The sequence below is a fragment of the Peromyscus leucopus genome, chromosome 7 (genome assembly GCF_004664715.2).
Source record: "Peromyscus leucopus breed LL Stock chromosome 7, UCI_PerLeu_2.1, whole genome shotgun sequence".
Classification (NCBI taxonomy): domain Eukaryota; kingdom Metazoa; phylum Chordata; class Mammalia; order Rodentia; family Cricetidae; genus Peromyscus; species Peromyscus leucopus.
In genome coordinates this window covers 15,183,032-15,243,979 of record NC_051069.1, presented here as the reverse complement: position 1 = coordinate 15,243,979, position 60,948 = coordinate 15,183,032, and the positions used below count along the sequence as shown (strand labels likewise).

General features: G+C 45.6%; 1 protein-coding gene across 4 annotated transcripts; it reads right to left on the bottom strand.

The window, feature by feature from the left end:
- Positions 1-3,681: 3,681 nt before the first annotated feature.
- Arid3b (AT-rich interaction domain 3B) lies at positions 3,682-54,569 on the bottom strand. 4 transcript variants are annotated; one of them, XR_005091945.1, is made up of 11 exons: positions 54,440-54,569; positions 51,295-51,903; positions 26,184-26,255; positions 25,917-25,989; positions 11,778-11,961; positions 10,064-10,371; positions 9,696-9,950; positions 8,277-8,375; positions 5,627-5,971; positions 4,790-4,823; positions 3,682-4,042 (listed from the first exon to the last, which is right to left on the bottom strand). XR_005091945.1 is itself a non-coding variant. In XM_028865107.2 (9 exons), exons 2-9 carry the CDS (start codon positions 51,826-51,828, stop codon positions 5,775-5,777), a joined length of 1,722 nt encoding a protein of 573 aa, XP_028720940.1. In that variant the 5' UTR covers positions 51,829-51,903; positions 54,440-54,569; the 3' UTR covers positions 3,682-5,774. The 4 variants fall into 4 exon arrangements, 1 of the variants encoding a protein (XP_028720940.1); XR_005091944.1 differs by having other exon boundaries at positions 4,790-5,971; XR_005091943.1 differs by having other exon boundaries at positions 3,682-4,823.
- Between the last annotated feature and the right edge of the window lie 6,379 nt (positions 54,570-60,948).

Sequence of the window (60,948 nt, the reverse complement as noted above, 5' to 3'; positions counted from 1 at the left end):
TGCATGTGTGCTACACATGTGCCTGGTGCTCTTGGAGGCCAGAAGAGGGCTCTGGATCACCTAGAACTGGAATTGCAGATGGCATGAGCTACCCTGCAGGGTTTAGGAATCAAATTCAGGTCCTCTGAGAGAGCAGAAGGTACTCCCAATAGCTGAGCCATCTCTCCAGCCCTCCTGTTTGTCTTTTGATTTTATGGTTTGAAGAACATTTTTGTGTGTGTGGCAATGGCTGAGATGTTGTTAGGTTTGAAATTTTCTGCCTTTTCTGAAGGCTTCTGTTCCCTCTGGCATCCTGAAACAGAAGGAACTGCAGTGGCCTGGTGTGGTCCTCAGACTCTTCACCTTGAGTGAGAAGGAGCCTCTATTCATCTATCTCCATCTCTGGTGGTTTGAATGAGAATGCCCCCCCCCCCAGGATGATTATGCATTTGCATACTTAGTTCCCAGCTGATGAACTATTTGGATGATGGACTGGGAGGTGTGGTCTTGTGGAGCAGCTGTGTCACTGGGGAGTGGGCCCACACCAGGCTCAGTGTCTGTCTGTCTCTCTCTCTCACTCTCTCTGCCTGCTGCCTGTGGATCAGGATGTAAAGCTCTCAGCTACTGCTCCAACACCATGCCTGTCTGCCTCCCAGCGTGATAATGGACCAACACTGCAACTGTAAGCAAGACCAGAATTAAATGCTTTCTCTTACAGGTTGTCTGGGTTATTGTGTCTCTTCACAGCAAAAGAATGGCTATGAAGACAGTCTCCAACACCTCTGACCCAGTGCCACTCTTGACCTCTCTGCCCTCCAGCCAGAGGTTAGCTTCTTCTTCATGTGTCACAGAAAGCTCTAGGTGTGACACACATAACTGGTGACCAGTGATTAAAGTGCTGCTCACTTTCCCCCCTTTAAATAGGGTTTCATGTAGCCCAGACAGGCCTGGAACTCCCTAGGTAGCTGTCATGGTTAATCTTGGTTGTCAACTTGACTATATCTGGAATTAACTAAAACCCAAGCATCTGGGCACATCTGTGAGGGATTTTTCTTGTTGGATTGAAGCAGAAAGACCCACCCTAAATCCAGGCTACCTCTCCTGGTGGCAGTGCACAGAAAAGGACATGGAAGAAGGAAGCTTTGCTTCTTACCTGCTTGTCCTCACTCTCACAGGCAAGTTCATCTATCCTGTTCCTGAGCCTTTCCTTCACTGGGGCTAGAACTTATTTCCTCAGGATTGCAACATGGACTGAAAACAGACAGCTCTCTAGGACTTCCCTGAGACTCTAGCACCAGATTGGGACTGCTACAACATTCAGTCTCATGGACTGAACAATTACCAGATCCTTGACCACTGTTCGACTACTCCAGTGGTTCTCAATCTTCTCAATGCTTCAACCATAAAATTATTTTGCTACTTCATAACTGTAATCTTGTTACTGTTATGAATCATAATGTAAATATCTGTTTTCTGATGGTCTTAGGCAACCCCCATGAAAGGGTCTTTTGACCCCAAGGAGGTCTTGACCCATAGGTTGAGAACCATTGAGCTACCCAGATCACAGCCAGTATGCCACTGTAATAACTTCCATATACATACATACATACATACATACATACGTATTCATTCCACCAGTTTTCTTCCTTTGGAGAACCTAATACAGTAGACAAGGATGACTTTGATCCATCGTTTTTGTTATTGTTGCTGTTCTAATACATGACCTCACCATTATAGCCCCGGCTGGCCTCCTCTTCTTCTTCTTCCTCCTCCTCCTCTTCCTCCTTCTTCATTTTCTTTTCAAGACAAGGTTTCTCTGTAGTTTTGGAGCCTTTCCTGGAACTCGCTTTGTAGACCAAGCTGGCCTCGAACTCACCTCGAACTCCACCTGGCTCTGCCTCCCGAGTGCTGGGATCAAAGGCATGCGCCACCACTGCCCGCCTTAGCCTCTACTTCTTAAATGTTGGGATTAAAGGTGTGCCACCATGACCAAACTGATCCATCTTATTTAAAAATTAAAAATTGGCTGGATGGTGGTGGCGCACGCCTTTAATCCCAGCACTGAAAAGGCAGAGGCAGGTGGATTGGATCTCTGAGCCTGAGGCCAGCCTGGTCTACAGAGTGAGTTCCAGGACAGCCTGGGCTACACAGAGAAACCCTGCTTCCATAAATATATACATTTTATGTGGTGTCTGTGTGCACATGTGTGACAGCGCATGTACAAAGGTTAGACAACTTTGTGAGTGGCACTCTCCTGCCAGATCACACTAGGTGTCAGCTGTGGGGCAGGCCCTGGGGTTACAGGCGCGCACCATTACATCAGGCCCTCACTCCTTTTAAGACATTTATGTGGAGGTCTGTAACATGAATTGCTAAGTGATCTTTAAATAAAAAAACCCAGTACAAGATATTGAGGTGAAAGCTGAAAGATCAGAGAAGCAGAGCAAGCCACAGCCACCAGCCGCCTCTTACCTCACCAACTCCTCAACCCGAAAGAGCCTCAGCCGATAGGCCTTTAGCTGAAAGGGGTTCCTCAGTCGAAAAGGCTTTAGTTCCTGTTTCCAAAAGTCTCATCTACCTTTCTCACCCTGCCATATTACTTTTTGGCATTAAAGGCGTGCGCCACCACTGCCTGGCTGTTTCTCTCATAGACTGAGTCAATCTCATGTAGGTCCAGGGTGGCTTTGAACTCACAATGATCCAGACGGATCTCTGCCTCTGAGTGCTAGGATTAAAGGTGTGTGCCATCACTGCCCGGCATCTATGTTCAATCTAGCAATTTGTCCTGTTCTCTGATCTTTAGGCAGATTTTATTAGGGTACACAGTATATCACCACAGAGGTCAGAGGACAGGTTGCAGGGGTGTTTTCCCCTCCCACCGTATGGGTTCCAGAGATCTAACTCAGGTCATCAGGCTTGGCAGCAAGCACCTTACCTGCTGAGCCACCTTGCTGGTGGTTTTTCTTTTTTCAGGGGACAGGATCTGGCTATGCATCTTATGACAGCTTGAAACCCAAGATCCTTGTGCACAGTGATGGTACACCTCCCTGGCTAGTGAGGAGCATGCACCTGCTAAGGTTCCAGTAGCTCTGAGTGGCAGTGAGAGGGGATGTGCAGACAGCGAGCTGCTTGTGGTCCTGGATGGAGGGGGCATTAGCAGCCCATGCAGGCCCCGCCCCCGTACACTTCCTCCCACCACGCTGTAACACTGCTCAGCCTGGCAGTGAAGACCTACACCCAGCCTGACATCTGGGTCTAGGTCACCCTTCTAGTCCGTGCCCTTGCTGTGGGATGTCCTGTATGCTGTAAAAATGTGTTGCTAGGACTGATTTATAAATAAACACTGATTGGCCGGTAGCCAGGCAGGAAGGATAGGTGAGACTAGCAGAGAGGAGAACTGGGGGAACAGGAAGGCGGAGTGGGAGAGACGCCAGCGCCATCCAGGGAGCAACATGTAAAGGCAACAGGTAAAGCCACAGAACACGTGGCGACATAGATGGACAGAAATGGGCTGAGTCAAGAGTAAGAGCTAGTTAGTGGTAGGTCTGAGCTAATGGCCCAGCAGTTTAATTAATGTAAGTTTCTGAGTGATTATTTTATAGGTTCAGGAGGAGTGAGGGACCTAAGACACAGTTCATGAAGTCCCTTTTCACTCTGAAGGATCTTGTCAAGTGCAAGTCAGTGAAAGACACCCAGACCTCATCATGTGAAGAGGTAGAGCTTTATTGAAATATAAACATTCAAGAACATGTAAGACAGAAAATAACCACGACATATACAGACACGTGCTGTGAGAGGACGTCTGAGGTATTTATTCACTGCCTAGGCTACCATGTGCTATCACATTTTTTTTTTCTGGTTAGAATACACACAAGACACGGAGAGGAAGGCCGCCATCCTGCCACAAGGCCTTCAGGACTACGCCTGCAGGGGAGCTCCAACTGGGCCAGAGCCCTAACGCTGGGCACACATGGGCACCCAGCTCTTGCATTTTCTGGCTAGGAGCCTGTTGCTGGCTTGAGGGCAGTGAGGGGGGCATGGAGAGGGACAAGTGGACAGCTGCCTGGGGAAAGAGAAAGGAGTCGATGGTCAGAACGACCTGCGCTGTCCCCGTCTCCCCGTCTCCCCTGGATAAGAAGGGTCTATCCTTCATGACTAAACCCTGAGACACCCTGGCCAAACAGACTTCTCACAGCACCAGACCCCAGGTGTCTTCTGAGGCCCTAAGAGGGTGAGACTCCAGTACAGGAGCCAAGTGTGTGAGTTACTGAGTGTGTGTCCTGGGGCAGGGAGAGGAGTCGCAAGTCAGCAGTGTGGCGCTTGCCAGGCTGAGGTATATTTGTGTACAAGCTTTTGGTTTCCCTTTCTTGTCCTAGACAGGACTGCTGGGCCATGCTGTGGTCTCCACTGCACAACCTGAGTAGTCCCAGTGGGAGATGCTTTGTGTAACAGAGTCGAGGACACTGGGGTGAGAGTGGAGCCTTTCTCTACACAGTGGCCTGTTCCAGCTATATGCTAAGGGGAGACAGAGCTCTCTTAGCATCCTCTTAGCACCCTGGGGCTCAGTCTCAGGCAGGGCCCAGAGCCATTTGCCTATGCCCCAAGGTGAGGGCTCCTGAGGCAGAGAGATACCCTGCCTTATTGTCAGCTGGGGTAGGGGCAGAAAGAACCAGTGTGGTTTCAGGATCCACCAGCAAGCATGGGCCCCTCCATCCCATCCTCCTGCTGTGGTGATCCCTGAGTCACCCCGCCTGCTCCACCTCTGGCTAGAGCATGGGCAGGTTGGAGGGAGGCTGGCTGCAAACCGCACCTGGCTGGGGTGATCTGCTTTCATTTCTTTGGTGCTACAACAGCAACAATAAAAATTAAAAAATTAAAGTCAGCAAAACACATATAAAAAAGATTACAGAGATGCAAATACTTCCTGAAGACTCAACTATCAACAATTACAAATCTGAGGTATTTCAGTGAGCCTGACATCAGTGTGTCTGGGGCTGGTGGGGCGGAAATGGCCCCAAGAGACGACGGTAGGGGCCAGGGACAAGTGGCATCTTGGGAGAGCTGGCCAACATGGGCAGGCAGGGAGCTGAGGTTTGGGGATTAAATGGAGTCTTGTCGGGTAGGTACCAGGGCCCGGGTGGGTGCCATGAGCTCTTCCTCCTTTTCATGTGCAGAGTCCCTGAACCTGGAGCCTGTCCTCACACTTCTTTTCTTAGAACAAGAAAGAGAGTAGTACTCCAGGGCCCTGAGGACTGAAGTTAAGACCTGGGTTGAGAGACTCATGCCCAAAGAATAAAGCAGAAAGCGAGGAGGACGGGGAAAGCCCATCCCCATCCCATGCTCAGCACAGACTCCTAGAGCCCCAAATGGGATTTAAACACTGGGGGACTGGGCTGATCCTGGGGTGAAGGCAGAAGGCAGCCGAAGGGAAATAAATTAAGGGAAGGAAATGGAAGCCTCCAGCCCCGTGGCGCCTGACAGATTGTCGATACATTGCTCTGGGATGGGAGGTGGTTGGGAACGCTGGGGAAGCTGGATGCCCAGATGCCCCACCCAGTTCTCCAGGACAATCCCTGATTGGACAACGCTCTGCCCTGCCTCCCCCCACCCCCCCAAGTCTCTCCTTGTCCCCAGAGTACAGCAGAACCTGAATGGAGCCTGGACAGATGGACACTTCCAAATTCAACATCTGGCCAGATGGTGTCTGATGTGGGCTCCATGAGATGAGGTAAATTCTGTGCATCGATCTCCCTTACTCTCTGCAGGAGATAGGGAGTGGGTGCTGGGTGCTGCTATCAGAGGGACCAGCTGGTGGAGGGCTCTGCACTGGGGGTGCCCCGGGATGAGGTAGGACTTGGTGAACAGTGAGAGCTGCTGCTGCCGCTGCTGCTGCTGCCGCCGCCGCCACCGCCACCGCCACCGCCGCCGCCGATGCTCTGAGGAGCAGAGCCTGCAATGAGGTGGACCACTGGTTTCTGGGCAAACAGCACACCTGGGGTGGGAGGAAAAGCAATATGGGCTCAGGAAGAGACTGTGGCTCAGTTCAATTAAACAAGGGATGATCGCTGGCCTGACCCTGTGTGCTCCATTCTCCTACCACACCAGATGTCAGCGGAAGCCCAGACAACTGTCGTCAAAGGCTCACACACTGCTGAAGGCCAGGCATGTAATGAGTATCTCTGCTGGAATGACATAACTGTCCTGGGCTGATGGAGCTGCTGTAGGACATCTCGAAAGTCTGGAGAGGAGCAGAAGCGCAGCCCAGAAAGGGCTTAGTGGAAAGTGTGGGTCTAGACTGCTCAGAGAGAGAAAGCAGCACACGGAAGAGATGACGGCCAGGGAAGCCAAGACATAGCAACAAGAAAGGCTACTCCATTGGGGCTGGGGGAGGTGTGAATGGTTCAGGCAACAGTAGAGTCAAGGAGGTGGGCGGGGCCTTGTATAGCTATAGGAACTCACTTGGATGCCCTGAAGTTTTAAGCAGAAGAAGGACACCAAGACATTTGGAACTCAGGATGCTCTCTGGGAGGTCAGAGGATGAGGATACTCAAGTCCTAGGAGGCCTGCAGAGGAGCTGGCGCAGCAGCAGCAGCAGCAAGCATTAGTGTGAGAAGCATGTAGAAGGGAGCTAATGGAGGATGGTGGCCTGGAGTCTCAGAACCACCCTTACGTTCCTGGACACCCATCCTGACTGAGAAAACCTGGGGCAGACAGGGCCAAGACAGGGGAGTGGTCCGTTGTCCGAGTGTTGGGAGCCCCAACTCCTGACCCTCCCTATTCTGAGGGCAAAGGAGAAAGTTACCCACTTCTTCCTCTCAGGAAGATGACAAGAGGGCGTTGAGATCTAGCCAGAACGCCCAGTTCCTGTTCTCTTTAGGACGCAAACCAGGCCCAGATGTCCCAAACCACATCATGAGTAGGCACAGGGTACCAGGACAACACAAGAGACTGGCAAGCCACAGTGGCATGGCTGCTTCTATGAACCCATGCTTCCCTGGGCCAGGGCTATTTCTAGGGAAATACTCTAGTTAGAATGCCAAGGTCTTACTGGTCTGTGAGCGGATGTTCACCAGGCAGCTGGCACACCTCATGCCCTGGTGAAAACAGGCAGATGTCACCAGCCTGAGCTTGCACCCAAGCCTGTCCCTAAACAAATGGAATAGGCAGAGATTCGGGGTTGGGGTCTGTTGCCTATGTGAACTCTGTTGAACACCTTTGAAAGATCTGTTAGTTAGAGATACAAACCCAACTACCCACCAAAATACTGCAGGCAATTAGGCTAAGGAGATCGAAGTGAAAAATGGCAATGCCTCTAGGGGTCAAGGCTGCTTCTGCAGCACTCAGATTCACTGCTGGGGTGTTTTATTTATTTCTGACAGGGTCTCATTCTGTAGTAGTCTGGCCTTGAACTCATGATGTGACTGCCTTAGCCTCCTGAGCACTGGAACTGCAGGTATATGCTACTACACCTAGCTATGCTGGTGCCATAGTCCTTGGTTTATTTAAAAAAGACAGGAGATGGGGTTGGAGTGATAGATCAGTAGTTAAGAGCAGCGGCTGCTCTCCTAGAGGACTTGGGTTGGATTCCCAGCATCCACACAGTGCACAGATATACATGCAGACAGATATACATGCAAACAGATGAAACACTCATACATTACAAAATAAAAGACTTTCTAAAAAAAGACATGGTGGCACAAGCTTTTAATCCTAGCACTCAGGATGTAGAAGCAGGAGAATCTCCAAGTTTGAGACCAGCCTCTTCTACAGAGCGAGTTCCAGGGACAGCCAGGGCTACACAGAGAAACCCTGTCTCAACTACCCCTGTCTCAACCACCCCCGCCAAAGCACATACCTACCAAAAAAAAAAAAAGCCCTTTAATGAGTCTTTTGCAGTCAGGGAAATGAGTCTTGTTCTCTAGAAGATTGTGCATGGTAAGTGGTGACCTAGCTCATAATGTATGCTGAAATGTGTGCATAGGGATGTTGACAAGTAAACCCTCATACTAAATTATAGCTTCAACTAACCAGCCACTGACTGGAAGGGTTCCTGTCACTATAGAAGACTGGTCATCCTATCAGTCTATGCACCTACAGTCCAGGATCTCTGTATCTTAGGAATCTTGAGTCAGTGAAAAAGGACACCCCCCCCCCCAACACACACACACACACACACACACACACACACACACACACACACACACACACAGCCCAAGGTATCTGAGGGAACCAGACAGAGCAAGCTGGGACTGTGACTGGCAGCCAGCATGGGTCTCCCCACAGTTCCAGGGGCCTACCTGTATAGGTGGTGCCATCAATATCCACAGACATATTGATGCTCCCAATGCCGCTGGTAGTCAGGTTCAGTGCTGCAGCCGAAGTCTCTGCTCTGTCTTCTGTGAATCAGAGAACAATGGACCTAGTCAAGCTTCCCGCAGTCCTCTGGTGCTGCTTAGTCAAGCTGGTCTGTGGTCTAACACTCTACTACCTTTTATCATAGGACGGACAGCAGAACCAGCCTCACCAACTTCCTACTAAGTTATTCCCCAACTTTCAGAGTGAAGGGACAGCAGGCCAACCCTGAGTTACCTATTATACACCAGCCCCAGAAAACAGCCTTGGGCTCCTCCTGTCCCTGGTACATCTGAACTGTAAGGATCTGAAGAAGGAGCTTTTGCCTCCAGCCCTTAGCCCTCCCAGCCCTGTGGGCAGCTGGCACACAGGGCTTCTGCCTGGCTCACCGACCCCTGCCTTCCTTTTTTTTTTTTTTTTGGTTTTTCGAGTCAGGGTTTCTCTGTGTAATTTTGGTGCCTGTCCTGGATCTCGCTCTGTAGCTCAGGCTGGCCTCGAACTCACAGAGATCCGCCTGGCTCTGCCTACTGAGTGCTGGGATTAAAGGCGTGGGCCACCACCGCCACCCAGGTTGTGCATGGTAAGTAGTGACCTAGCTCATAATGGATGCTGTCTTCTTCTTCCACAGAGTCAAACATTCTTCCATATGAGTTGCCTTTTCCACTGGCCTCTAAATGGTTCTCTCTGCCCATCATCCAGGAGGACTGCCTGGGAATCTCAATGGCTCCTTTCACACCTACCTCCCTTCTTAGCATACAACTACCCATGTTTGCTTTGACAGAGAGCCACGGCAACAATGGCGTAGAAAGGGAGAGCAAGGAGAAGAATGAGGGAAATGGAATGCGTGTTTTAGGAAGAGAAGGTAGAAAACTAGAAAAATGGGGGCAGAGGGGGAGATGTCACATGTACTGCTAAACTTGTATTGCCTACTTTGTGTTCTTATTCCTGAGGCCATCGGTGGTTCCACTATTTCTCAGCAGCCTACATCTGGTAAGGTGGTGGGACGATGCAAAGCCTGTACTTTAGACAGAGCAAAGGCTAGGAAGGGTTGGAGGAGAACAACATCTGTCTCCTCCATGAATAGCCACTTTCCTTCTTGTTAGATTCAAGGACTTCACTGCCTGAAGCAACTTCTGACCTAGAAAACATCAGGGTGGTGAGATCTTGGCAGGCATGGAACCTCCAGTGGCACTCTTCTGGGGTTTTCTAGGGCAGTGAAGGCAATGGGAACAATGGTTGGAGAGAATGCTTCCTAAGCCAGGAGGTCAGAATGTGCCTAGAGCCACCCAGCCTCGGGGCCTTGAGTGGAGCTGGGGTGCGGAAGGCATTAGGAAGGAAAGATGGACTTACACATTGATGCTTACCCCTGCCATTGATTCTCATCTTCATGGGGAGCTGCCGCGCCATGCTCAAGAGGTTGCGCTGGAAGGCCTGCTGCACCAGGCGCTGCTCTTCCTCTGACAACCTTGATGCCTTCTTCTCAGGGGGTTCCCCTGATTCTAGACGCTCCCGTAGCTGATCCAGTGTGCCTGTCCGGTTGCCAGCCTGCTGGCCTGCCAAAGTCCCAGGCACAGCCAGGCGATTTGGCACAGGCACTGCAGTCACTGGGACTCCATCACCTGTGAAGGAGACGGAGCTAGACTAATCTGCAATGACTCACCCCTCCGCCTCAATGCCCACCCGGACAAAGGGAAACTGGGCTCGCTTTCCCTCCTCCAAAGGCCCCGCTCACCTTTCCTGAGAGTAGATGCTGGGGATATCCGAGGGCTACTGGCACTGGTACCACTGCTGGAGCCAAGCCCAAGGATGGAGAATCGGATCTTGGGGGGCGATAGAAGGGCAGGGGCCCCAGCAGTGGCAGCACTAGCAGCAGCGGCGGCGGCAGCAGCAGCAGCAGCGGCAGGAGAATAGCCAAAGAGGGAGGAGCTATAGCTGGGCCTCCGACCTTCCCGCCGATTGCCATCAATGGCTGCCTGTAGTTCAGCTGGGGAGCTCAAGGCTTTCTTCTCACACTCATAGGCATAAAGATACTTCATGTACCTGCAGAGGGAGGGGAGACAGTCTACAACACAGTACCAGAGACTTTAGTTTAGTTGATGTGTCTTTGGAAGCAGCCTTGATCAGGCAAGAGCCAGGGTGTGGGATGTACAGCAGAAACAGAAAGAAAGTCTGGGCTCACTGGACACATTCCTTCAGGCTTCTCTAGCACTACTTAGGTATACACACTGCTTGAATCTGAAGCATCAGTCACAAAGGGAACCTTTGCTAACATCTTTCCCACTGGCCTCTATACCTTTGGAATCCCCTTAGATGCCTGTGTTTTGCAACACCTTCTTGGCTTCTTATGATTTAGTCAGGCTGGTCAAACAGGAGCAATTCTTCCCACTGGATGGGACCCAAGAGGGCTGCCCTTCTCTGTGTGTGCCACCTGTCCCAAGGAGCCCTTCTTTCCCCTGAAACACTGACATTCTAATTACAGCTACTTCTACTAGGATAGTCCTCATGGATAAACCTTCCTCTTTACGTTTACTCATTGTGTGTGTATGTGTGTGAATATGTTATGGGCATGAGCACATGCATGCTATGGGTTGGTATGAGAACCACTTACAGGAGTCCTCTTCTATAATGAGGGTTGGGTCCTAGGGACTGAACACAGGTAGTCAGTGTGGCAGCAAGCATCTACCCGCTGAGCCTTCTTTCTGGCCCCCAAACCTTATCATCTTTCTTCTTCTTCTTCTTCTTTGAGACAAGGTTTCTCTGTGTAGCCCTAACTGTCCTGGACCTCGCTCTGTAGACCAGACTTGGCCTTGAACTTACAGAGATCTGCCTGCCTCTGCCTCCTGAGTGCTGGGATTAAAGGCGTGCGCCACCACCCTTTCAATAAGGCCAGGGCATGATACCTGACAGATATGCCAACTGTTCATTCACAGAGCAACTAGAACATTCTGGAAGAATGCTCTCCGCTTTGGCTTTTGTTCTGCATGGCTACTCTCGGACTTACTGTCTCTGTCAACTCTTGTGACTAGTCAGTCGGTGACAAAACAGCTCAGCAGCCGATGAGCTGGACTGACCTGAGACCGAATGCAGGCTAAGAGGGGCCACTCGGGTGGTTCTAGTCTGCAAAGAGTGGGGCAGAAGCCCAAGTCTGGATTTCAGGGCCACTGGCCCAGTGTGACACTAGCTAAATTGATTAGCCCAGGGCTGTTTTTATAATCTACAAAATGGGAAGCTATCTATTTGCTAGGACTGACTGTGAGGTTTAAATCACACAGAATAATAAAGTATTGGCATACAATAGCCATAGTGAGCACAGCTTTTCAGGTCTGAGGGGCTCATCTCAAAGGCTCCTCACTGTTTCAGGAATTGGACTCCTTTCTTCCCTTTCTCGACTGAGGGCTAAACAGCCTGTTATGTGCTCAGTTTCCTTCTTAGCCCTGGCCACTCACTGGGTCCTCAGAGTGAAGGCAGCACTGGTGATGGACGTGGGCAGGTTCAGGCCTTTGGTGATCTCCCTCCAGATTTTCTTGTTGATGATCTCCACCAGGCCCCCCTTCTCCGTGACCAGTTTATAGAGCATGTACAGGTCCAGGATCTGCTTGGCCATTATGGGAATCCGGTTGATAGGAGTGCCTGTGATTGTCCAACAAGAGAGAGGGCTATGTCAGTCAGGCTGAGCAAGAAGGCGTCAAATCTGTACACACCATCAGCGGGCTGGACACAAAGCTTGTGAATCTCAGAAGTGTGATCTGATTCTAATGCCCTAGACAGCAGTTAGACTCAGTGCCAGTTCTCTCCAAAATAAGCAGGACAGGCCCAACTCAGGGGGCTGTGGCCTGAAGCAAATCCCTTAGCCTTTCTGATCTAGATGAATTTAGAAGGTGTTTTGTTTGTTGTCAGAAGCACGATCTCTTCTAAGAGTTTGGCAACTTACTAGAGCCTTTGAAGTCAATTTCTGCTCAGGCCCTGTTGACCATCCACCTGCCTAGATCCCTGCTAGTGCTGAGAGCAGTTGAAAAACATGCTCCTACATGCCTTTTCTCCTGAGACAGGCTGGAGAAACATGTTTCCTTTTCCTCTTGTGACTAGCCAAGTCTAAGTAGCTACTGGACATAAAGGTCTCCTAGGGAATAGAAGCCACTCAACAATTCTTTCTCCACTCACTAATCACTCTTCCCCCTCCCAGCCTCTGAGAGAGGGAGGGTCAGAGCAGCTTCCGCCCACTGGCCCAGAGGGAAGTGAAAGGGATCCAGGGACTTGATTAGGAAACCTGGCACTGGGCAGGAAGGGCTACTAATGAGCACCGGGGGACAGAAGTAAGGGAGGGGCCCAGGTCCTTTCACAGAAGGCTGGGATGCTCGTCAGGAGGCGTGATGGATGACTGTCATTTGGCAGCCCCGGGATTAATGATCTGGAGGTCAGAGGGGAGAATTCCACAGAGAAGGGTCAGCATCCGGGGCAGTGAATGAGACTTGTTGCCTTTTGATGGCAAACTCCTCTTACTGTACATGGGCTGCTGCTCCTGCCCTACCCCTTCCCTGCCCCCATCTTACTGAGTTGCCTCAGAGTGGCAAGCCAGCCCGAACAGAGGCTGCTCCTTTACAGGGCTGCTCCTTTATCCCTTAGCTGAACATTAGCTTCACCAAAAATAATTTTTTTTGGAGGCAGGGTTCAGCTAAGTTGACCAGGCTGGCTTCAATGTAATACCCTCCTGCCTCAGTCTCCAAAGTGCTGGCCTTCTGGGACGTGACAACACATCCAGCTCATCAGCTGTTTCATAGGGTAATCCAAACAGGAGAATGGAATGGAGGCTTCCCCCACTCCTAAAAACTGTCTTATGTAGGGGCTGAAAAAGTGGCTTAGCAGTCAAGCGCACTGGCTGTTCTTCCAGAGGCCCTGAGTTTGATTCTGGACATCCACATGGAGGCTCACAACCATCTATAATTATAGTCCCAGAGGATTCGATGCCCTCTTTTGGCCTCTGTGAGAACTGAATGCATATGGTACACAGACACATCCAGTACAACACCCACACACATAAAATATATGGGCATGGTGGCCCATGTCTGTAACCCTAGCACCTAGGAGAGAAAAGGGGCTAGATCTCTGTGACCTGTGGGTTCAAGGCCAGCATGGTCTACACAGAGAGTTATAGTCCATTGAGGGTTACATGGTAAGACTGTCTCAAATAAATAAATAAAATTTAAAAAAAAATCTGTATTTGTGTATGTGGAAGTCAGAGGACGTCTTGTGTATCCTCCTCAGGAATGCCTCTAGCAGGTCCCCATTTCTGAGGAGAAAGCAGAGTGAACACAGCTATGGGGGATTATTACCCTGGCAGCATCAGGGCTCTTCATGTGAATGGGGAGGCTACTGAGCCTTAAGACCTTTGTCTTGACCAGCTGTTTTCTGACCCCTGTGGCAAAAGGTCATGAAGTTAGGTTTAAAAATGCACAGGTAAGGGCTGGAGATGGCTCAGTCGCTCAAGGCTAGGCTCATAACCAGAAATGCATAAGTAACCCAAGGAAAATGACATATGACTCTAACTCCAGGCACTGAGAAGCCTGTGACAAGACAATCTCAAGTTCAAGGCTAGTGTCTGCTACATAGACCACTGACCACTGTCTCTAAATATATCACTAAAAAGACAAAGGAAACCAACACAAATTAATACAGAAAATTCCAGATACCTGACCGACCCCTAAGACTCACAGCTCCAGTCAAGCACTGTTTTTCTGTGCTGTTCTCTACAGTGAACCCATTCCTACATGAAGACAAAAATGCCTGAGATGGAAGAGTGGTGCAGGTCAGGGCTGGCACCACCCTCTTTCGTAGGCCTATCCTGCAGAATCTTCCAAGGCATCTTCACACGGATGACTTGTTACTTCCAAGTCAGAGATGTGCACACTGGCCTCACCTTCACCTCCTTCACCTGGCTCCCTTACCCTCTCTGCCTTCTTCCTCCCAGCAATACCACAGTCCTTACAAGTGAGAAAGGAACTTCTAGATCGGTTCTGGCTATTCTCATCACCCACTTTCTGTAGCTGGAAAATTTCTCTAGTCCTGCATGGTCCCACAGCTGTTATAAAATAATCATTTAGAGGCTTATATTAATTTCAAATTGTATGGCCTATGGCAGGCTTCTTGCTAGCTAGTTCTTATAACTTAACCCATTTTTATTAATCTCTAAGTTGCCACGTGGCTGTGGCATCACTGGTCTGCTGGCATTTTGGTTTTTTGGCAGTGGCTGGTGTCTCCCTCTCCTCTTTCTTCTCTCTGTATATCTGTTTGGATTTCTCACCTGCCTCTAAGCTGCCTTGCCATAGGCCAATATAGCTTTATTTTATTGACACATATTCATAGCATATAGAAAGACACACCACAGCATTTCTCCTTTTTTGTCTAATCAAAAATGAAAGTTTTAATTTTAACATAGTAAAATTACATATAATAGAATAGTTATCAAGCAGGAATTATAGTTAAAATATCTAGTCTGTTTTTGTATTTGGCAAAATAAAAGAAAATATTTTATCTGTCCTATATTTGTGAGTCTAAGGTTTCATATCTAATTTACCTTTTATCATAACTAAAGAAAAATTATAGTTATTTAGTCTTTAACTACATCAAAGACCCCAGAAGGATATAATATTACCTAAGTAAACAAGAAGTGTATTGTAAGCAACAGGTTGTTGGGAGGCTCCACTGCCTCTTCCTCTGAGGTACCTTTCACAAGTATCTTTCCTTTTTGGACTGGGCCACCAACCTGGGTCAGGTCATTGGCTCACCTGCAGCAGCCTGGATTCACACCTATGATCTGCATGCTGTGGCCAGATCATCTTCTACTCTTTTTTTTTTTTTTTTAAAGATTTATTTATTTATTATGTATACAGCATGTATGACCAGAAGAGGGCAACAGACTTTATTACAGATGGTTGTGAGCCACCATGTGGTTGCTGAGAACTGAACTCAGGACCTCGGGAAGAGCAGTCAGTGCTCTTAACCTCTAAGCCATCTCTCCAGCCCCCATCATCTTCTACTCTTACTAGGTATTTCACTTGCTTATTATTTTTTTAAATGATTTATTTATGCATATTTTATGTTCATTGGTGTTTTGCCTGCATGTGTGAGGGTGTCAGATCCCCTGGAACTGGAGTTACAGACATTTGTGAGCTGCTATGTGGGTGCTGAGAAGTGAACCCAGGTCCTCTGGAAGAGCAGTCAGTGCTCTTAACACTGAGCCATCTCTCCAGCCCTTCACTTGCTTATTTAAAAGTCTACAAAGCCTCAGGGCTTATCCTATCTCACACAACTAGGTCATATGATCCACATTCACCAATACCCCATAAAGATGGTCTATTTTCAGCAATTCCCAGTAACTGTTCTCGTTCTAGTCAGTCGAACCTTCTCAACACTAACCTCAAGCCAAGCCCACTTTTGCCTCTACTACCCCTCCTCAGTTCTGACAGGACTTATCTCCATTTACGTCTCCATGCTGTCCGTTCTTCAGTGTCCACTGCCCCAATGGAGAACTTTCTTAAGATTTTCTTTTTTTTTTTTTTTTTTTTTTTTGGTTTTTCGAGACAGGGTTTCTCTGTGTAGCTTTGCGCCTTTCCTGGAACTCACTTGGTAGCCCAGGTTGGCCTCGAACTCACAGAGATCCGCCTGGCTCTGCCTCCCGAGTGCTGGGATTAAAGGCGTGCGCCACCACCGCCCGGCCTTAAGATTTTCTTTTTAATGACTTGTTTTTATGTGCTTGTGCGTGTGTCTGTATGAGGGTGTCTGATCCCCTGGAACCGAGAGTTACAGACAGTTGTGAGCTGTCATGTTGGTGATGGGAATTGAACCTGGGTCCTCTGGAAGAGTAGCAGGTGCTCTTCTTAACCGCTGAGCCATCTCTCCAGCCCTGGGACAACTTTCCAACTACTTCAGTTCACACAGGTTCTTTCCCTCTCATGATTTCTGTGACACCCTTCCAAATTCAGCAAACTGCTCTCATTGTTTCATATCTGTTCAAATAGTTTCCCAGGACTGTTAGCTGCATAAAAGCAGGGACTATTTTTCCTTCATGCTCTAATATTATTGTGGCTAAATAAGCTTATTAGGCAGATTAAACAATAATGTTTCTTTCTGGGAGTGATGGGGTACATGGCTGTAATCCCCGCACTTGGGAGGTGGAGGCAGGAGTTCACTTTCTACTACACAGGCCAGCCTTGGACAACATGAGACCCACTCAATGAGACTCATTACTAGCTTTGAATGTCTAATGGTGACGGGCCTGAACAGGCTGTCCCCTCTCAGGTCCTGCCCTGGATCATTTGGATCACAGTCATTATTGAAGAAGCTCAGAATGAGCAAGGTCTTTGCTCTGGCTCCCAGTTACAAAGACTAGCAGAAGATGAATGGATGCAGAGGCAGGTAGCAGTGTTGGCAAGGCAAAGCAACTGTTACTCCATCAGTGGGAGGAGTGGGGAGGGGAAGTGCACAGAGAAGATGGCTGGGTTACAGAACACATGGCTCATCTGTAGCTGAGCACTTGACCAGCACAGCAGGGGTTACCATCCGGAGATGCACTGTTCTTCAAAAGGTCTGTGGAGAGCCAGATACATTTCAGATCACCATGTCTGAACAGCACTGTTTTCTTCTGGATTATTTCAACACTAATACAATTTCCGAAAGAAATAATGCATCCTACTTTTTGAAATGGTCATCATTCATCTGGAGCCAAGGCAGGTGTGCAAGATGAAGGTGCCAGTGTTCTCTCTCGCTCTCAGTGTTGTTGTTTGAGACGGTTTTGTGTAGCCCTGGCTGTCCTAGAATCCGCTCTATAAACCAGGCTGGCCTTGAACTCACAGAGATTCACCTGCCTCTGTTGGGATTAAAGGTGTGTGCCACCACTCTCAGGCTTATCCTGTTTTCCGACTGAAAATGAGGTGTGGGGACAAGCCAGACAGCCTCTACTGTAATCGAAACGTCTCTGCCAGCAGTTCCTCAGAAAGGATTTTCACGTTCATGTGAAGCAGTCACTAGGCTGGGCTCTGGCCACTGGAGGTCTATGAAGGGCAACACTATTGCAGAACACTCAGGTATTAGACTGGGATGGTCGGGGAAGAACACAGACCTGAGAAGGTAAGAGGGCCAGAGCAGTGTTTGAAGTCAAAGTGTAACTTCACCAGGAACTTCACTCAGCTCACCCACAGGGAGAGAGAGACCCCTGGCAACTATCTCCTCAACCAGAGACTGCAGCTATGCGCACAGAAAGCCAAGGTTCTGTTTCCCTTCACTGCTCAGACACTCGGGTTCCAGAAGAGGTTCCTGAACTGAGTCCATAGGAGGACTGCTACTATCTGTCTGGTTTAAGGCATGGCTCCCAGAGCAGGCTGGCTCCTGAGCTCCCTCAGAAACACAATGTGCTTTTCTTACATTATCCAGATAAACCACACAAAAACCTGCCTTGCCTTTGATTTTCCTGACAAAGAGGAGAACCAACTGGAATCCTCAGGCTGGTCTCTTGGCAGTTTGCTTTGTACTGAATGGACCTGGAAGCCGTTTCCCTTGTCCAAAGGAGATGCTACTATGAAGACAGAGGGAAGTCTGCTGGGGGACTGTGCCAATATCAGAGTGTGTATACATGGGAGATGGCAGATTCAGGCCACAATTTCATCTGTGAAACTGTCTTGGTTAGGGTTTCTATTGCTCTGATGAAACACCATGACCAAAAGCAACTTGGAGAGAAAAGGGTTTATTTGGTTTACATATCCTAAACCACAGAACACTGAGGGAAGCCAAGGCAGGAATCCAAACCTGGCAGGAACCTGGAGACAGGAGCTGACTCAGGGTCCTGGAGGACGGCTGCTTACTGTCTTGCTCAGCCTATTTTCTTATAGAACCCAGGACCACCAGCCCAGGGGAGTCCTCAACCACAGTGGGGTGGGCCCTCTTCCATCAATCACTAATTTAAAAAATGCCCTACAGGCTTGCCTATAGCCCCATCTTATGGTGGTATTTTCTCAACTGAGGATCTCTCCTCTCTGATGACTTTCAGTTTTTTTTTTTTTTTTTTTTGGTTTTTTCGAGACAAGGTTTCTCTGTGTAGCTTTGCGCCTTTCCTGGAGCTCACTTGGTAGCCCAGGCTGGCCTCGAACTCACAGAGATCCGCCTGGCTCTGCCTCCCGAGTGCTGGGATTAAAGGCGTGCGCCACCACGCCCGGCCGACTTTCAGTTTTAAAGGCTTAAGAATGAATGAGTCAGCTGGGCGATGATGGTGCACACCTGTGATCCCAGCGCTCAGGAGGTGCAGAAGCAGGTGGATCTCTGTGAGTTCAAGGCAAGCCTGAGCTACAGAGTGAGTTCCAGGACAGGCTCTAAAGCTACACAGAGAAACCCTGTCTCGAAAAACCAAAAAAGAATGAATGAGTCAAAAATTAAAATAAAAACTGGTATTTGTAATTATTACTGAAAGTGGGGGCTTGGTTTTAGGAGCCTGCCTGAATTAGGGACTAAGGCTGCCATATGACCTTGGAAAGGTTAATTAGGCCTCTTCTCTTTTGAAGGACTACTGTGAGACTTAAGATCTGGTCTAGGAAGTTCATGTCCACAGCAATGGCTGCTTCCCCAGATTTCTGGAGAAGGGAAAGGGTCTCTGGCTGCTCTCTGGTCTATGTTAGATCTTTCTCTATGCCAGCAGTCTCTGCTTGAGAGGGGGCTGCAGCAAGGAAGCAAACACCCATGGAAAAGAACTCTGGGGGTTGCCCGCCATGGTGGCCCTGCAGGAGAGAATCTCTACTCTAATGGAGGAGGGGGTGTCTGGGGGGGGGGGGAACTTGACAGGGAAGCCTGTGGACTGTCAGTCACTGCTATCAAAGCAAAAGCTAGGATTGAGGGTAATTAATCATGCTCACTCTGACAGGAATCCAGGGCCTTATCTGTACCCCAAGAAATGCCACTGGTCTCTAGTTCCCTCCTCAATAAAGGAGACTGACAGTTGCAACAAAGAGGGCCCTTATCAGATTTCAGCCAGGGAGCCTAAGGCAGCCCCAGGGACGGATGTAAAAGGCTTTTATGAGGGCAAGGGACCCAAGCAAAGCCTTTGAGACTCCTGGGGCTTTAACCCTTGTTGGTGGGAATGCTGCTGGACAGTACTAATAGGTTAGAGGTGTCATCAGGAGCTTCCAGTGTAGATATGGCTGGGCAGAAGCTGCTCCCTGGCCTGGTACCTTCTGTATCACTCAGGTGATACAGATGTAGCTGGAGTAGGGAAAAGGCAAAAGAGAAAGCTGCCTCTGGCTCTAGACACAAAGATGGGAGTCTAGGGGAATGCTGAGGGGAAGGAAGCCCCTTCCTTTCCACCACAGAGAATGGCCTGTTCCAATGAAGACCAGCAACCATCTGGGCAAAGAGATTCAAAGGGTGTTTTCTGCCTACTGGTCAGGGGTGAGGAGGGCCCAGGACCTAGGGTGTGGCCCTGCCAGGGATCCTTGCTGCTTTTTTCCTGGCTTTGAAAAGGGTCATTAATCACACCCATAGCCTGACTGTCAAGACAGCCAACCAGGGAGTCTAGAGGAGTTAAAATCCAAGTTAGACTGGGAATGTGTACAGGCAGGCAGGCAGGCTGGCATCCCCACCACTCATTCATCTGTATATTAATCCTTGGCCTGTTCCTTGGGAACAAGAAGGGAAATAACTAGTGATTTCTTTCTCTGACTACTTTATGAAGAACATATCTTCCAATAGGAGCTTGGGTAGCAGTGTCCAGCAGTCTGCAGCAGTTTGTGCTATGGTATTCCACAAGGAAAGGCAAAAGCAAGAACATGCCAATATACATTATTAGAATAACCAATATACTTAAGCCCTCGGCCTCCAAATGCCCACAGCATGGATCTGTAACTTAACACATGTGAAGTACACTAATCTGAGTAGGTCAAGGATTTTCCACAAGCACCCTCAGGTTAGAATATGAAAAATTTCTAGTTTCCCTCAAAGCCCTTCCCTCCTAATAACATTCACCCTCCCACCCTACACCAGTGTTGAAGGTGTCCATCATTCTGATGTGCTTTTTCTTGAACTTTATATAAATGAATCATAATGTAATAATCAGAGTATAACCGTTTGTGTGTGTCTTTTGCTCCACATTAGGTCTGTTAGAATTGTCCTGGGTGTGCCAGTAGCAGTTCATTCTTATGTTGTGTGGTATCACATTATCTGATTGAGACAAGACTTATTACTCACATTTACACTTCCATCAGAAATGAGTAAGATTCTGGCTGCGCTACAACCTGGGGAGCTAATTTTAAATGAGCCTTTTTTGATACTCCAGCTTGGGTTTGCTTTAGGTGATGTTACATTCTGCTGTGATTAATAATAAAGTCATGGCTATGACCATACCATCTCTTACTTTATAGCAGAGTGCCAGCTCAGCATGCAAAAACCGCTGAGTTCAAAGGTTAACAGGGTTTGAAGGAGGTCGGCTGTGGTCCACCTGTTTGTTTGTTAGTGGATCACATCTTGCCAAAGTTCAGAGGAGAGGGACAGTAGCTAGGCTGGGACATACATGGCTACCTGCTTCTTCTGCCATCTGTGGCAACAACCTCACGGATCCTCACCTTGTCCTAATGGTTTAATTGGGCCAAAAACCTCAGCTCAGGCTGTCTATAGCTGACTCACACTACAACAGAGGGGACAGAATACTATAAATAATTTAATTTTACCATGTGTTAATTCACCAATGCAGGATTTTGAAGGGGAAGGGTGAAGTTAATAAAAGTGGGGAATTCAAATTAATTGTACTACTGAAAAAACAGACTCCCTTTCCCATTATTACGGACAGCTGGGAAGGTATAGGGTATTAAATGACAATTAGAGATGGGAGGAAGGAAAACAGTGTACTTAGCAGCAGCAGCTGGATCACCTGGGGGAGAGAAAAGGCTCTAATTCAAAGACTAACCCTGAGATTATCACCGATTTGCATTTCAGGCTCTCACTTGTAGAACTTTGAAGATAAAGCTTCCAAACCCATCCCATCTGACAGACAACATCTTAAGTCTATTAGAAAGAGTGTCCAGGGCACAGAGCATTTATGGCAAGATACCAGAGCACAGAAGAAACCACCTCCACCAAAAGGCAGAGCAATATATGTCAGGAACATTTCCTTGCCTGAGATGGATAGATAAGCACACAACAGAAGGAAAAACACTCAAATTGCACTTTGAGGCAGACCAAGCTCTTTTCCCACAGTAAATTCTTTGTATGTGCACATCAAAACTAGATCTAACAATCCACTGGGGAAAAACCAAGGCCAGTTTGTGGCCATGATGGAACTGGCATGAGGGCAGATCTGTGAGTAAGGTCTTGATAAAAAATGTCTTCCCTGTAACCATGCGGTTGCTTACCCTGAAATGTCAAGAGTGGGGATGGGAATGTAGAGACAGAAAGGACAATTTGCTAGAGAGTATTCTGGGTTTCTTCTGAGTCCACTGCCTCATCCTGCCTCAGCAAATAGCAGATTGCTGAGTTGTTACCTTTGTCCTTCCAAGAGATACAACTGACCTGGAGATGATGATTCCCCTTGCATGCAACATTCTACTCTGAGTTAAGCAAATCCTCTACTAGACAGTGGCCAGTGAAGTGGTGGGTACTCTATGTTACCGGAGGGACAAGACCTGCCTGAGTCTCTAAAAATAAGCCATGGGTTTGCTGTTGTTAGGGACAAGTCTTTCAAAGGCAGGGCAAGAAGTAAAGAGCACGGGCCTAGGACTTGAGACCAAATGCTAAGTCTTTTGCTCTTTCCCACCGAGCTGGGGCTCTTGGTGGCAAAGGATCACATAACAGATTGAAAATACTCTGCAGAGTGTATGGGATAATATTAAAAATAACTGTAAAATCACACCACCATTACTACCACCACCACCACCAGAGCTCACACTTCTGTTTTCCCTCTCAAGGAAAGAGCTTTTCTTTCTTACAGAGGTGAGAATGCAACCACCTACACATGGCCTTTGCTATCAGACTTACAAATTAGCCCCTCCCCTTGGGCACTGGAAAACTACAGGAGTATTGTATAAGAGAATAAGAGCTCAGAAACTACCCACAGTGAGCTAAATTAGCAGACAACTGTATTTTACTTTACTGTTTGGCTTTATTTTTAGCCACACACACACACACACACACACACACCACTCCTTGGCATATATATAAAGCAAAAAAAGGACACTAGAGCTTTGAAATCTAAACATCATTCTGAGAACAATGTTCTGCATGGAAAAGAGACTCTTAATGCAACATACTGCGTGTAACTCAATTTGGCTTCAGTCCACAAAAGAAGAATGTGTTATTTAGCAAAAGGGAAGAAACATTTGGTCTTAGAGAACCTTGGGTATTTTCATAGAATTATTTTGACAGAGAACGACTAACAGCTTTTCTTGTTTCTCCCCAAGGATAGCAGTGGCCTGTAGGGAGCTTAGCAGAACAATCATGGAAGAAGAACACAGAAGCTTCCATACTAAGTGAACCTTCAACATCTTACAGATAAGGAAGGTGTGGCCAAAGAGAAGGCTTTTGCTTAAGATCATGGAAAAGGGTGGATGTTTGCCTGGCTTTGCACAATCCACAGCCTTTTCCGTCTCTGAGGGCCTCATTTCCTTAGGCCAGCAGGAGCTCAGCCCACCGTGATCTCAGGCTCCTCTCCTGACAGACTGACCTATTGGGAGGGGAGGGGCCACCAGGGTGCAAGTAACTGGGCTGGGCCTAGAAACTAAAGGCCAGAGGCTGAAAGGCCCATCTGTTGCAGTCAATTCACCCAAATGTGTTAACAGGCGGGAGGCAGCACAAAGCAGCAGTTACAGCCTCTGCCCCTTCCCACATGATGGCTGTTTTTATCACCTGCAGCTGCAGTCATTTGTGGCGGCCTGCTGTGTGCTGCCTCCCTCAGAGCCCTGTCTACTTCCTCTGAGGTGCTTGCGGTATGGAAGCTGCCCAGCCCAGGGGAGGGAGCATCACCAGGACTTTAAAATCCAGGCTTGTATAATAAGTCCAGAAGTCCGGTGGAATCAACTGCTGCCGAGATCCCAGCTTAGGAGACCAACACTTCCAACACCCTACACAGTCCACTCTCAAGAGTGGCTAGTAAGAACAGACAACACCTGCTTCCCAACTCACTCCTCGACTCTAACCTAGACTAGTAGCTAACAGTGTTCCATGAAGGAGGCTCTGGGCCCGTCTCAGAGACAGTCTCTGTGCTCCGGTGCCATGTGAGCTCCTGGAGGATGTGCTTTTTCCATCCTTTCAAGCAGGAGATGGGTGGGGAGCCTGACAAAAGCCGACCCTAAAATGAGGTAAGATGATTTCCATGGAGGTTTTTTTTTTCCCTGCAGAGAAAACTTTCTACTTACTCTTTCCAATGACATGGCAGCGGCTCTTTCTGGAAGGCAATTTCCCCACAAAGGCCATTTACAATATCTAGAAGCATTTCTTTCCAGGATTTCTTGTAGCCAAGGCTGGCTTCCAATACACCATGTAGCTGAGGTTGGCCTTGAACTCTGATCCTCCTATTTCTACCCCCGAAGTGGAGAGATTACAGGTATATGCTCTATACCTAGCTTCTAGAGACATTTCTAGGTATCATGGCCGAGCACTGCTATTGAAATTTACTGGGAAGAGGCCAAGGATACGGCTGATATTCTACAGTGTACAAGTCTACTTCCACAAAAAAAGGATAATCCAGTCCCTAAAGTCAACGGCTGCTAAGGCAAAGAAAATCTACATTAGAGTAACTAATGAGCAAGGGATTCAGTTGTCTTTACTCTCTTGGTGATGCCAGCAAATGGTGAAATAGTTGGCGAAAGTGCTGAAGACCAACATCCCCAACAGTTGCCATCCCTCAAAAACACGCTGGATGACTAGCTGTCGGCCCCAGGACAGCAAGGCCGTGAAGACTGCTCCCTACCACTGACCTACACTACAGTATTGCTATGGAAATGAAGCAGATCTACACCAGGCTCCAGGCAGCTCAGCCACCTGCAGAGCAAGCTGAGTCAGGAGAACCAACAAGATGCTCAGACAGCAAACAGCCTAAGCACCACCTGCCTGGCTCCAGAGATAGAGGGATGACAAAGTGACTGCCCGTCCTCCAGGAGCCACAAATCTAAAGGACACATGAAGGAGTAAACAGTTACCAATCTTCACCCATGACTAGGCTGCTCTAGCTTACATTTTCTTTTGAAAGCCCTTCTGGGAAGAGAGAAAAACAATAAAGTAGAAAAATAAAGCAGTGGAGCTCCACCGCTGATTCAAATCTATATTGCTATGGCAGCCCTCTGAGACGGGATCAGCGCCTGGCTTTGCACCAGCTGGGCTTGTGGAGCTTGTAAATAATTAAAAGGTAATTGGAAGGCGAGCCCAAAGTATTAAGTGGATTTCTCTCTCTCAGGGCACAGGGAGTTTCCCTGCTGCCAGTCACATTATCTTTCAGGGCTGTATTTTTGTTTGTACTCACACAGACCAGCTCCAGATAACTGTTAGAGGAGCAAACTAATTAGGGCTGCATATTACTGCTCCGATAGGCTTTGGGACAGAGGAACAAAACCTCTAACCTTTCTACTGTCTTTTAAAGCAACCCAGCAGTGAGTGCTCACTACCACGAAGGCACAGGCTTTAGAAAAAAGAAGCAAAAAGGAGAGGAGGGGGCCGGGAGAGGACTAAGGAAAGGATGCAGGGAGAGGGAGCGAATAGGAGCTGTGTATTCAAGAATATTTAGCTGCTATCATAGCTCAGCCTAGAACAAAGAAAAAAACCATTTCCAGATCTTAATAAAGTTGCTGACAGACCTCAAAGAATCTGTGATCAGATATTAGCAGGGTTCTAGGGAAGTGGCTGGTGGTGGCTATATCTTGAGGGTGATGAACGTGGAGCTACATAAATTATTGAGGGTCTTCTCACAGGGTGGCTGGAGTTCTGGCCATGCTTCCTGAGGCCTGACCTAGCTGGTGAACCCATTGCTGTGACAGGATATAAAGCCAGGAAGTTGAGTCACTGGGCTCAAGAGTCAGTCACGACATGGTCCAGAGTGCAGCCAGCTCTAGGGGTAGTGTGGAGGCAGAGGAAGATAAAGAACCTCCAAGTGGGTTATCAATGGATGTCGGCAGACTCAGCAGTTAACTTGCAGGAATATCCCAAATATGTCAGAGATCCACTAGGTTATGTTGGCCCTTCCTTTTCATGGGACATTTTACACTCTCCAGAACCACCAGAAGGGTCCCTATGGCTTCACTTACCTTTCTCCGTCTAGGTGGGACTAACTACACCAACAGTACATGCCACATGCTTTTCTAAATGAAGCCTGAGGCAGCTATAAGGCTACACACAATCAAAACATATTTGGATTTGAAATGTCTCCAGAGACTAGTTAATTAGAAGAGAGACAAAATTAAGGCAGGGCCAAATCCATCTTTTGCTAAGGTCCTTTCTGCTCCCTTCAATCTGGCTGTCAATTATTTAAATAACCCGGGGACAGGGAGGAGTGAAGGAGGACGAGCAATAGTAACACAGCAGTCACTCAGTGAGCACTTAGTTGGGACAATGAGAGGCAACACACTTACCCCTCTTCTGCATAAAGACAAAGAGGTCATCCAGAAATTCTTTCCTTTCAGGATCACCGTCCAGTTCATACAGCTGCAGGCCAGACCCCAAGAAAAAACCACAATGAAACATCCCATCTCACTGCAGGTGTCATCCCAGAGATACTACAGACATCTGAGTAACTATAGATGTGACTCATCTGCCACTCACATCTATCTGTACGTGTAGGGGAACAATGCAGCCCACTGCAGAACTGTTTATATCTTTATCACAAAGACATTACAGACCTTGGCAAAATCTCGAGAGATCTCTCTTCCCCGGCCTCCATCAGCATCATCGCTCCAGGCCAAAGCACCATTCTGAAGAGGACAAAACACAACATTGAGAAGGGAATGGGAATTATGAGTGAACGAGCAAGACCTTCATTCAGGGAAAGATGACCATCCTCAGCATTCCTGCTCTCTGGCTCTCACTAGAAAAGCCTATTCAGGACCCTCTAATACCCTTTTCAGGGACTTCCTGTTTTGCTTTTGATGGTGGTTTCAAAATATGGAGTGTAGCTGGGTTGGTGGGTTTCAAAAGAACCATCCTCCTGGATGTCGCTTATGCTTGATAATGCTGAGAATGACACAGAAGCCCAGAGTCCCAAGAACCCCCATCCCAGCTGACTTTCTACAAACTGCCATTCTGAGACACACTCGCTGAGCAGTGGCTGCAAAGATGCCACTCTGCAGCTCAGCTCAGCTCCCAACACTGCACTCAAGTGAAGGGCCGACTCCATCCAGCTTACCATCAGAAACCCTAAGGCTAGTGATGAGAATGCCTGAGTGACTGCAGGCCACCACAGCCTGAGACTATGCAGACTAGGCACAAAAGTTAATATTCATTAGGAAATTAAAAAACAAAGCAAACAAAACCTAAGCTTTGGTTAGATCAAAGCAATGCCATTCAGTGGAGTAGGAGGGAAGGGGAAGGATGCCTGTGTTTACATTCTTTATTCAGCTGGGTAACTCACTCCTCTGGCAGCTGCCTCTTTACCTCTTCTATAGGAAACCCATCCTTCACCCGGTTGCATTAAGAACACCAGAAGCAGTCTGTGTCTGCTGCTAGTTCAGAATTTCAGTCTTCTGGAATTATGTCATCTCCATCAGAAGGAACGTCCTTGATAAAAAATCAATCTTACTATCTCTTCTTTGTACCCCAGCATGATACCACACTGCCTGGTACATAATCAATTTGCTATTTGAACTGAAACTCTCTTCCACAGATACACAAACACATATACCATAGAGACAGTCCAGCCACCTCTGTGCCAGTGGCAAGTATGAAATCTCCCAGTGTATTTTTCTGTTCACTTTGTCCTGGTGGATGCAATAGATACCTTGAGCTGTGCCATCCTCTCCTTCCTCCCCGCTCCTGGACCACAGGCACATGTAGGCACACCACCCTGCTAGCCGGAGTGTGCAAGCGCTGGAGAAAGGCATGAGGGTTAGGAGCAGAGATTTCTCAGGAGAACACTCTTGACTGCACAGGAATCTTGTTCTAAAACCATGAAATGATAGCCTGGGCAAATTCTACTCTGTACCCATATGCACACCCTGCACCCCTGTGCCTGAAAGCAAGAGGCCATTATTCAGTTACATTTTTGAGGCCACACTTTGCTTTCCCTACTCAAAGCTGGCTCTGAGATGGAGATCAACGTCTTCCTCATAGCAGCAACAGCACACAGAGAGAGGTAAGTCTGACAGAGAAGTGACACCTTGTCAGTTGAAATGAAACAAGCTATGACAAATTGTTTTCCCGATTATCTAGTGAAAGATGTGTGCAAAAAAGTGCTTGGTCAGCAGGGCGGTGGCACTCGGGAGGCAGAGGCAGGTGAATCTCTGTAAGTTCAAGGCCAGCCTGGTCTACAAAGTGAGTTCCAGGACAGGCTCCAAAAGCTACACAGAGAAACCCTGTCAAAAAAAATCAAAAAAAAAAAAAAAAAAAAAAAAAAAAAAAAAAAAAAAAAGGAAGGAGGAGGAGGAGGAGGAGGAGAAGGAGAAGAAGGATAAGAAAGTGCTTGGTCAGGGATTGGACAACACACACACACACACACACACACACACACACACACACACACACACAAGGTCCAGAGGCAGACACAGTTACGAGTGTCCTTCCAAGCCAATAATCAAGCAGAAGCATTGTTTTATTTTTTTCTGTTGTTGTTAAATTCAACGCCACATTGTAATTATAGTCAGTAGAAATCTAGTATCATCTGGTGGCAACTAGCACAATGAATAATCAAGATGAATTATGCCTGTTAGGTCAGCAAAACCAGACCATTACATTTGAAGCCCTTTCAAAGGGTGCAGTAGGTTGCCCTAATGCCCAATGATTTTGTTTGAGCCAGTAATTCCTGCTGGAAAGTCAATTATCCTGGGAGCTCCTATTGGCTGAGAGACATTTAATGGGGGATCATTGTGCTTCTGTTATGTCAGCTGTTTACTGTGGCAGCTCAATTTCCAACTCTGCAACTGGAGATCCGAGGCTGACGCTCACAGGAGGATTCTTTATCAGTCACCAAGATGAAAACACTGAGTATTTGCTAATTACAGTAACTTGCAGGCATTCCCAAAGCTCAGAAACTATGTCACTCTCAGTTGGAGGGAGAGGACCTAATCCACAACCTTGAATGAGCAGGGCTTTCAGCAGTGGGGGAGGGGTGTGAGAACAAGCATGCCAGTGTGGCCACCTTAGGGCTATGTGTGAAAATAAACACCCAAGTGACAGCAGTGCTCCACAGACAGAAAAGAGAAGAATGCTGGGGGTGGGGTGGGGGTGGGAAAGAGGTTGGTATCCACTATGTCTCCTCTACTTTCTCCAGTTCTGCCCCGATTGCAAGGGATTCTACGCACTGGCTATTGCCATGAAGTAAAGAACAGCTTATAATGTGCTTGGTCCAGAGAGGAGTCGGCAATAGGGGGTGGAGTGGAGAGAGTGGAGGAGAACAAAGAATTGAGAACTATATTATAAAGTGGATGCCAATATACTCTAAAGGGACAGGATTTTAGCCAGAAACATCTCTAACCCAATGACCACAGAGAAGGACGCTGGCCACAGGACAGAAATGAGACACTAAACATTTTTTTTTTAAATGGAAGGAGGGGTTGGGGATTTAGCTCAGTGGTAGAATGCTGGCCTAGCAAGCGCAAGGCCCTTGGTTCGGTCCTCAGCTGGGGTGTGTGTGTGTGTGTGTGTGTGTGTGTGTGTGTGTGTGTGTGTGTGTGTGTGGAATGAAAGGAAAAAAAGTTGCCTGAGTGTATGAGCCTTCCTTCTAATGTTCTAAGGCAAAGACAGTTCATTTCTTTTCTTTTCTTTTTGGTTTCTCAGTGTAGCCCTGGCTGTCCTAGAACTTGTTCTGTAGACCAGGCTGGCCTCGAACTCACAAAGATCTGCCTGGCTCTGCCTCCTGAGTGCTGGGATTAAAGGCGTGTGCCACCTCCGCCTGGCTCATCTCTAATCTTAAACATCCTGAGGGTATCCCCAGCTCTCAGCACAGAGACAGCACTGATACCCGCTGGGAGACATGGTCAGCTCTCCTGGGACTCGCTGCCTCCTGTCTCCCCTCCTGCCTGTACTAGGAGGGTTGGTTATAGAGCTTTTTCTGTTTATTATACCTGATAGAATGCTATACATGACTCACTTGTACAATTCAAGTTTTCCTCACCTATCATCAGGGTGTGGACATTACTAACTAAAAAGTTATCAGCCCCCAAATAATTCTTCTTTGACATCAAGTGTGGCTGACAGAATGCAACAGTGGGGAAAAGTAGAGGCAGCTGGAGAATGGGTAAGACGCATGCCAAGGGCCGTCTCAACCTTTGGGGATCACGAGGGAGGGGTCCATAAGTTGAAGAATCACTGCAGATAGGTTTAACCTTCCAGGAATAGGCTTTGAACCCACTTGCACAGGCAGCAGTATTAAACATCCCAGAACTGAAGGTTCCGGGGAATATGAGTCGACGTCAACAGTAGCCAGTGGTTACTTATTGCCATTTACAGCCTCCTCTTACTTCAGAAATCCCTTTTAACACCTTTGATCTCACCAGGAGCTCACAGAACAGTTTGTCTCGAAATATCCACCTAAGACTAGTTTTAGCTGTCATACCCACATTCAACTCATGTCCACCAGGGAAACCAGACTATTTTCCCCTAAACTCCTTCAAAAAGGTAGTGAAAGACTGGGGGGGGGGGGGAGCAGGAAGCTAGTATTTGTGTGCTACAGCGTACTGTGCACTTTAGACACACGTTTCTCACTTACTCCTACATGCAGAAACGGCTCGAGTTGGGGAGAGCACGGGTCAAAGAACTTAGCAGCCACTTGCCCGGTCTTAGAGCTCCTAAGGGGCAGCACCAGTGCTGGGTCTGCCTGGCTTGCTTGGCGACATCATGCAACCTCCTGGGTTGCAAAGGACAGCATAAAGTATTCTGCACAGGACAATTAAGAATGGAAAAAAAGGAGAAAGCGGCACGGAGAAGCCCGTCTACAGAATGGCTACATCACAGCCCAGTGGCTCTTAAGGGGAGGGTCCTTCATTCTTGATCCTCTCACTGGCTTCATCTGTGTATTTCAGCCAAACAAAAATTGCCCTCACTTGTCCTGGAGAGGTATCTGGGGACACCAATGAGGGGAAACCTTTACCTTACCTCTACCTCCAAAACAGACCATCTATTCTAGGAAGACCCTCTTTCCCCCAGGGGGACAGGAAAAAGGGAAGTGGAGGAAAAGAGAGATTACATTTAAGGGACCAGAGGAATGTGGCACCTAGCATCGTGAGACCATGTACATATGATGGTTTCAAAATAAAACAACTCAGTCTTAAACTTCCTGACTGCTACTCAAATTAAAACACTGAACCTCCAACTTCTCAGTCCTAAAAGATCAACAAAGCACAGTGAAAATGAATGGATTCATTTTTTTTTTTTTTTGAAAATCTAAAGAGCTGCCCATGGAAGAGGAGCCAGCCTCAGTCCCAGCAAAACTAGCTCAGCCTGATAGAACTGGCCAGGAAGCTCTCAGGTCTACAGATGAAGGCCTTTTTCTAACAGAACTGCCTGGCAATGGAGAAAGTCTTCTTAGGAAGTGAGCAGCTGCTTCGTTCTGGATGACTATCCATCTGGGATCTCGGGGTTTGGGATCTCACATGAGGCAGGGTTGGACCATGTGGCCTTTTTTCTCTTTTGTGAAGCAAAGATCCGATGATAAATTTATTCAGTCCAGATTTCCTTGAGAACACACCCCAGGTCGAGCAAGCTGCTGAGGAAAATAGCTCCCCAGCTTTCCAAAACAAAAGTGGTCTCCAGCACCGGGAGGGTTACCAAAGAGTTGGAAAAACAAGTTGGACATACACAGAGTAAAGCTACAAATACCAAATCAGAAACGCTTGGAAGGTAGAAGGTTGAGGCTCAGAGCTGGAGGTTAAGGTGGCCTTGAGGAATATGGACTGAGGGGAGATTTATAGTTCAAGTGAACACTGGGGTAGAGGACAAACAAGGCATGTTTTGGCAGGAGGATGTAAGTACATCAAATCTAATAGCTAAAGTGGAAACAGGCTGTGAAATGCCTTGAATACCAGGAGGAAATTTAAACTCTGAACTGTGAACAGTGGGGAGGGAGGGAGGCAGTAGAAAATTTCTGAACTGAAAAAAAGGTAAGAGGAAATCAACATTCTGGAGAGTTTTTAACAAACTACTTTTGTTGGGAAAATATAATCTATACATATGGATGTACAGATACCTAATGGAGTGGAGGTTGTAGGTGTCTTTTACTTTTCAGTTTTTTTTTCTGTTCTATTCATTCATATACAAACTTCTGCTCTCCTAGGATATACTGCAATTTCTAAGAAGTGCTGAGGGAAAAACAAAAAACAAAAAACCAAAGACAGATGAAAGCCTCTGACTTGGTGGAGCTTAGACTCTCATGTAGAGAGATAACAATTTAAAAAAATGATCTGTGCTGAGGATGTAGCTTAGCGGGAGTGCTCATGCTAGTTCCTGGGTTCAATTCCCAACACTGGGGCTGGAGTGGGTGTGGGGGACAAAACAAATCCCATTTATGTCTAGAAGGTTTGCTTGTTTTGAATTTGAGTTTTTAAAGTTTTGTTTAGTTTTTTTAAATGTGTATGGGTGCCAGGTGGCGGTGGCGGTGGCGCACATCTTTAATCCCAGCACTCCGCAGGCAGAGCCAGGCGGGTCTCTGTGAGTTTGAGGCCAGCCTGGTCTACAGAGTGAGATCCAGGACAGGCACCAAAACTACACGGAGAAACCCTGTCTCAAAACACAAAACAAAACAAAAGAAATGTGTATGGGTGTTTTACCCACGTGTATGTCTGAGTACCTGGTGTGCCTAATGTCCCTGGAGGCCAGAAAAAGGTGTCAGAAACCTTGGAACTGGAGTTACAAATGTTTGTTAGCCACCATGTGGATACTGGGAATTGAACCCTGGTCTATGGACGAGCAGCCAGTGTTATTAACTGCCAAGCCACTGCTCCAGTCCTCTGTCTATGATTTCATTAATCAATAATTTTTTTTCTACATTAGCTTTTCTTGTTTTTTTTGAAACAGGGTCTCACTAGTCCCAGGCTGGCCTTGAACTCATAGAGATCTGTCTCTGCCTCCAAACTGCTGGGATTCAAGACATACGCCATCAAGACTAGCCCTACATTAACTTTTAAAAAATATTTATTTTATTTTATTTGTATGTGTATATGTGTGCTTATATGTGTACCACATGCATGCAGGAGCCCTTGGAGGTCAGAAGAGGGCAGCAGATCCCTTGGAAATGGAGTTAGGTGGCTCTAAGCTAGGTGCTCTTCAAGAGCAGCTGGTGCTCTAAATCACCGAGCCATCTCCCTAGCACCTACATTAACTTTTGACTCACGTGTCAAGACCTACCGCATGCTCCCTGCCCCTCAACCCAGTAATGAAGGCTAGCACTTATATCATACTGGAAGGACAGAATAACCTATCACAGAAACATCTTCACAGTAGCTAGTCTTTCACACAAAGGAACAGTCTAACTCTTCATTTACAAAATATTTTTTAATGCCCCCCACCCCATGGTGATTTACAATGCCAATATACTGTTTGTATAAACAGTGATGGGTGGGTGGTTTTGCCAACTCTGAGAAACTGGGTTGGGGAGGGGAGCAGCAGAGCCAGGGGAAATGACTCTCCTAAGAAGCAGCCAACTCAGAATCAGCTGGATTGGGCTGAGGGGATGAAAGAGAGGATGACTGAACCCTTAAGGGAGAGAAATATGTTCCTGTGCAAATAGAGAGAAGCCAAGCAGGGGATCAAGCAGGAAGCCTTTGAGCACTAATGAAAACAGACCACTGTCTAGGGGATAGGGTGACAATACCAATCCGGCAGCTAGGAAGAAAGACAGGTTACAGAAGCAGAAGCCAAAGGCTTATTATTGCCAAGTGTGGAAAAAAGGTGAAATATTAGCAAATACCTCCAGTACCCAGAAGGCTTGGCTTTTGTTTTCACTTAGATTGGGGGTAGGGGATAACCCCAGCAGACCACGCCTCTAAGACTTCAGGAGCCAGCACTGCATTCCTCAGAGCCCTACTTCCCCAGAGACAGGAGCCTGACTTTAAAAGCAATTAAGTATCTAGGCTATTTTAGGATTACTCCTTGACCACCTGGAATATCTTATTAAAGCACAGCTCAGATGTCCAAAGCAATTTTAGTTCCCATTCCTCACTTCTCCTCAAGGCAAAAATTAACCCTTTTCCCTAGGGTTAAGTACAAGAGTGAAGCTACCACCAACTCTTCACTTGGGATTTCTACATTCTGACACCTAAGAAACTGTCCTTAAAAAGGGAAAAGGTAGGAAGAAAATTTTCTTTCCTTAACACCTTGGTGCTAACCGATAACTCTTAGGAGATTCTTGAGCATTCTCTGAAAAGACAAAACGGTAATGCATTTCCTGTCTACTCTATAATCTAATAGATATGAGCCCCAAGGGCAAGCATCTAGGCAAATTCCTAGGAACTGACCCTCAAAGTAGTCATTAGCAAAATCACCAGGCTTCAAAGGCACTGATCTCAAGCTCTTGGATACCAATTAATTGCACTGAAATATAGTCCCTATCTAAAGTATTTGGGCTGAATATGGCTGTTTTTGTTTTCCCTATAATGAGCAACACATAACTACCTATCTCTGTCCAGATCCATGGCTCAGCATTTTATGTGCCATGCATGTGACAGCTTTACTGATGACCTAGCTGGTGGTGTTGCGATGTTAAAAACCCATTTCCTAGATCTTAGTCTGAAGAAAAGAAAAGCACACTCCTGCTCTCTTCTTAGTGTTAACTGATTGCAGGAAGCAATGAGACACAGAAGGGGCAGGGCAGGATTACAGGAGAATCCTAAGGGGAGAGAGAAGGCCCAGGAAGCAAAATAGATACTGTTAGAAGCTACACTGTTGGACTACAAAACCTTCCTGATAAGATCAGGATTACTGCTCTTAACTAAATCACTCTAGCCCAGGAAGCACTGGAATTATAATTATCAGATGCTCACCTTCCGCTGTCAGGTAACTTTAGCAGGAACCAGAAAGAGCTTGCCCACCTCCCACTAGCAACACAGATCATTCAAACTCGGTGGCTTGGAAAAAGAGCCAAGTGACACTTCTGATTAAGCAGTAGAAAGGGGGCAGGGTGGAGAAAGGAGAGGACATGATCCTACGTTCTCATCTAGATTCAAAATCACACCATGCAATCAGGAAGACTGGCAGAAATGAGATGTTTCTCTGAAATGAGGGAGAAATTTGTGATGAGAGGACCCAATGCCAAAGGGGGAAATGCAAAGTAGGCCTGGTCTAGGAAGAAAGCCCAGCTCCTTCTCTCTGCGGAACCCAGCACTATAGCCCTTTGCAGCTACCTCTGAGCTGTTCCTTGTGCTTCTGACAAGACTGCTGACATGGCCACTGGAGCTTCCTCAGAGCTAGAGCCTGTGAGGCCAACTGTGACATAACAGGACAAACAGCTAAGAGATCAGGAGCCTGGCCAGCCACGGCCCTCAAAGTCTCATAAAACACAATTTAATTGTATACGAAGTAAACATTTAAGAGGGAATAAAAATCTATCATGCATCAGTTTATAAATGTTTTTTTAAAAAGTCTCATCTATTTATTTGGTCCAGGTTCTGGGTAGCAAAACGGGCTGGAACTTTTAGCCTTCCTGTTTCAACCTCCCAAATGTTGGGAGGACAGATATGAGCTACCAGGCCCAGGATAATTTTGTATTTAATTTATTTACGTGTATGTGTCTGTGTCGATATGTGCACATTCATGTGGGTACCCACAGAGGGTATCAGATCTAGAAGCTTGAGTTACAGGGGGCTGTGAGCCACCAAACATGGTGCATATTCCTTACAAGAGTAGCAAGTGTTCTTAACCAGTGAGTCATCTCTCTGGTCCTTCAAGCCAATTTTTTGAACTCTAAGTTTGTACTCTGAATTTTCCTATAATTGTTTCTGTAAGTGCCTGTTCATAAGAAGTTTTGTAGTTTTTTTGATTCTGAGATAAGTGACTATAAAAACTGAGTAAGGGGTGAAATAATAGCTTTGTGGTTAAACAGAGCTTGCCTAGCATGTAACAGAACCTAGGTTCAATCTTCAGTACTACAAAAGAAATAAACAAGAAGCCATGCATAAACATAGCTTCATAGCCGGGCAGTGGTGTCACATGCCTTTAATCCCAGCACTCAGGAGGCAGAGGTAGGCTGATCTCTGTGAGTTCGAGGTCAGTGCATCTATAGAGCCAGTTCCAGGATAGCCAGGGCTACATAAAGAAACCCTGTCTCGAAAAATAAACAACAAAATAACAGTTTCATGAACATTCATAAAAGACAGTCACAGTATTGAGAAAAAGAAAGTTGAAGTACCATACATATGGTTTCTGTTTTTGTTAAAAATATAAACAGATCGTGATTTTTAAAAATCTGAAAAGTTATAGACTTATCAAGAAACCACCCCAAAGTCCTGCTGACTTTTACTTCACATGTTTTAAAACTATTTGTCGTTTTTCTTTCTCAAATATTTTAAAATACATTCGACAGATATGATGATTCAAGTCTGTAATCCCAGTACTTGGGAGGCAGAGGCAGAAGGATTCTAAGTTTGAGGCCAGCAAAGGCTACAGTAACATCCTGTCTCAAATTTCTAAAAATTATATTTTATTTTATTGAGACAGAATCTCACTATGTAACCCTGGATGGCCTAGAGATTGCTCTGTAGATCAGCCTAGCCTTGAACTCACAGAGATCCACCTGCCTCAGCCTCCCTAGTACTGGATTAAAAGTGTGTATTAAATGAAAAAAAATAAAAATAAAAAGGAAAAGAACAGAATATGATCGCTCCTAGGTATGGTGGAGAAGGTTTACTGTAGACATGTAGGAGACCACAGCCAGAGGTAGACACAGGGACATCTGGGAGAGTCCAGAGTGGACATGTCCAGACTGAGCTGTGTGTGTGCCATGTGGGGAGAGGGTGAGGGAAGAGAGGGAACCAGGTGCAGCAGCCAGGAGGCCAAAGGTACAAAGAGAGCAGGCAACTAAAACGGCTGAATCATATTGGGAAGAACAGTCCAGCCCCCTGGGCTGGAGAGTTCAGGGTAGGGGGTGAGGTATGTCAGCCAGGAGGGCCCTGTAAACAGGTAGGGATTGAGGGATGAAGGGAGAACCTGGTGGCCAGGTCTGCTTTGATATGTTAAATAAGCACCTCAGCCATTGTCCTGTGTTTGAAATCTTACATGTACCACTATTAAATATTAAAAATGACATTTTAGCATTTATTTAAACAATAAAAATTTTGAAGACTAATCAGTAATAAAAGTCAAGCACAAAACTGTATATAGAATAAAATAATAAACCTATAGTAGGCATTTTCCTTTAAAATACAAAGGATATACCACAAATGTTTAAAGTTATATCTAAGTTGTATGACTATAGTTGATTGTATCTTTTCTTTATAAATTTGTGTATTTTCCATATTTCCTAAAATAAGCCCAAATGACTCCTACAATCTGAGAGAAAAAAACAGAAATTCTATAGATTGATTATTGAGACAGGGTCTTAAGCAGTCTAGGAATGGAGTATTGCAGCTGAGGATGACACTGAACTTTTAGCCCTCTAGCTTTTGCAGAAATCAAGACACCAAACACCCATTTTATGTGGTGCTGGGGTATGAACCCAAAGCTTTGTGAAGACTAGTCAAGCACTGTACTGAGCTCCAGACCACAAAGTTATTTTTAAAGTGATGAAACCATTGAGAGACTATACCTCTCAGAAGGGAGCACAGAGCTGCAAGCCAGATCTGCCTGGGTTCACTGCCCAGCCTCCTCCTGGTAAGACCACATACAGCCTACTTCCCTCTTTCCTCAGCTGTCAATAAAACAACAAATGGGAACGATGGCAGGGCTTGCCTTACACAGCTCAATGAAATAGAGCCAGTAGTTGTCACAGGGCAGGTCAAAAAATCCTAGTTGTTAAAAAACACATTAAAAAAAAAAAGCAAACAAAACCACTATCAAGGATAATCTGATGTAGAACTCTACAGACTTCCCCCATTCTTTTTTTTTTTTTTTTTTTTGGATTTTCGAGACAGGGTTTCTCCATGTAGTTTTGGTGCCTGTCCTGGATCTCACTCTGTAGACCAGGGTGGCCTCAAACTCACAGAGACCAGACCAGAGACTGCTGAGTGCTGGAATTAAAGGTGTGTGCCTGGCAGACTTCCCCCATTCTTAAACCTATAGAAATGCTAGATAAAATTTAACTCTATACCTCCTACACAGAACTAACTAAGCATGAAATCAAGAAAGGGCTTCACAAGTAGAAAAAGGAGCAAGTGATAAAGCTGAGGGCTAAAGAATGTCACCCAACTAGTTTTTTAAATTTTATTTTTAATAATTTATTGCTTTTTATATATTTATTGTGTGTGGGGGGGTTGTGAGCCTTGACCCATGTCTTCTTCCACTACGTAGGTCCTAGGGGGCCAAACTTAACTCATAGAGATCTGCTTGTTTCTGCCTCTTGAGTGCTGGGATTAAAGGTGTGTACTACCTACCATACCTGGGGCCCCCAGCTATAGTTCTTAACAGGGGTGAGGACTGGGATTTAATCATTTCCCCAACCCCTAGAATTCAAGTTGCAGGTCTCTGGCATGTCAAGAATCAGAACTGAAATAACTACATAAAAGGAAGAAACCTTGAAAGATTACATCTACTACGGCCCATGAACTGGGCCTGGCAAACCTACACACCAGGTCAGAGGCATCATGGAACTTGGCCATCACCACACAGCACCCACTGAAAGTCAGGCTCTTACTAAGGCACAAATGCACACTTTAAATCCAACCAGCCAAACCAAAGGAAGCAGCTAAGCAGGCGGAACCCCAGCAGAGGAGAAAACAAAACACCCTTAAGTAGACAAGTCTTCCAGAAATAAATCCCTACAAAATGAGCTTGCCAAGAAGACAGCAAATCAGCACAAGAGGAAATGGACTCTTATGCAGGAGAGGACAGGACAAAAGGAAAAACATGCATCTGAATTTAAAAGCATGTATCAAAGGAATGGCCAAATATGGATACTTGAAAGAAAGGTAAGCAAAGTCTTTTCATTCCTTGTGTATACTTGAAGCTTCTATAACAAACAAAGGTTTTGTTTTGGTTTTTTTGTTTTGGTTCTCCGTTGAGACAAGGTTTCTCTGTGAAACAGTCCTGGCTGTCCTGGATCTCACTCTGTAGACCAGGCTGGCCTCAAAGTCACTGTCCGCCTCTGCCTCCCAAGTGCTGAGATTAAAGGTGTGCACCACCAATGCCCAGCCAAAAAACCTTTTTTTAAACATTTTTTATTTTACTTTATGTCTATGATCATTTTGTCTGCATGTATGTCTGTACACCACTTATGTGCTCCTGGAACTGGCGTTACAGACAGTTGTGAGCTGCCATGTGGGTGCTGGGAATTGAACCCGGGTTCTCTGGAAGAGCAGTCAGTGCTCTCAACCTCTGAGCCCAACAAAAAGTTTAAACAAATCCTATGATTCATAGTTTAAAAAATTAAAGGAATTAGCTAGGCAGCAGTCACACCTTTAATCGTAGTACTCCGAAAGCAGGCGGATCTCTGTGAGTTTGAGGCCAGCCTGGTCTACAAAGTCAGTCGAGTTCCAGGACAGCAAGGGCTATATAGAGAGACCCTGTCTTAAAAAAAACAAATGAACAACAACAAATATATATATTAATTTATTTTTCCCCAAGCACTTGCTTTGAAAGCATGGGGACCCAAGTTTGATCCCCAGGACCCACATTCAAATGCCAGGTGTGGTGGCACATGCTTGAGTTCCCATCAGTGGGGAGGTAGAGTCAGAAGGATCCCTGGGGCTTACTGGCCAGTATTCCTGTGGATGAACCCCGCCCCCCAAGCATGCACCTGAACATACACATACTTGACCAAGAAAAAAAAACTGTCCAAGAAAAAAATAGTGTTAGTTGAAAGAGAGGAAATGACCACAAATCAGGCTTATGGGACAGAACAGGGTTCAAATGGAATAGATAAAAGAGAGTCCAAATCTAGAACACTATTGTCAAGCACAAAACAGTAAAAATTTAAAAACAAAGATTTACAAAGATCAGCAACCAGGCTCACACCACACTACACTCTTCAACTAGAAAAAAACGGGATTAAGGAAGACAAAATAATGGTCAATGTAGGGACCCAGGGTCCACAGGGCTATGAACAAAGCACAAAAGGGAAAAAGAAAGCTATGAAGAAGCAATTCATCTCACCATGGCTGAATCTACTACAAACTAAAAACTCAGTGAAGAACACTGAGGGAACAAGAGGGAAACAAAACTGGAGAGTAGAACACAAGTAGTGGTGAGGAAAAAATACATAAACTTGGTAAGTATAGAGAATTGGCCGGGCGGTGGTGGCGCACGCCTTTAGTCCCAGCACTCAGGAGGCAGAACCAGGCGGATCTCTGTGAGTTGGAGGCCAGCCTGGTCTACAGAGTGAGATCCAGGACAGGCTCCAAAACTACACAGAGAAACCCTATCTTGAAAAACCAAAACCAAAACCAAAACAAAACAAACAAAAACAAACACAAAAAAAGAAAAAGGAAAGAACTGACTGACTTTTAAGGGGAAAAATTGGAGAAAAGCATAAACAGAACAAACTGGAACTAAAGTACAAACCACAAGAGGCTCCAAGTCAGAACTGGGGTGTCAGAAGTTAAAAACACAGAATGACTTAGGTACCATGGTTTGCTGAAAGATTAAGGATGCAAATTACAATCTAAAAGTAACCAATAAAAACGTGCTGGGGTAAGTGGGCATGGGGTGGCTCAGCAGGTATAGGCACTTGCCATCCAGCCTGACAACCTGGTTCAATCCCTAGGAGCTACATGGTAGGAAGGGAGAACTGAATCCTCCAAGTTGACCTGACTTCTACATGTACGCTATGGTATGTATTTGTACACACACATTCTAGTAAATATAATTTTTAAAATGCCTGTCATCTCAGCTACTCAGGAGGCTAAGGCAAGAGCATGACCCAAGTCTAGGAGTTGGGGACCAATCTAGGTAAAAGTGAGGCCCACATCTCAAAAGAATAAAAAGTAACCAATAGAAGAATAGAAAGTAAAGTTTCTAAAACCATGTAAGAGATAAAGAATAAATAAAGACAACAACTAAATAAATGAAGACAGGAATGGAGAAAAACAAGAGGGGCATTCTTAAAATCAAAACAAGAGGGTGGAAACAGATCCACATGTGAGATTCAGAATGTGTAGCTCGCACATTCTGAATTTTAAAAGAAACAAGAAGTAAATCTACATGTATCAATCCCAATAACCAAATACTAACCAAAACAAAACAAAACAAACAAACAAACAAAAACAACCTTAGAATATAAGGATCTAAGTAAATGCAAATTAACAAACTCAATCCAATAGACAAAGATAACACTGTATCTATCAAGTAGAGAACACACGTTGTTTTCAAGGACATTTATAGAAACTAAATCATACATAAGGCTAAAACAGAAAATATCTTAAATTTCAGAGACTCAAAAGCATGCCAGTTTTCAAGGGGCAAAATTTGTAGATAACAGCAAAAGTGAGATTGATTCAAGAAAAGTATTTATAGCCTAAGATGTATTTGTTAAATAACAAGAATTCTAGAAAATGTGTTACAGCTAAAAGAAAACAAATTTGTGTAAATAAAACCAACAAATTTAAGTAAGATCAGCAGATCATATCAACCTCAAGAAAAAGGGTCAGTGGGTTGCCAGGAGCCAGCAGGCAAGGAAGACTGAAACAGTACAACACGATTTCCTGGGCAGCAAAGTTGTTCTGTATCATGGTGCATACACGTCATTATACGTTTGTTAAACTCACAGAATGTACAGTAAGAATGCATCCCAAAGGCTGGCAGCACAATGGCTCAGAGGGTAAAGGTAATCACTGCCAAGTCTGATGACCAAGTGGAAGGACTCCAGCAAGTTAGCCCCGTTCACACATTCACCACGGGATGCGCACATTTAGACACCACCACCCCAGCACACAAAATAATGTCATGAAATCTATTTTGTAGTAATTTCTTTAAAAAGAATTCACCCTAATGTTAACTACACGCTTAGTGATAATAATGTGTCAATGTAATTTCCTTGATTGTAATAAATGTACTCTCTGGTGTAAGATTTGATAGTAATGAAGGATGGGGAGGAGCGATAATCACTGTACCTTCTGCTTAATTCTGCTATAGATTGAATAGATAATCTATTTTAAAATGTGTGGTTGGCAGGATACCTCAGTGGGTAAGGACTCTTGCTTCTAAGCACCTGAGTTTGATATGCGGAACCCACAAGGTAGATGGTGAGAACCAATTCCCACAGGTTGTTCCTCTGATCTCCACATGTGCCCCTTGCCCCAACACAGAAAATAATGTAATAATAATTTTTAAAACGGTTTAGAGCAAATGAGGCAGACACTAACACTGCCATCTCCCCACCTACCACCCACCCCGCCCACAAGCACGAAATGTAACCAGTCACATGAATGCGGAGTAAATGAGAAGAACAAGTAAAGCAGAGTAAATGAAAAGAAGGTAGAAGCAGCAAAACCTCGAGTGCCTACTCTGCCATGACTGTATGTCTGCTGGAATACAAATAAGTGTGGTTCCTGTCCTCTGGAGCTCACCATCTAGTCTGTGGTTCATCTAGTCTGTGGTTCATCTAGTCTGTGGGTCGAACAACCCTTTCACAGGGGTGGCATATCAGATACTCTGCATTTCAGATATGTACATTATGATTCATAACAGTAGCAAAATTACAGTTACGAAGTAGCAACAAAAATAATTTTATGGTTGGGGGTCACCACAACCTGAGGAACTATACTCAAGGGTCGCAGCATTAGGAAGGTTGAGAACCACTGCTCTAGCCTACGAATGAGACATCAACCAACCAACACAAACATAAAATATGTAAAACATAATGTTCAATGACAGCATACAGAGAGAACCTGACCCCGCATTGAGGGCGAAGATAGGACTTCTGAGGAAATGACAGTTTCGATGGAGAACTGAAGGAGAAAAAGAACAAACCTGGGCGAGAGTGTGCCCAGGCAGAATGATCACCACAGCAAAGGCCACAGCTCTTAAAACAGTGACGAGACAGATTACTAAAGTCAAGGCCAAAGATGATGAGGCAGGTCTTAGAGATGCAGATTTTGAATTTTATAATGGGACCACCCGGCATCTGTAGAAGACATTAAAACAGTGATACAATCTGATTCAGTTTCCAGATCATTACAGGCTATGTCGAATGGATTAGAAAGTGGGGTGAGCACAGACTTGGAGGAGGCAGGTAGGTGATGGCGGACAAGTGGCAGGATTCTAGATATCTAGAGAAGATTGATAAGCTTTGGTGATGGGCTAGAAACAAGGTGACAAGAGCAAGTAGGAAATAACCCAACCCCAAGTTTCTGGATGAATGACTAAGTGTCTAACAAGGCCATTTTCTGAGAAGGAAAATGCAAGAGAAAATGATTGTAGGGTGGGTATTAACACCAAGAGTTCAGTTTTTTCAGTACTTGAAGAATGGGTGCAGGAGGATCAGGAGTTAAGGACACCTCAGCTATATAGCATGCTGGAGAACAACCTGGGTTGCTTGATATTTAAGATCCTGTCTAAAGTTTTTAGTTGTTTTACATGTATTAAACTTGAGATGTGAGGAGGATAGCTTTTTAGTTATTTATTTTGGTGGGTTTTTTTTTTGGGGGGGGCGTTGGTTTTTCGAGACAGGGTTTCTCTGTGTAGCTTTGCGCCTTTCCTGGAACTCACTTGGTAGCCCAGGCTGGCCTCGAATTCACAGAGATCTGCCTGGCTCTGCCTCCTGAGTGCTGGGATTAAAGGTGTGCGCCACCACTGCCCAGCTTATTTTGGTGTTTTGACACAGGGTTTTCCTGTGTAGCTCTGGCTGTGTGGGGACACACTCTGTAGACTAGGTTAGCCTTGAACTCAGAGATCCCCCTGCCTCTGCCTCCCAAGTGCTAGGATTAAAGACATGCATCACCACTGCCCATTGTGAGTAGGATATGAATGTAAATGTTAAGCAGTCAGTTGGGATTATATATGCTGATCTCAGACCAGAAACATAGATTCAAATAACATACATGCTTCATCATGACTGAAATCCAAATAAAAGAGCCTCCCAAGGATGACGTAGTGAAGGCTTAGAATAATACCTGGAGAACTAGGTGAAAAGAAAGCACTACAGGATAAAGAAACATAAGCAGAAAAAAGAAAATACTTCAAAGAGGGAATGGTCAATGGTACCCAACCCTCTTCTGAAATATCAAATGCAGTCAGGGAAGCCTGGACTACGCAACATGACAGCCATTAGAAACGTTAGCAAAGAAAAATGGAAGGGCCAGGGTTCTGGTTGGAGTGTTTTGGCAAAATGAAATGGAAGGTGTACAAGTCCTTTGAGAAACCATGACTGGGATTAATGTGCAGTCTAGGCTTTCTTTAAAAAGCAAATTCACTGTCTTTTAACAATCATATGATGTGTGATTTTGAAGACTACAGTTTTGTTGTTTGTTTGTTTTGTTTTAAAGTTTGAGAGATAATGTTTAATTGCAGAGAATGCTTCAGAAGAGAGGAGTCTAAAAAGTCAGGAAATAGAAGTCTTCACTGATGGAGCAAGTTTCTCAAAGCCTAGGAGATAGTGGGACCTAGGACATATACAGAGGGATTAGTCTTTGAGGGATAAGGACCAAACTAAGCCAGTTATCATTTCCGAAACACTCACATAGCCCTGTGCTAACACGGAAAGCAGAACAAAGTAAGTGGTTCATGTTTCCACAAGCCTGAATAGTTTCAGGGGACTCTAGAATACTTATGTTTGGCCACAGTCTAGAAAACCTAAAGGAATTGTCCTCAACTAGTATCTAGGATTTACATCTTACCTACCAAGCCAGTAAGGACTAAAAATTAGAGCCTTAAGAAGTACTTAGGATGGTCAAGCGGTGGTGGTGGTGGTGGTGGTGGTGGTGGTGGTGGTGGTGGTGGTGCAGCACACCTTTAATCCCAGTACTTGGCAGGCAGAGCCGAGAAGATCTGTGAGTTTTGAGGCCAGCCTGGTCTACAGAGCAGGACAGGTACCAAAACTACACAGAGAAACCCTGTCTCAAAAAAATAAAAAACAAACAAACAAAAAGTACTTAGGAATTAATGACAATTCAACCTAACTTTAGACATTATATGCTTTTTACAAAGATGGTTCACATTTCTATTTTTCTTCTACCTTTGTAGCATCTATAAAACAACCTCAGGGCAGGCAGTGGTATCCCAAGCCTTTAACCCTGGTACTCAGGAGGCAGAGCCAGGCGGATCTCTGTCAGTTCAAGCCAGCCTGATCTACAGAGCAAGATCCAGGATAGGCACCAAAACTACACAGAGAAACTCTGTCTCGAAAAACAAAAAACCAACCCCAATGATGGTGGGAGAAGTACCATCCCTCTGGAAACCGATGTCCTCTTGGGTCCAGTGCAGATAGTTAAAGTGCTTTTTCAAAGCACTGTAACCAACAAGTGGTGGAGCTAGCATCTAGAGCCACACCTCCTGTCTCTCAAACGAAGACTGATCTCATAATCAAATCTGCTAGTAGGTAACATGTGTGTCAAGTATCTGCCTTAATCTTTGGGGGTTAACTGTGGAGGGGCAACCAAGCTCTTTCATAAACTGCCATAAATATCACGGATAGTTCACAGGGCTAGGCTGGAAGAGCCATGGAAGAGCCTCAAGGCGTAGATCCCAACCAACACTCTCCCAGGTATAGTGTGTTCACTGTAATGACTACCTAAGGCCATAAACTCAAAATGGACATTAAAAATAGAATTAAGAAAAAAGTGTAGTGACACACACTTTAATCCTAGCACTCAAGAGGCAGAGGCAGGCAGATTTCTGTAGTTTGAGGCCAGCCTGGTCTATATAGCAAGTTTTAGGCCAGCCAAAGCTACATAGTGAGACCCTATCTCAATCAACTAATTAATTAATTAAGATAAAAAAAAACAGGAAAGAAGGTGGACATGGTAGTATAGACCTTTAATCTCAGCACCTGGGAGGCAGAGGCAGACAGATCTCTTGAGTTCGAGGCTACAGAGAGTGTTTCAGGACAGCCAGGGCTACACAGAGAAAACCTAACTGGAAAAACCAAAAAGGAAAGAATAGAGAATACACAAAAATACCTTGTTTCAAAAATCAAAACAAAGCAAAGAAAAAAATAAATAAGCAACAGCAAAAATAACCAGAAATGAAGAAAACTCAAGGCTGTCAAACTTCTCAGCTACTAAGAGCAGTGCACAAACAACAATCTTTGAAAGCACAGCCTACTCTGCCTAAGGAAACGATGGACAGCAGGGTTTCTCAACCTTGGCACCTTCGACCAGACAATTCCTTGCTGGGAGTGAGCAAATCTTGTCCAATACTCCATGTGATGTTTAGCAGCCTCAATGGCTCTTCTCACTAGATGCTAGGAGTACACATCTGCTTCCAGATGCAGGCACAACACTGCTAAATGTCAAGCAGTAAAGAAGGATCAGCTTCAGCTGAGAGCCACTGATCTAGACAGACAGTGATTCCGGATACTGGGGGCATGAAGACACACTACAGAGAAAATGGAAAGCGCCTTTTCTTTCCAGTCAACAGTTTAATCAAGTTTTGCAAACCCCTCAAATGTTTTGCATGAAATACTTATCAATTATGTACCAAGTAGGCCTACTGATGGGCCCACACACTAGAAGGACAGATCCTGGAAAGCAGTTTGTTAGAGCATTAGAATAAAAGGACAGATGCCACACTGCAAGCTAATTGCCCAGCAGGAATTAATCTCACATAGTAAGACAAGACTAATTTGATTTTTTGAGACAAAGTCTCATGTAGCACAGCCTGTCCTCAAGCTCAACTACATAGGCAAGGATTATTTTGAACTTCTGATTTTCTTTCCTTTACCTCCCAAATGCTAGACTGCAGAAGTATGTCACCATGTCATTTATGGGATGCTGGGGATCAAGCTCAGGGTTTATGTGTGCCGGGCAAGCACTCTGCCAAATGAATTACACTTGAGCCCAATTTCCATTTTTGTATGCCATTAATAATCATTTATTAACTGCACACAAATTCAATGATTTAGTTAAACAAACTAAACCAAGTCATGTTCCTTTCTGTCTACCAGTGCACATCAAACTAAATGATCTTCCCACCTGCCTTGGAGCTTCCTTGGCATCTACCCTGCAGAGGTGCTGCCACAGGCTAGAGGCAGCAAACAGCCCCCAGATGTTCACAACTGGCGATACCCTGTTCTCATTAACATGTAATCAGCAAGCTTTAAGAAGGGTTAGGAATTCTTCAGTTGCAAGTTTTCTGAAATATGATTCTTCCATCCTAGAAGGCAACTCTGAACAAAGCCTTGTACAACAAACACATGGGACTGAGGAGAGGCCAATCCTTACTGAGCAATGAACCCCAGTAAATTTCAGTGCTTTGCACTGAGCTGGCAATGCAAAGCCACACATATTGAAAGTGTCCGGCAAAGCACGCAGAAAAGCAGACATATAAACTCTAGCCCCTACATGCCTATCAAACTATCCCTCATCTTCCTGTTCTATGGAAGGAAACCTAGCTCCACTAATGGGCTCAAGACAAAGCCTGTATTGCCGAAACACCCACTATCCAGGCAGCAGAAGACCACCCCTAAAGGGCCAGCACCCCCGCCCCAAGTTGGCTGAGTGACCTCCTTTGAGAAAAGGGACACTCAGTTCTTTGTTGTCTTGTTTTACAATTATTTACTCTGCCCATAGAAATCTGACAGGTTTTAGAATGCTGGGCTCCATAGTATTATCCATCTTCCCATCACCCTGGTGTCAGAGAATGAGCCAAGCCTTAGAAGCAAATATTTTGCAAGGCTTTCTTTGAGAAGAGAATCCATGAGGTAATTTTGATCCTATGTGCTGTAAGAACAGGATTTCAGAAACAAAGGCTAACTGTGCTGCCCTTAAGCGTTCCAGTTCGTAAATGCCTGCCCAGCCCCTCACCAACTCCTGTAAAACACTTTCTGAGAATTCTACACAATGCTGTACAGAGGGGGGGAAATCACCTCTTCTACTTTGGTATGTATATGAATGTTTGAAAAACAACATTTGTTTTAGAATATCTGCATCCCAGAGCAGCCTCAGCAGGGTTTCAGCTGAGTTAAGTTACCGCATCCCACCTCCAACTCTAACTTGAGGTTGCTGCAACACCACTGCTAGACATCTGGCTCCCTGAGGGAGAGCCATGCCTGCAGTGGATAGCCCTGGCACAAAGACTCTGCCCGAATAGATTGTTTAGAATAAAGGACACTATAACTCATTAACAATTAAGATCTTGTGTCAACTGTAAAAGGTCTTTGAATTGTTGCTGTAGCAAGTGCTACTTAACTTCTCTCTAAAAGTTAATTACTTAAAGAACAAAAGACTGAAGAACAAAAACAGCTAGTCTCATGGTCTGATGATTTTTACAGGCTCTCTCAGAGCTACGTTTTTAGTCTGTCCAAAGCATAACTACACACACACACACACACACACACACACACACACACACACACACAGTAAAAATTTAAATAACTAAAGCAAGGTTTCAAACAAGGAAGGAGGGTGGGGAGGATGGCACATCTGGTAACGGCACCTGCCACTAAGCCAGCCTGGGTTCGATTCCTGAGCCCACAGGGTGTAAAGAGAACTGACTCCCACAAGTTGTCCTCTGACCTCTGTATACCACTATGGCATGCATATGCCCACGTACATACACAAAAATCAATAAAGTGTAGTAAAAAGTTAACACTCACACAAAACAACAACAAAACTAAAGCAAAGGAGGGGCCCAAAGACCAACCTGAAAAACTAAGTTTACAAGAGGAACAAGAAGTGGCCGTCAAGGGTTTTAAGACACCGTTCCTCACTGTTTCCCTGACAGAGTTCTTCTCTACATTCAGAAGGAAGGTAAATTTAGAATGAAGCATTAGGCTTTAGCTACTCTGGCATTTATGAAAACATTTCTGGCAGGCGTTCTGCCAAACAGTCTATATTTAGTATGTATGCCTCAGAAACTTAAATGAACTCAGAGGGTTTGAGCTGCCAACAGCCAGCCCCCAGAGCACTGGGCTGTGCAGCCACGGGGCGGCTGCCATACAGAACGCTGGGCTGGGCGCCCTGCCACAACGTCCACGTGTGCACGCACACGCCAGTCCTGAAGAGTCTCTTTTTTCAAAGCTCTAATGGCTTGACCTCAACACCTGCTGCACTTCCTGAAGACAGACAGGCTCTGGAGCTCCACTTGTTCCTCACACACGGCTGCACTTTCTAGGAATGACCGCGCACACACACAGGGGCTGGCCAGCTGCCAAGGCGGGGGCAGCCGCCGCCTCGGGCCTGAACTTTCCCAGCGCTGTCAGGGCGGTTCCTGCTGTAAGCTGACTCAGCGGCCGGCATGGAACTGTGCCAACCACACAGCAGTGCAGGGGCTGCCGGCAATTCACAGATGTTTTACTAAACCAAAGAAATCAGCCAGGAGGCAGATCTGGGCTGGAGGCCAGGTGCCGCTGTCGTGGAAGCTGGGGTTCTGATTCTAGTCTTGGCTTCGCTGCTACCCCCTTGGGTGATCTGTGTCTCCCAGCACCTCTTCTGCCTCAGAGGGATGCCCGTTAGGATGTGGAAGAGGAAGGCACAACAGCTGTACAAGACAACTCCTGCTGCACATCTGCCGTGTGCGTGGCACCAAACAGGCATTCACATGGTTCACTTGTTCTCTTTACAACATCCTTGAGAAATGCCTTCTTATTAGCAGTACTAGTACCGTTGTTACTTTGTACCCCACGATGGCCTCAAACTCATAACCCTCCTGTCTCAGTCTCACAAATTTAGTTTTTCAATATAAACCATACTTAGCTTCATTATTTTCAACGTGCAGTTGATAAAACACAGGCTCAGAACAAATTAGTATGCTACCAAAAGATGGGATTAGAACCTACTTCTGACACTACTGTTAAAAAAGTCAGGTAAACTGCACAGGGCTCCTTGAGTCAAGCTGCCTATTTTTCAGCTTCCAAAGGACCTTTTCAACTATGACTTCTCAGGTGCCCTTTTGTAAGCCATAGCTCTTCACAAATGGCTTCTAAGTAGCATCAATGGACTACATAGATGGTGTATATGTAAACTCAGAATATCTAGGTACTAGTGGCCTTATCATGAAAAATGCCCTGCCTATAACACCAACAAATCACCCTGGAACAACTTACCATTACTCTCATACTTTGAACAGTGAAAAACTGCATTGTAGGTCACAAAGAAATTATAAAGACAAAGGCTTAGTTGAGAAGAGATCCCCTAGGCTCCACCCTCCAAAACAATTCACTATTAGGACTCTACTGCCTGCCTTTATAAAAAAACCTTCCTACTAACATGCTGGAGGCCCTAGTCCCTAGCACCACCAAACTCTAGCTCCCCCCTCCAAAGAAACAAGCAAAACTCCCTAGTTGACTCTGATATGCAATCATGTTTGGAACTAATTTCAACTTTCTTTGAGTAAAAAAGGAATTCTAAGGTCTCCCTTCCCTCTTTCTCTTTCTTTTTCTTTTTTTCTTTTTTTTCTTCCGAGACAGGGTTTCTCTGTATAGTTTTGGTGCTTGTCCTGGATCTCGCTCTGTAGCCTCAAACTCAGAGACTCGCCTGGCTCTGCCTCCCAAGTGCTGGGATTAAAGGCGTGCGCCACCGCCGCCTGGCCCCTCTTTCTAACCAAACGATGTAAAGATAAAACAGAATGTCTATAAGGCTCTCTGTTGAGAAATACACGTAAGTGCTTTTTAGCAGCTACATTCAACTTCAAAACAACAAAAGAACAAGATCTCGGGTTTACTTGGAGCTAAGAAACTCATAGGAAAAAAAATTCTACATTCTTACATGAAAAACTAATTAGAACCATGAATTTCATTATTTAAAAATGTGTAGTCCTGGCTGGCCTGGAACTTAGTACTCAGACCAGGTTAGCCTTGAACTTACCAAGATCTTCTTGTCTCTGCCTACCAAGTACTGAAATTACAGGTGTATACCACCACACCCAACTCCTTTATTTTTTATTTTATTATTACAATTACTACTTCTACTATTACTATATTATCTTCCGGTTTTTGAGACAGGGTTTCATTCTAGAACTCATGGTGAGTCTCTTCTTCCGCCACCTCCTAAGTGCTGGAATTACAAGTGTGAACTAGCCACTCTGTTTATTAGATAGTCCTAATGAAACACAGCTCATTCTTCCTTTAAAAAATAAAAGGAGAGCCGGATGGTGGTGGCACATACCTTTAATCCCAGCACTCGGGGGAGGCAGAGCCAGGCAGATCTCTGTCAGTTTGAGGCCAGCCTGGTCTACAGAGCGAGATCCAGGACAGGCTCCAAAGCTACACAGAGAAACCCTGTCTCGAAAAAAAAAAAAAAAAAAACAAACAAGAAAAAGGAGAGATTCTTTAACAGAAACCTGGAACAAACTGCATTAACAGTAACTTATACACTCTAATGCTTTAATAAAAAGAACCATCACTTAATATTTTTGTGGTCCTAGAGACTAAATCTAGAGTCCTACACTATCATGGAGCTATACCCTCAGTTCAAGCAGACAAATGCTGAGAAAAACTTCCGTCTATTCATATTCATAGTCAGTGCCGTGGGTGAGAAGGCATGGTGCCCGCTCCTGCCCATCCAGCACCCTCTGCAGCTGACCTATAGGTAGAAAAAAATGGCCTCCCATAGCAGAAAGACTGACCTGCTTAAGCTGCTCATCCAGATTCCAGCTTGGCTGCCCAGCTGTGGAGATGGAAGGTGGGGCCTTGGAAGTATCTTTGGTATGGTCTTCTCTAGCTTGTTGTCCCTGTGGTGGGAGTCCAGGTACTGGAAGCAGGCTGGACATGGGTGCTGCTCTGGGGTCTTGGCGAGTTGCTTTTTGCACATGGAAAAATCTGGAAGCAGCCTGGGCCTCTTTTTCAGCCACCTCTGCAACATCATCATCTCCATCTTCATCTTCCAGACCTCCTTCCTCTTCCTCGGGTTCGGAGTTCACATTGCTCTGCTCATATACTTGGCTCACTGGTGTGGCTGGTGTGACTCTGGCTAAGGGACCCAGAACAGGGCTACCAGAAGGTCTCCCAGGTGTAACTGAAAGGAGAGCAGACTGGGCACCTAGTTTGGGGGCATACAGAAACTGTGCTTCTCTTGTCTGCTGCGGGTTCTGCTTCTCTCTGGCATCCATCTGTAGAGGAGCCTGGTGTGGCTGCTTTTGTTGCTGCTGCAGAGGCTCCATTACTGACTGTCTCAGGCTTCACCCACAGACCGGCATGGCTCTCAACCTGGGCACAGCCCAGCACGCGCACTGGGTCTGTATTTTAAGTGAGTAACCAAAACCACAAGGGAGGAAGAGGGGGAAAAAACTATGTAAAACAGGTACAAAAAGATTTTCTTTTCTCCAGTAAAGTTCTGAATACTAAACGCTCCTAAACCTGAATTTCAAGATGAGTAAGTTGTAGGGTATGGTGGGTGGGGAGGGAAAATTATAAAGAAGAGAACAGGATCTAAGAGGGGAAAGGGGGTAAACCTCAGGAGTGGTAGATTTAAGCATTCTTTAAAAAGGAAATCCAGAAGATATTTAAGTTTGCTAACAACTGAGTTCTCATCTCTTACTCTCTACATTATCAAACAGTTATCTATTGGGCTTGCACTGTGCAGGGGTTTGAATTATGAAATTTGTAATAACTATGAAAACTGCAGTTAACAAAGGCAAAAAATGGACTGACTGCAAAAGAAAGAATATGGCTTATATTCCCAGGCTCTCTGGAGAAGGGGATTCTGACTCAAGCTAGACACAGAGTTATAGCAGACAGACAAAATGACTTTTCTGATGGAAAAAGCAAGACCAAGCAAACTGCTCTTGGCTTAAAACTTCACAAATTTCCCAGATCAAATTGCTGGCCAGCTTGCTGAGTGGACTGAACCAGGCTAAGTGGACATTATAGCCTCCAAAAGAATCCGGTTTCAACAACATGAAAGAAAGAAACATGCAAGGAGGCAAGAGTCTCAAATTGCAAGCTTCCCTCAAAAACAAACAGGGGGGGGGGAATTCCTCTGGAGATTTTAAAGTTAATTAATTTGAAACAGGTACCAATATTGTCTAAACAAGTCAACTTTTTTTTTTTTTTTTTTTTTTTTTTTTTTTTTTTTTTTTTTTTTTATAAATCACAAGTAAATCTCCTCACATCCTCTTTCTTTCTGATTCACTTCCACTATATTTATTCTATGAATACAGTAAGAAAAGGCTTGCAGTCCCCAAGTATTCTGGGGGCAGGTTTATCTGCATTCTTACCAATCTGTCTCCAAACACAAACCCCCTTTCACACCCTTCCACCTCTAACCCTTCCCAGGCTCCCACCTTCAACAAACCTCACTTCAATTATATTTTCTCACAAGTCTTCCTAAGTGAATGGATTACCATGCCAGAGCAAATTTTAGGGTGCAGAGGACTAGCAACGGGGTGTGCAATTTTGTTGCCACATGAAAGGGGAAGCTGTGCTGAGCAGGTTGGGACTTGATATTTGCATTGTCCCAGTGTTTTAGGACTGAGGTGGAAGATGAAATGAATCATCTTGAAATGAAGAAGAAAATGAAATCTTTACCATCTTCAAAAATTCACAGGGGAAGTAATCCCTAACAAGAAAAAATGGCTTTGATTTATAAATGTTTACACTCATATAGGGGTATAATTTTTAAAGCTAGGGAAAAAAATTCAAAACGAAAAAAACAAACAAACAAACAAAACAGAGCCATGCTAGACAATTCTCAGTTTGTTTCTTAGAAGCACTTGGTTGTAGCTTTCATAGACTGTTAAAAGATTCAAATTCCAATTTGCTTCTTACTATTCGTACTTCCTCTTAGCAGTTTAGAAAGTATAAGTCATGCCTGCAGCAATACTTTCATTCCGCTGTAGTTTTTATTCCGTAAGGAAGCCTGAAAGGATTCACACCCAGTTGGCAAAAGTATTCACTTAAAATAAAAACCAATTTGGGGACAAAAATACAAAAACAAAACACACACAAAAGAGTAACAAGCAATTCACTGGTCATTTAAAAATATTCATGTAATTATTATTAAAGTCAACCAACACAACCGGAATATTTCAACCAACTCCTGCCGGTCAGTGTACAAATGTTTCTTGTCTGGGTGGTACCATCTTCTCTGCAGGCTGCCCTCAGCAGAGGGGGAGGTAGGTGTCCCATTGCCTCTTTATTTAGTAAGACAGAGACGACTCGCACTCGGCACACTCGCCCTCACAGAGCCCGTCCCATCCCAATCCCTAAGCAGCCAGTGATCCAAACAATACTACCAACATTTAGAGAACTTGCGCCTCAGAAATCTAAACCACTTCATCCCTCCATCTCTCGCTCTGTCCTCTAAACTTCCCGGACCTCCAAACCGGGCGCAACGGACCGCTTGCCGCTTCAGACCGGCCTTGCTGACCCTTCTTTCCCTTCCCTTCGTTTCCAGCCGCTGTCCCCGACCCCCTCGAACCCCTCTTTCTATTCTTGACCCCACTCCCAATGTAGCGCTATCACTTTGACTCCCACCAAACCCTCTCCGCCAATCTCCAGGCTCTTCTCCAATCACTCAAACCCCACCTAAGCTCGCCCTGAGGTGCCCCGGGGGTCCCTTACCTTCCCCATCCCTTTATCTCAAACCACTTCTCTGGGCACCCGGAGGATCGAGCTCCTCCCGGCCGCTCTCTCACTTTTCCTCAGCGGTCCCCCCGCTTCGCCGGCCCGCGTCTCCCCTTCACACCTGCCTCGGCTCCCATTTCGGTCCCCTCCACCTGCCACAGCCCCGCTCCCGCCGCGGCTGAAAGAACCCAGACCCGCGCCGCTCACCTATGCGCAGCGTTCCGGGCTCGCAGCTTGGGAGGAGGCAGCCGCTGAGGCCCCGGCGCAGCAGCTGAGCCTCCGACTCCTCCGCAGCTGGGGGCCACAGCCGGGGCGGGGCCCACACCGGAAGCGGTGCCGCGGGGGCCGGGCCGTCGGCCCGGGGCGGGGGAGGGGCAGGCAGGGGCGGGGCCTCACGGATTGGGGCGGGGCCTGAGGCCGGAAGCAGCTAAAAAGGGAAGGAGGTGAGGGAGTGGGGGGGATGAGGCGGAAGTGACTCCTAGGGACCGCCCTCCGGTTAGGCCCGTGGGCGGAAGCTATTTAAGGCGGGCGGAAGCTTCAGCCAATGGGAAAGCGCAGACACAGAGCAGTTCCGGTGGGAGTGCTTTCGCGGGGAGTTGAAAAAAAGCAGGGCTAACGACGTCTACTCTGCTTTCTGGCTGCGGAGGTTGGACGTTGCTTGCAATAAGTTAAAGAGAGGAGTTACGAGTGCTGTGTTTTAGCCAGTCTTCATCAAGCATTCCCGCTTTTTTTTTTCAGGCTTTCTGTGAACTTTTTAGACGGAGATTCTTCTGTCCCCAGGGGCTCCTGCAACCCTTGAAGCACTACCTCCATCCTCAACCCCACCCTGGTCACAGGAGTTAATATTTTCTTCCCCCAGGTTCCCAAAGGTAGGGGCTATGTGCCGAATCCTGGCACCGCTTATAAAACAAACAACACACACACACACACACACCTTGCTTCTGCAACGCTTGGTTGTGAACATCTGTCAGTTTATGCCTACACCTCCGTGTTTTAACTTTCTCCCCTCTGACCATCTTCCTTGATCCAGAGTCTATGTGGCTCACTTAATGTCGCGCTTTACACCAGTTTTCCAGTCCCAGTCAAAACCTGGCTTTTAGCAGGCTTTTCCTTCCTTCTTTTCTCCTCCCACTCCCCCCGCCCCCAACCCGAGACAAGGCCTCTCACTGAATCTGTAGCTCACCTCTTTAGCAAGAGTAATTGACCAGCAAGCTCCAGGAATCCTCTTGTCTCTGCCTCCCCAGCGCTCAGATTACAGGTGTGCACCACGCTCGGCTTTTTTACTTAGGTGGTGGGTATCCAAATTTAGGCTCCTATTTTTGGTGCCAAGCACTTTACTGACTAATCCATCTCAGTCCCTGATAAAGACTTTTTTTTTTTAAATTACAAATTTTTAGTGTGTATCAGGGCACTGAACCATTGCCTCCCACCTTGCTAAAGAACTGTAACATAACTTTTTTTGTCTTTATCATTGCTCAAGAATTGTAACATAACTCTTTGACTTTATCAGAAACTCCAATCTGCTGAAAGCCTCTATTTTATCTCTTACACGTTAACCTCCTTCACTTCCTTCCTTATGCTAGATTCAATGGCATATCATTACAACCCCAATTTTTCAATCCCCCCCCAATTCCTTTTCTTCAACTAAAACCTCTAACCAGAAGAGACTTTATAATTTTCATGCCTGTATTTTGCTATAGAAAGTTATCTGACTGAGCAGATTGGAATCACTAAATTATCAATTAAAACGGTGGCTTCAAAGTTCATTATATTCTCCTACTCAGCTTGATCCTCACTATCTCTGTGAATCTCTAACTCTGTATTCACATACCACTTCCCTTGATTACCTTACCATATAAGTAACAGAAAATGTAGAATGCCCTAAAATCTAGAAATCTTCTTGTGTGTTCTCAGCCTGTCTTTCCCTTTTACAAATTACGCAATCAAAAATACCAAATTCCTTGTACATGCCTAGCCAGGTCCTCACCTCAGTGTTTATTGAGCAGTAGACAAAACTCATTTCCTACCTTCAGTATTCTTTACCGGTTCTGGAGAAAGAAAGCAAAATATATAGTGTCAGATAAGTACTATGCAGAACAAAGCAGAGTAAAATTAAACAATTGTGTCAGGCAACTTCTATTTTTAGATGCTGGAGAAGAACTCATTGATAAGGTGCTCTTAAACCGAAAGGGGACTGACTTGATAGGGATGAACCACATCTAGTGGATATCTACAGAAAGAATGTTCAAGCAGAGGAGACAGAATATTTGACTGCTCTGAGGTAAGAATGTGTTTGACAGGTTAATAGGAAGAGGAATACGAACAGTAACAAGGAAGCAATACTCATAGCAAACTAACTTTTATGGCTGAGGGAGGCACAAGTGGTAGAGATTACATCAGGAAGTAGCCAGGTGCTCAACTGTGCAGACCACTGTAGACATAAAAATTATGTTGACAGTCACCACTAACACCAATGGAAAGTTTTGAGCCCCAAAGCGACTTGATCCGTCTAGTCATGGCAGAGAGGCTACTTGTGGATCTTGAGCCTAGAGAGATTAAAAAGGGAAGCAATAATCCTGGAAGAAGATGATGGTATCCTGAAGTAGTTGATGCCATTACAGCGGGTGAGAAGTGGTCAGATTTCAGGTCTATTTTGAAAGTGAAGCTGCCAGGATTTGCTGGTATTCTGGTTGTGTAGGTTAGAGAAGAGTTAAGAAAGATATCAGGGCCAGGCAGTGGTGGTGCATGATTTAATCCTAGCACTTGGGAGGCAGAAGCAGGTGGATCTCAGTGAGTTCTGAGGCCAGCCCGGTCTACAGAATGAGTTCCAGGACAGCCAGGACTGTTATACAGAGAAACCCTGTCTTGAAAAAAAAAAAAAAAGATATCAGGTTCGGAGCCCAACTAACTGGGGGATGTTAGCAGATACATGATTAGCAAGAAAAAGGACTACAAAATTGATAGACATAACAATTTGCCATTAGATATTATAACATAATAAAGACATTTCGTTGACTGAAACAAGTCAGTCAGAAAATTACACTCTTTTTTTTTTTTTTTTTTTTTTTTGCTTTTTGAGACAGGTTTTCTCTGTGTAGCTTTGGAGCCTTTCCTGGAACTCACTCTGTAGCCCAGGCTGGCCTCGAACTCACAGAGATTCACCTGGCTCTGCCTCCCGAGTGCTGGGATTAAAGGAGTGCGCCACCACCGCCCGGCTGAAAATTACACTCTTGGAACTAGAAAAATATGGAGGGGTGATTATAAATGGATAGCAAAAAGGAAAACATTTTAGTTGGTGGAGTTTGTATTAGTGAGAGTTCTCTAGAGTCATAGAACTTATGGAATGAATCTCTCTCTCTCTCTGTCTCTCTGTCTCTCTCTCTCTCTCTCTCTCTCTCTCTCTCTCTCTCTCTCTCTGGAATGACTTACAGGATTAGCAGTCCAGCTAATCCAACATTGGCTGGCTGTGAATGGAAAGTCTAAGAATCTAGTAGTAGCTCAGTCCCACAGGCTGGGTGTCTCAGCTGGTCTCCTATGTATGCTGGAATCCTGAAGAAGTAGGCCCCAATGCCACTGAAGGAATGGATGTGCTAGCAAGGTGAAAGCAAGCAGGCAAAGAAGGACAAAACCTTCCTTCTTCCATATAGGCTTCCAGCAGAAGGTGTAGCCCAGATTAAAAGTATGTCTTTCCACCTCAAGATCTGGATTAAAGGCATGTATTTTCCTGCCTCAAGATCTGGATTAAAGGTGTGTGTCTTCCCACCTCAAGATCCCAATCAGAGGCCTGTATCATCCTGCCTCAAGATCCAGATCAAAAGCCTGAGTCTTCCAGCCTCAAGACCCAGATAAAAGTCACATTGTCTTCCCACCTCAAGATCCAATCACAGGTGTGCCTTCCATTTCTGGATTGTAGTTCATTACAGGTATAGTCAAGTTGACAACTAAGAATAGCCATCCAGGGTTTTTAATTTTAATTTGGGGAGGGGGGCATGTGCATGGAGCCCAGAAGAGAACCTTGGGTGTCCTGTTTTATCCTTCGCTGCCTTATTCCCTTGAGACAGGGTCTTTCACTGACTCACCCCAGAGATCCTCCTGTCTCTGCCACACCATAGCACTGAGGCCTTATGGATCTGAACTCAGGCCCTTAGGCCTGCATAGCAAGTGCTTTACCCACGGAACCAGCTCCCCAGTCTGAGGATTTTTTATTTGTTTGTTTTGTTTTTTATTTTTTATTGTTTTTGAGACAGGGTTTCTCTGTGTAGCCCTCTCTGGCTGTCCTGGAATTCATATTGTAGACCAGGCTGGCCTTGAACACATCTACCAGCCTCTGCCTCCCCAGTACTGTGATTAAAGGTGTGTGCCACCACTGCCTGACATTTTTTTTTTCTTAAAGGAAAAATCTTTATATAATCTTAAGTTCCCCTTCTTAGTTCTCAGAAATCTCTCCTTAGCCTCTTATAAATATCGGATCTTTCAGTATTCAAGCACATTCAAGTTCCACCCACACTTTTAGTGTATTTTGTTTTGTTTTGCCTTGGAGATTGAACCCAAGGCCTCACACTTGCTAGGCAAACATTGCTACTAAGCTATATTTCCAGCCTCTTACTCTATTTTGGTTGCTATAGCAGAATGCCTGAGGCCAAGTGCTCATTAAAAAATAAACAAGGCCGGGCGGCGGCGGTGGCGCACGCCTTTAATCCCAGCACTTGGGAGGCAGAGGCAGGTGGATCTTTGTGAGTTTGAGGCCAGCCTGGTCTACAGAGCGAGATCCAGGAACGGCGCAAAGCTACACAGAGAAACCCTGTCTCGAAAAACCAAAAAATAAAAAACAAAAATAAATATAAATAAATAAATAAATAAATAAATAAATAAATAAATAAATAAATAAAAAGAATACCCAGGGGGCTGGGTAATAGCTAAGTCTTTAAGATGCTTGGTACACAAACATGAGAACCTAGGTCCCATTCCCATATGCTATGTAAAAAAGCTGGGCACAGTGGTGTGTGCCTGTAATCCCCAGAGATCGTTAGATCCTGGTGGCTGTAGGGCCAGACAGTTTAGCCCAATCCTAGTCCCAGGCCAGCTCCAAAAACAAGATGGACAGTGCCTGGAGGGGGAAAAAGGCACCCAAGGTTGTCCTCTGACCTTCACACATATGCATGTGTACACACATGTGAGGAAGTCTATGATTGACAGACTCTATCTGGGGATCTTTGTGTTCATCATCCCATGGCAGAAAAAAAGAGCAAGAGAGCAAGAAAGGGACAAACTTAGTTTTGTAAGAAGCCTATCTAGTTCATCATCCATTCAATAACGTTAATCTGTTCACGAAGGCAGAGCCATCATGACCTAACAGCCTCACCTCCTAGCAGTGTTGTGTTGAGACTCAAGTTTCCAATTCATGAACTTTTGGGGATGCATTCAAAGCAGCATGCTCCTTTCTTTCTTTCTTTCTTTCTTTCTTTCTTTCTTTCTTTCTTTCTTTCTTTCTTTCTTTCTTTCTTTCTTTCTTTCTTTCTCTCTCTCTCTCTCTCTCTCTCTCTCTCTCCTCCCTCCTCCCTCCCTCCCTCCCTCCCTCCCTCCCTCCCTTCCTTCCTTCCTTCCTTCCTTTCTTTCCAAAATGTCACTCTACAGGGAGGGGATGTCCCATCATGCTGCCCCTTAGAGTCTCCTCTTTCAAAGAACTGTTTGGATTTTAAATTGGACATTTGGTATTCGGGATCTGGTGACCTGCTTATGTGATAAAGGAGCCTGCACTAGCCACTCAGTTTGGGGGACATATTAGTGCCTACTTGCTGAGATCCAAAGCTAACCTTTGAAAACTTTTTCCAGGTGACTACTTCTAACAGGCGGAGGGGCTTATGCCTGTAATCCAAGTACTAGAGGGAGGCTAAGGCAAGGGGATTGTTGTAAATTTGAGGCTAGCATGTGCTACATAATAAGCTCCAGGCCACCTTCATTGGGCTACAGAATGGGACCCTGTTTCAAAAGTGTTTGTGTGAGTGTGTGTGAGTGTGTGTGTGTGTGTGTGTGTGTGTGTGTGTGTGTGTGAGTGTGTGTGTGTGTGTGTGTTAGTGCTGGTGCTGGTGTCAGTGATGAGCCCTGGGAATGAGCAGAGCAGAACTCCTTTTTTTTTTTTTTTAAGCATATTCTTTCCTGCCAAGGTCCTTTCCAACAAACTTGATCTGAGGTTTCCCAACATTCTGAAGATGTAGTTTGACCTTATTCTCTTTCTCATCTGGGAATAGAAGTCTGATCTGTATGACAAGCACAAGGCAAATCCTAAAATGAGTCAATCTTCTTTTAAAACACTGTAGTGTTTCAGGGCTGGAGAGATGGCTCGGCCAGTAAAGGTTCTTGTTGCCAAGGCAGGTGACTTGAGTTTGATCTCTGGAACTCATATTGTAGAAGGAGAGAACCAACTCTCTCAAGTTGTCCTCTGAACTCCACAAGTGCGAAGTTGGGGGTACACAGCTTCACCCCCAAATAAGTAAATAAAATGTAATAAAAATTTACAGCAACAATATTGCATTGTTTCACTCTCCTCGATATTTAATTGAAAGCTGCCTTTGCCAAGTTCATCTAGATTTCCATGTTGGCCAGAGCACAGTGGTCCCACAGACTATTAGAGCAAAAGGGAGCTAGGACACAATTCAAGCCATCTGTCCTAGAACAAAACAGCTGGCCACAGGACTGTGCCCCTGTAGGCAGCTGTT

Bases quoted from the DNA above. Each gene is read 5' to 3' on its own strand.
- Arid3b (XM_028865107.2), bottom strand. From the start codon at position 51,828: ATGGAGCCTCTGCAGCAGCAACAAAAGCAGCCACACCAGGCTCCTCTA. The intron at 26,256-51,294 runs GTCAGTCTTTCT...TGTCCTCTTCAG, and splicing joins TGGATGAGCAGCTTAAGCAG to AATGGTGCTTTGGCCTGGAG. The intron at 5,972-8,276 runs GTAGGCCCCTGG...CTCCCACCCCAG, and splicing joins TGATGGCACCACCTATACAG to GTGTGCTGTTTGCCCAGAAA.